The following is a 72,089-nucleotide window of genomic DNA, read 5'->3' as shown; positions in this document are numbered from 1 at the left end:
TATGAAGAGCTTGGTTGCAAAACGCGATAAACGCCATTTTTTGACATTTGGATTTTATTATTGGAAATCACTGTTTAGATGTACCTTAATCTATGTGTGAATTGCTGCCATTAATAAGATTTGAAAATTTACATTTTAAGCCAACTACAAAATGTATTTTTTCACAAAACGCGATATTCGCCAGCCCAGTTTCTTTACAAAGTGCGATATAGAACGTTCAGGATGCCGCGCGAGGAGAGAGTCACCGCCGGTGAAGTGCTCCGAGTTTGCTCAGTGATTTAACGATAATATCAAAACAAAAAACATATTTTTAAAAAGAGGATTCAATAGGCTAACTAAAAAACGTTTACCAGTTTATACTGTAGGCGAGCTGTCAGTCACGTAGGCTACGTCACTGATCAACAGCTGTCTGTCAGTCAGAGAATCAAAGCTTCAGAGTCAAGCTAAAGGCCTGTTCACACCGGGACGATTTTCGCACACGTTTATCGCCGACGTTTAACGCCTCGGGACTAAACAATGGGCGCCAATGTGAGTGTTCACACCGACGCGCAAAACGCCAGGCGTAAAAGCGTCATTTTTAAAAAAACGCCTCGGGTTCGTTTTTTTATTTTGACGCGGCGCGTAAAAAACTGTCCGACCAATGAGATCGGCGCTTTTGTTCACGTGCCTGGAGCTGCTGAAGTGACAGTAAAACACGACTTGGTGGCGCTCGAGCACAAAACGGTCTTGCCGAGCACACATTGATACGACGAAGAAGTAGTAAGTAGACAAAGAAGAAGATGGGCTGCTAATGCTGCTTGCCAGTTAGCAAAAAGTGTGTGAATGCTTTTGTCCATATACATAATATGTCTATGGTTTTGGCAAGCACGTAAATACTGTCTCTCTTCTCCTTCTGTGTGACAAGCGAGTGTCAGAGGCTTAAAGTGCCGCAGCACCACCTTGTGTACCGGGAGCGCATCGACTGAATGTGCACGTTCACTCGGCGCAGCGCCAGTGAAAATCGCTTGGGTGTGAACACTCAAGACGCGCCGAAAAACGGCACGAAAAACGCTGGCGATAAGCGCGCGCGATATTCGTCCCGGTGTGTACAGGCCTTAACGTTATGGATTTCGATGACGGATTGGAGCCGGTCATTCCAGCTGCTGTTGGGAGAAAGAGGAAGGCATCTAAAGAAAATCATCAAAGGGAGAAGACAAACGGGCAAGGCATTCAGGGGAGGGAAAACATCCAAAGATTAATTGTTGTCATCGTGCGACTGCGAGTAATGTTGGTCTGTCATGCCGACACACACACACACACACACACACACACACACACACACACACACACACACACACACACACACACACACACACACACACACACACACACACACACACAAAACATTGATTCACTAGCTTTTCTTAATGGTATTACAGTAGTAGAATATAGCCTAAGGTGGATATATAGCGTTTTGCAAAAAAAAAAAAAAAAATGTTATGTTGTGTATGTTCTGACCAAAACTAACTCGGAATCTTATTATTATTAATCAATCTTTGTATATACTATTCCATATATTTATGATGTATTGTTTTTTTAACCAATTTAAGATGTTTGACAATGTTAAGATAAATATGTTGCATTTTGGCATGGTTCTTGACTTATTTATGGACATAAAATTAAATAAAAAATATCCTGGATTTGAAGAATATTGTGTCCCGGCCTTCACTGAGCTCAAGTAATAGTTTAATGTACAAAAAATTGGGAATGAACTTGACTGTTGATGTCTTAAATAATAATGTCAAATAACCAACATTTCTCAAAATGGATATATCTCGTTTTGCAACGAAACTCTTCATATAAAATAAAGCAAGATTGTGAATATCACAGGGATTTTAATGTGCTTGAATATTTTTGATAGTTTTAAAATTATATACAATTTTAAATAGTAAAGAGACATTTTAATAATGTCTCTTAAATAAAAAAATATTTCCATGATGCAGTAAATAGTTTTTTTTCCTCCAATATTAATTAATCATTAATTACCCATTTTTATTTTACTCATTTTAATTTTTTTCTTCCTTCCATATATACTGTACATACATATATATATATAACAAACAATGATACCATTCAAACATGTGTAATTATATATTATAAATATTTTGTTATATACTGTATATATTTTTATATAAAAATATATATAATTATAATCTTTTATTTTTTTTCAGGACTAGGGCCTCATTTATAAAATGTTGCGTAGAAACCTTCCTACATTTGCTCTTACGATCGTTTCTCAAATATACTTACGTGTGATTCAGAGAACAAATGTTTTATAAATGAGGCCCCTATATGAACAACTTTGTTTTCATAAACTATGTCTGTGAAATAATCTGTGCTTTTTCATTGTGAACAGATGAACAGTTGAAACACTACAGTTGGACTACTGCTTACATTACTACACGGTCTGCTCATTTTAAGTGTTGCCTGTACAACTTTTCATGTAGACTGCTGTCCTGCATTTGAATGAGGTATCGCTTCATGTTGGTATATGTTAGCCTGACAAGATCCACATCAAGATGTTGGGTGTGGGAACACACCATTGGCAGGGCTCAATCCAAGGGTCGGGATAAACGGTTGTCTTTCAAATTCCCTCTGCACTCAATAGGATAGAGCTACAACCAACCAGAGCAACGAAGAAGGTGAAGTGGAGCTAGTTGATAGATTAAACTTTCGCCGCATCCGGTCGACAAAACTCTGAATACATCTTCCTTTCTTAAGAATGACTTCAGTGCCGTTCTTTGTTCTTTTCTCTAAGAAAAGCTTTGTCAAAAAAAAGTAGTGGCCAAAGCCGATTCTGCTGTTCACCAGTTTCTTTGTTTACAAGTAGCACGCGTCATTATGTTAAGCCTGCCCACCGACTCTATACACGATGTGATTGGCCTGACCAGAGTTAGTTTTTTCCAGCTCGCAAGCCAACGGAAAGTTGTTAGACGCCCTGGCTGCAAATTAGATTTGCTGCTGCTAGGGTGCATCTAGATTTCTAGGCTAGGTATATGTATGATTGGTTTCAGATTTACTTACCCAATACATCACTGAAAGAAGTGAACCGTGGCACATGTCGGCCTTTTCTTGTGTTATTGGGCAGTTCTTGGCTAGAATAATCTATAATGTAGGACAGACTTAATGCCAATAGTCAAAAGTCTGGCTCTGGGAAAATCAATGGGCCTATGTAAAATCAATCCGCGCTTTCCTTCAGAGAGGCCAGCTGAACAGCAGAGAAACACCTCTCTAAGATGAGCATTTACAGCGCACCGATGCCTTTAAGTGCTTGTATAAACTTTACAACCTTGTCTTTACTCCTTTAGTTATAACACAACCCCTTTTACAGAGTTGCTATCATTTGAGCTGTCTCTAGTACACATGAGCGCACACACACACACACAGCCCCCGGGCCGATGATAACAGCTGTAATGACTGTGTCCACACCCATATGAAGTTTGGCCAGTCCTTCAAGTCGCTCCAGCTGTTTGTGAAGAACGGCTGCAATCTTTCAGCCGCATGTCATAGTGCAGGACGCCATTCTCACACATACATCAGTGTTACCTGACAACAACAGCACCTCCTCTGAGCAGACATTAATAATGGCACGAGGAAAAAATGCATTCCCTTTCTTTAAATGAATTGCTCTGAATTTATGCTGAAGTAAAGTATGACAGATAGGGCGAGGATCCAATATACAAACATATTTTCATTTTATTTACTACTTCTATAATTATTGATTTAAAAAAACAATATATATATATATATATATATATATATATATATATATATATATATATATATATATATATATATATATATATATATATATATATATATATATATATATATATATATATATATATATATATATATATATTATAGTGTAATTTAATACAATGTTTTATACATTTTGGATTTTAACTTTATACTTGAGAGTTTTTTATATCACAAAATTTGTTAAAAGAATTCATCCATCCATTCATCCATCATCCATTCCTCTATCCTTCCATCCCTCCATTTATCCATCCATTCATCCATCATCCATTCCTCCATCCTTCCATCCCTCCATTTATCCATCCATTCATTCATCTCTCCATCCATCCATTCATCCTCCCACCCATCCTCATCCATCCATCCCTCCATTTTTCCATCCATCCACCCATCCATCCATCTATCCATCCTTTTTATTGATTTCTCCATCCATCCCTCCATTTCTCCATCAATCCCTCCATCCATTAATTCATCCATCCATTCCTCCATCCCTCCATCCCTCCATCCATCCATTCCTCCATCCTTCCATTGCTCCATCCATCCATCCATCATCCATTCCTCATCCTTCCATCCCTCCATTTATCCATCCATCCTTCCATCCCTCCATGTCTCCATTCATTCTTCCCTCCATCCATCCATCCATCCACCCCTCCATTTTTCCATCCATTCCTCCATCCTATCATCCTTTCCTCCATCCTTCGATCCCTCCATTTATCCATCCATCATCCATTCCTCCATCCTTCCATCCCTCCATTTATCCATCCATTCCTCCATCCTTCCATTCCTCCATCCTATCATCCATCCATCCCTCCATTTATTCATCCATTCCTTCATCCATCCCTCCATCCATCATACATCCTTCCATCCCTCCATTTATCCATCCATCCATTTATTCTTCCATCCATCCATCCACCCACCCTCCATTAATTTATCCATCCACCCACCCATCCTCCATCCCTCCCTCCATCTATCTATCTATCTATCTATCTATCTATCTATCTATCTATCTATCTATCTATCTATCTATCTATCTATCTATCTATCTATCTATCTATCTATCTATCTATCTATCTATCTGTCTGTCTGTCTGTCTGTCTGTCTGTCTGTCTGTCTGTCTGTCTGTCTGTCTGTCTGTCTGTCTGTCTGTCTGTCTGTCTGTCTATCTATCTATCTATCTATCTATCTATCATCTCAGTAAAAAAAATCATGCAAATCTGCTCTACGCTTCAGGCATAATCTTGCACGCCAGAATTTGACTGCTGGCATAAAGCCTGGTAGGAATTGTAGCTTATTCTAAAACAAAGTGGAAGCTCATTTAAATTCTCTTCATTCTCTTCTGTAGACAACACCAAAGAAATTGGCGGAAACTGTGTGTTGACTTTGGTCAGAGTTTCCCTCCATCCAGAAGTAATAACCACTAAATATTTCAGACACACAAATCTGAAAACAAAGCAGAATATACAGTCGAGCTTAAGGCATTAGTGGGCTAGCTTTAAGACACGAGTCTGGCCATTCTCAGTTTTTTATTAGGGCATAAAGCCAACAACGTTTATTCTCTCTCGTTCACTCTCTGAAAAGTTTACAATGTGCATTGCATGTTGTCATAGATAAAGTATCCATGTATTTTTGACAAAATAACATAAATCCCAGAAATAAAACACTGCATACTGCATAAAACAGCTGGGACATTTATTAGTTTTAGCTTCAGTAAAATAAAATAAAAAAATAAACATTTGTCAATTTAAGGGTCTTAATGTGCCCATTTCTGTAACTAAAAAAACAGTCATCTTCCAATAATGAAATGCATTTGTTCTTTTGTTGAGTATTCTTAAGCACTTTATAGTTGTAGGGTGCAGAATGCTTCAGTTAGCAAAAAGTCAGTTTAATATGTTTATATATTTATATTATTAGTAGTCTGCTTTCTGTAATAATGGTGCATGCACAAAAAAGTAAAGTCAAAGTTTGCATTGAACCCCATGTTTAATTGTGCTGTTTTTTCATGTGTATAACATTAATTTTGTTGGATATATTGTTTGGAGCCAGATATTATTCTAGAGATATAGACATTTTTGTGTAATAGAAATCATTCCAACCAAAAGCTAATTTGAGTTTTTTCCATCTCATTTCAGTGCATCACTCAATTTGGAGTCTATTGCTTCATGCGCTGCTACTTTCAGGGTGGAGAGAAACAATGCAGCTATTTTCTGTTCTGCCTAACTGTTTTTGTCTCTATATAAGCAACCTTACTTTGATTTTACTGCACAACATTTGTCCTCCATTTTGTTTTAAACTGGAAGAGTCATGCACACCTGCCCAAACGCACACAACAACACACACTTATTTGCAAGCGGATTGTGACACTCAGACAATGAAACAAACACGTAACCTGCTATCTTTTTAAGTACAAGACCTTGTCTGTCTCACAGATAAGGTGTTTAATTTATTTAGCTTTAAGTTATAGACGGACAGACATGTTTCCCTTGAAATTCCTTTCTGTCTGCCTTATCTACACAGGTTTGGTATGTCTCTCTCTCTCTCTCTCTCTCTCTCTCTCTCTCTCTCTCTCTCTTTCTCTCTCTCTCTCTCTCTCTCTCTCTCTCTCTCTCTCTCTCTCTCTCTCTCTTCTCTCTCTCTGACTGCGTGTGGCTCCAAAGGATGATGTAACATAGTTAACCCCAGCTAACCTTGACACTGTTTCTGAGGTGGAAAGTCGCCCTCGAGCATAATGTTTAACATGGACACACTAGAATAAACGAATACCCTGTGTGGCGCCATCACAGATCAGATAACACTCCTCATGACTGTTGTGGTCATTACTATATTAACAGCATGTGCTCACTAGTCATGAAAGAACCACCTGTTGGGTGTTTCGTTTTATTCAAAACCTTTGCATAATCCTGTGAGTGCATGATTTTTGGCATGCTTTCCCAGAAGAGGAAGACTTTTACAATGTTGGAATAAAAAAGAAAATGTATTAACTTGTAGGAGGATGGTCCTCTTTAGACATTCTGTTGACTATATCTTCCTGGGACCCAGGAATAGACTTGTGTCCTCTGTAGTGGACATTATATTTTAGTGAATTTCTTTTTTAATACCAAATGTTTGGAAGTTTCACAATGACAACTGCATTGGACTTTAAATATGACTGACATTAATTTAGTGAATTTAAAACTTGAAATGTGAAAACATTTTGTAATTATCATTTAAATCTGACAAGATTTGTATTTATTCGTAATAAATCATCATCTCAGGAAATTATTATTGGGTTTCAAATCAACGAAACAGGCTGTCGATTTCATACATGTCCACTGTAGAGGACACCAGGACTTAAAGCATGTTTATCAAGCATTTTAGGAGACACGGGTGAACAAAAGAACACATTAATATGCAAATTAGATACAAATATAGATGCATCTCATGGGAAAACCCGCTTATACATTTTACACACATATTGCATAAAGCAAAATGATATATCAAATAATTCTGTTTTATCTTTCATAACATAGTTGAGAATCATCTTTATACAAAGTTTGGTATAATTATTATTTTTTTTATTTTAAATCCTTTTGTTTTGCCTTTTCATATCTTTTTAGTACTGGTGTCCACTACAGGTGACAAAACATATAAAATATATTATTCTCATTCTCTAAACAATGTAATGACACAAAAAATACTAAATTCACAAAACGTTCCTTCTGGTTCACAGAAGGAACTCTCATTAGAGAATATAGAATTAGTTGAGTATTAGTAGACCAGCTAGGTTAGGGTTCAGGTTAGTAGAATAAAGGGTTAGTAGAATAAGTTGACGTAGTTGCAAAGTTACTATAGTCAGTGAATATCTGTTGGGGAGCATCATAATGAAGTGTTTATATTAAGCAGACAGTCTACTAATACTCAAATGAGAGTTAGTTGACAAGTAGGTACAGTTACTTATAGTTAGTAGAATGTCTAAAGGGGACCATCAAAATAAAGTGTTACCAAAAAACTAGTAATATCATGGAAGAACAGATATCTAGAACTAAAATGATTGCACAAAATGAGTCCTTCACCTTGACAGTTGTGAAATGTATTCTTTTTGCAGCTTGTTTGTCGTTTTAGAAAAAAGGTGCATCACAATAGCGTAATGTAGGCAAAATCCTTAGCAAGGTCAATTGTCTGTTGTCAATAGTTTAGAGATTTATGAAGCACAACTCACACAGAAGTCACTTTCAATTCCGTTGCAAAATCTACGCGGGGAAATCTTTTATCTTCACACAAAATTCCTGATTCCTATTGAAATGACTGGATTTTGGCAGTAAATGTGACCACGTGTTTTATTATATTCAATTCTGTCCTTAATTCTGTCCTTTAAATCTTGAATTAAAATGCTTACAATTAAAATGTAGTAAGTTGAGGAAAGGGTTTAGGAGAGTAAAATAATTGATAACACTTTATTTTAAAGTGACGTAGTTACATGTTACTTTACATGTGCTTACAATATAATAACAGTAAATTATGCATAATTACAAGTAACTAACCCTAAACCTAACCATAACTGTATAGTAAGTACATGTAGTTAATTAATATGGTTACACTTTATTTTAAGGTGTCATTGTTACAGTGTAATTATATATTTAAGTACTGAGTAATAATAATTAACTACATGTTGTAATCAACTGCTAAAATGTACTGTTATTACTACAGTAACTACATGTAACATGTAAAAATGACACTGTAAAATAAAGTGCTACCATTAATATTATTATTTGATATATTAATATCAAATAATAAGTAAGTACAATGTAACTACGTCACCTTAAAATAAAGTAACCAAATAATTTTGATCGTAAGTTTTATTCATACAAAATTTGGTGTTACAACCATCCGCAATCTCCCCTACACTCTAGCTTATTGATACCCTAAAGGAAATTGACTAAAAGAAGTGTCACATTAATTCGTGAAATCTTCTTAGAGAACGTTTTGCTTTTTTTATGACGCACAGAATTTGATCAAAATCCGAGGGACTCCAGAGATGTTTGGAGACGCTTCACTTAACACTCTAAATGGATGTTCCGAATGATAAAACGGCAAGTGATCCACCTTTTTGTTGCACAAAATTGTGCGTGTGACGTAGACGCGTGTTGCAATCTTGATGTGTGGCAGTACGCCTCTGTGGGTCTGTCCTCTCAGGTATGACTTGGCAGGCTCCAGCCGGGCAGGTGTGCAGGTGATGTACGTGTTTTAGGGGAACACAGACACCAGAGATCTCTACAGCACATCTGATTTCCATCTTCAGCCCTCACTTCCGCCCTCAGAGGCATCGGGCTATTTTGGAACTCTTTGGGGTTGTTTTTTCGCTTGTTGCAGTGCTGTTGACCCTAGTGCAGTCCCTACGGTCAGCTCCGAAGATATTTAGTCATCAGAGTTCTCAGACGGCCTAGTTAATGTCTTTCACAGGCTGGAGTCAGAACACATTGTTCTGGTTGGGGAGCGGTAATGACCACTGCCATTGCATTCTCCGCTTTCATTACTGGGATAAATGGAGCAATGCACTCTATATCAGGGAAAGGAACAAGACTGGAACTCCTGAATATAAACAGCCAATTAATCCAAGCTAATTCTATTAGGAACTGAGCTGGCATCACGCAGAGTTGAAGCCGTGAGCCGCAGAGCGTGGCGAGAACAGTGCTGATACCGAACAGCACTTTCATCCAGCTCATTTTGCCAGTGCTGAGGTTTATCCTTTTCCCAGAGCAGATTAACGCCACCGTCATAAGCTGCGGTGAGAGCGTAAATAAAAAATGACGATCATTATATAGCAAAGCGTTTGTGGCTTTGGATTTATGAGGTAGTTTTAGTGCCACTGCGGGGGGAATCGCAGCGATGCTGGCGCTGTGTTGCCGACCTTTTGTTTGCAAGTGTTCTTGATAATGAGGTGATAGCATCGTAATCAGATCCAGGAAGGTATGTCCTACTTCCGATGACTGTCTAAGGTATGAAGGGCTCATGTCTGGCCGGACTGGAGTGGAGTGAAGGGAACCTACGTGGGAGAACACATGTGAGAGATATCCTTCGTCACACTTGATTCTTATCTCTAGACGTCCTTTTTATTTATAAGGGTAGCTATATTTGAATGTTTGTTCCCTTAATTTCTTATCAGTCTAATTCCCCTGAGGTATGAACCATGTGTTGGTCAAAGAAGAAAATTGGGTAATCTTTATTTTCTTTGGTAATGGGGGGATGAAATGTCTAAAGTATTTCACAGGCTGCTATTAGGACGCAATCAGGCAGATCGAAAAGTCCCGTGGTGAGCCAGATGCTACTGTTGGGAAAAAAAGAAAATGCAGAAAATGACATGACTTATGTGCCGAGAAAGAATGCATTCAGCTCGAAATCAGAATTTATTATAAAGTGATACATTTACTTTAACCCATTCAAACAGATATACAGATATATAAAGTGCACGACTTTAGTTTGTAACAAAAAACAGTTATTGATTTATTGCTGATTTACAACACAAATTCCTGAATGCACTACTTAAGGCAAGTCGGTTGCCACCAACTTTACTACCATTTTGTGAAGTGGTATTTCTGAGTGACGGTTTCTCAAACAAGAAAATGGAAAAATATACACAGGAACAAAATTATAAATGCAACACTTTTGTTTTTGCCCCCATTTTTCATGATCTAATACTTTTTCTATGTACACAAAAGGCCTATTTCTCTCAAATATTGTTCACAAATCTGTCTAAATCTGTGTTAGTGAGCACTTCTCCTTTGCCGAGATAATCCATCCACCTCACAGGTGTGGCATATCAAGATGCTGATTAGACAGCATGATTATTGCACAGGTGTGCCTTAGGCTGGCCACAATAAAAGAACACTCTAAAATGTGCAGTTTTATGACACAGCACAGTGCCACAGATGTTGCAAGTTTTGAGGGAGCGTGCAATTGACATGCTGACTGCACACCTCTGAAAATCGCCTTAGACTGACCTTCATTTGTCCCAGTGTTCTTGAGTTTCATAGCGACACCTGTTGGCATGGATGTGTGAAGTATTTGTTTTTTTTAATTAATGCCACTTCACATCAGAGCGTTGAATCCTTTTTATTGATTAATTTATATGAATCATGCTACACAGTTCAAAAATTTACATTCCTGAACTTAATAAAAAAAGAGGCTTTGCGTGTTACTGGTGCGGGGAGGCTGTGGTGTGCATTCCACTGGTCTGCTGCACAGCTGTTTCCTGGATGGAGGGATTTTGTGCTCTGGTGGCTGTGGCCGTCATGTTCGTTTAGTCATTCTATAGGCACTGCATGCTGGGACATTTTAGTTTTCCATTCAAAATCATTCTGTTTGGACTTGATGGATCGCACACATGCTTATATATACCATTACTCTGGACTGCTGCTTTAAAGACAACATGATATCAAAGTTTTACAATATTTACTACCTTTCCAAATAAATGTCTCTGGTCTCATTCTGCATCAAATTATTTTTCACCTTTCTTCACCTCAGAAATAACTTGTTTTCTATTGACAGAACCAAACCTACATGTGCAAGGAAAATGGTATTATAATATTACACTATTACTTTTCACTATTAAACCACATACTGTCCTAAAAAAATATCCTGTTAAATATCCTGCTTGTTCTATCATATTACAGAGGTTAAGGTTATGAAATACAGTTCCTAACCCATTTTACTTCCGTAATGTGATGTATTTCTGGGGAAAATACTGTATTTTATGAGAAACATGTTGACTTGATTTTATCCATAGGGGATTTTGTGCATTAAATATTTTTTATTTTAAATGTTTTATTTTAAAAGTCTCTTCTGCTCACAAAAGGCTGCATTTGTTTGATTAAAAATACAGTAAAAACTGAAATATATATTTAAAAAAAACGAATTACCATTCAAAACATCCATGTTCTTTTTAATATATTTTTACATATAATTTATTCATGAGATTCAAGGCTGATTTTTCAGCATCATTACTCCAGTTTTCAGTGTCACATGATCCTTCAGAAATCATTCTAATGGTGATTTGCTGCTCAATACACAATTTTATTATTATCAAAGTTATTCAGAACATGATATTCAGTGAAAAATATGTAGGATGGGACTTGATTTTATCCACTGGGAATCGATTGAAAAGTGAAAGATGGCCTAAATATGGCTAAAATGAGAGGGCTTGGTGACATCAGCAGAAAAGGAAAGTTGTTTCAGTTATTACATTTTGATTAAAGACACATTACATTTTTTTAAAAATAAATATTCAATGAAATAACGTATATTAAAAAAAATTGTATTTTGAATAATGTGGATATTTTAAATTTAATGCATATTTTAAATGCTGTGTGAATGCCATGTCATGTTGTCTTTAAAGTAGCAGGGAGTTTTATTTACAGGAAGAATCTGTTTCTGCTTATCACTGTTGATTCTGGGCTGCAGGATTCTGGGGCAGAGTGAAGGCCGTTGGAGAATCATAGTGGTAAGACAAGTTGAGCGAAGTGCATTATGTAAAAGCAGGGCCATTCATTATGGAACATGTACACTACACGTCAGGTATGAAATATGTTCTCTGGTAACAACATTGTGAAACAAAACAGCCCCAAAACCACAGTCACATTCCTTCCCACCCGAGCGCCCCACGCCCAGAGCCCCCAACACCTCCCTGCGCCACACCAGCAGCCAACCACAGAGCCCCGCCCCCCTCTCTTTCCCCTCATACCGCACCTCCACTCATGCCTTTACTGCTATTCGCTCTCCCTCAATTGCTTTATCTCTCCCTCACTCGCTCTGATCTTGGCTGCCTTTTATTCTGCTCACTACGCCTGGAAGTAGGTACACTGGAGAAGAAAAAAAGAGAAGGAAAAGTAAAGCCTCCTCCTCTGCTTCAAGCACTTTGCCAGGTTCTATCTGGCCAGGAATCGCAATGGTAGCATGACCCCAGAAACAGCCAATGCGCTCCACTACACTCGAAGAGAGAGAGAGAGGGAGGGATGGAAATGAGGGGCAGGGAGAGAGAGAAGTGGAGAGATTGGTCTAATGTTAAACTAGTTTCCTCGAAGAGCTGCCCTTGTGTTTGTCATGACAGACATGTTTCAATATTTTAGCACTCTAACATCTTGAGTTGAAGTTTAAGGCTTAAACTTTTGCCTGATGAAGCAATAAGGCATGAGAGGTCATGCATTAGTTATTTTTGCCTTGGGGGAATGTTCAAAGGCCCGTATTTCTAATTCTGTTTTTGCATCACCCTTGCATTGCTAATACGGTATGTATTGTCTTTGAGTTATTTTGCAGTACTCAAGTGGTCAAAGTTTGAGCCCTCAAGGTCCACTTTCCTGCAGAGTTCAACTCCAACCATGATGAAACTCTGAAACTTTCTAGTAATACTGGAGACATTGATTACCTGGTTCAGATGTGTTTAATTTTAATTGGAGCTAAACTAAGCAGGAAAATAAACCCGATTTACACCAAGCATTTTGTCAAAAAATCTGTTGGATTTAAAATAACTGTTTTCTACTGATATACACTATATTGCCAACAGTTTTGGGACGCCTGCCTTTACATTCACATTAACTTTAATGAAATCCCATTCTTAATCAGTAGGCTTTAAAGGTCCTGTTCTTCATGATCCCATTTTTCAAACTTTAGTTAGTGTGTAATGTTGCTGTTAGAGCATAAATAATACCTGTAAAATGATAAAGCTCAAAGTTCAATGGCAAGCGAGATATTTTATTTAACAGAAGTTCCCTTTCAAAGCCTACAGCGAACGGCCGGTTTGGACTACATCTCTGTACATCCTGCTTTAATTACGTCAGTAGAGCAGTTTGTCGACTAACCTCCGCCCACAAGAATACGCGAAAAAGGGGGCGTGGTCTTGTTGCTCCCGCGTGGAGAAGAGGAAGTGTTGCGTTTTTATAGTGTGTTTGTCGCCATGTCGTCGAGACGCTGTCATTTTCATCCAGGAGTCAAATTACCTTTGTTTGGCTTTCCCAGGGACGCTGTACTTAGAGATCATTGAGCGCATGCATCCCTGTTATGGTAAGAGGCGTGACCTTTCCGGGCAACGTGCGCTAAGCTGCTGTCGAATCACAACAGGGGAACCGCTGGCACAATCAGAACTCATTACGTGTTTCTGAAGGAGGGACTTCATAGAACAGGGAAATCTTTCAAGCCGTTTTGAGGACAGTGAAAACAGCTGTATACAGATAAGTAAATTGTGTGAAAAATACTGTGTTTTTTTACACGTGAAACATGAACACATGTTATATTGCACACTGTAAACACAATCAAAGCTTAAAAAAACCCACGAAAAACGGGACCTTTAATATTAATTTACAGCTATAACAGCTTCTGGGAAGGCTTTCCACAAGGTTTATGAGTGTGTTTATGGGAATTTTTGACCATTCTTCTAGAAGCGCATTTGTAAGGCCAGCTCTAGAATCCAAGGCTTTGCCTTCCACTTGGTGATGTAAGGCTTGGATGCAGCTGCTCGGCCATGGAAATCCATTCCATGAAGCTCTCTCCATGAAGTCGCAGAAAGATGGCGACTTCTGCGCACTGTGTACCTCAGCATGCGCTGACCCCACTCTGTGATTTTTACGTGGCCAACTACTTTGTGGCTGAGTTGCTGATGTTCCCAATTGTTTCCACTTTGTTATAATACCACTAACAGTTGACCTTGGAATATTTAGTAGTGAGGAAATTTCACGAATTAACTTTGTGCATAGGTGGCAACCTATCACGGTACCACACCTGAATTCAATGATTTGGAGGGGTGTCCCAATATAGTGTATATGAAAATGTAAATGTGTGTGTTTGTAAATTGGAAATTAAAAAATTGTAAATTGTGTTTCCATTTTCAACAGTCTTTAGCGATGCATACAGTAAGAGATGTTTTTTATTTGCATCAATAATAGAGTTATATGACTGATGGACCAACGACAAGGTTCAGGCTTTATTAAGCTTATATGCAGATTACGAAATCCAGCTGGAACTGGAAATTTGCGCGCAGACTAATTTGCCTAATCTTCACAGTGCTTTAGACTGCGAGAGAAACGCAGACAGCAACAAGTCTGGGGGAAAAAGTTCCTGGGACAAATTGTTATATGCAAAAAAAGCATGGAATGGATTATTTCCTTTGTTTGCTGCCTTTGACATCACACTAAAAATGGCAGAGGTAAGTGCTATAGGAACCAAGAAAATTATCTGTGGCTAAATTGCACTTGTTTAACAATTGTTAAATTTATGCATTACATTTATGCATTAAAAGTTTGTTATTAGCATGTCACAGGTCCAAGAACATTTGAGTCAAAATGCTGGGAAACGTTGGGGAATGTATTTATGCTACACCCACAGAACGAATTCCAATGGTCAAGAAGTGTTTTAATTGAATTCTGGTGCGATTAATGCAGTACAATGGCGGACACAGTAATATGATTATAGACACCAATAAATAAATAAGGCATGTATTCAAAATTAGAATTAGTGTGTCTGAAATGAAGGCCTTCTGAAGCGAATCGATGGGTTTGTGAAAGAAAAATATCCATATTTGAAACTTTTACTTTCAAAATTAAAATATCTAGCTTCCGGCAGATCACCTTTTGTAATCAAAAAGCATGACTGGCACCATGATGACATCGGATATAGTGTAAGAATTTTGAAGTGTGAGAGGCGTTACACTTTCTGCGTAAGTTGAATAAGGAAGGCGGTCCGCTGGAAGATAGATATTTGACTTTTTTGGACGAGCTATAGGACTGTGAAGCTTTGACCTACTCCATCTATGTTTGTAGGTTGTTTAAAAGCAGATGCTCTGTTCTTTATTTTGATATATTGCATATTCAGATATTCATACAGCAAAATATTCAGGGGGCCATGAAACTTTTGTAATAATGATCAAAAACGCTGGCTGGCCATTTTTTTTCCAAAAAGCTGGCACAAAAGCTGGTCTCGAACCTGATAATAATATATGTATTCAATATTATCCACATTATATTTCATCTGCAACAACATTGTGAACTTTTATAACTTTTAAAAATGCATATGCAAACATGAGGAGAGTTCTCTTCAGGAAAGAAGACCCACGACTGGTAGATCAACATGCTGCTAGAATTCTATCCAATATGGTAGGAGATTAAATTCAATTGAAGGGTCAGAAGTCGCTCTTCTGCCAGAACTAGAACTCGCATACTGGAAGCTAATGATTATAGTTTATAAAGTGATAAATATTGATATTTTCTTAAACGCATCACTTCACTTCAGAAGGGCTTTATTAACCCCCTGGAGCTGTATGGATTACTTTTAGGAAGGATGGATGCACTTTTTTGGCCTTCAAAATCTAATATACCATTCACTCCCATTATAATGCTTGGAAGAGCCAGGATATTTTTAATATAACTCTGACTGTGTTTGGCTGAAAGAAGAATGTCATTTACACCTAGGATGACTTGAGGGTAAATAATGGGATAATTTGCATTTTTTTGTGAACTAACCCTTTAAAGACACGACTACGGACCTTATTCAGAGAAGCCCCATGACAGGTATGAAAGTGACGCTGTGAGGGATAAACTGAATTAACCATGATTAACCATGTTTTCAATGGTATCTGCTGTGAAAAGATGTATACGGATCCTAGATCACTTCTAATAATCCACAGTTCAATGTTGCCTGGAGTTTTTTTGTGTACTAAAATTTATATTGTTGCAGTGTTTCATCAGCAGAACAATCCAAACATGCATTAAATATCAGTACAACCCACTGAACAGATGTATGTCTTTCCATCACAGCCTCCATTTCATCATTCCTGTTAAAAATTAAAGATACGCTGTTGTGAATAAGTCTATGACTAAGTAGTTTGTCCCAAAGCTTGCCTACTATTCTGTACTTTTTCTTCATAAAAACAGTAGGTGAATTGGGACGCAGCACAAAATTCAATAAATTAACATTTACTGGCTTGTTTACGCTTGCCAAGCAACATAGATATAGTGATGTGCAGTCACAGGTGTGTTTATCAGCAGCTTTACTCACATGTCGTGTGTGTGGGTGGATGTGCAGTTAGTTCTACCATTATAGAGGAGGGCAAAATGAGATACAAGGATTTAACATTCATTTTATTGGTTTGGTTTATTAATACAGTGGTTATTTCAGCCTTACAGGCTTTTCACAGAGGAAACCAACAAATGAAATTAAACTAGATAAGTAGAATATAGCTTTCTGACAATCTGTGGCTCAGTCACTAGTCTCTTTAACAATTAGAAACAATAACTCTGCGTACCTGATCAACACGAACTATAAAAACATATATATATATTTATATATAAACACGTAAAACAATTACTTACAAAAGTGATGCTATATAATACTTCTGAAAATCTGGATCGTTTATAAAATGATTTATTTACATTCATTCTGAATAATTATAAATTGGGGGGGCACACAAAGACGCAAACAAATGGCACTGAACGCAGGAAGAAAGTAGAACACTGATTTAAGAAGACAAAATATAAAATATTATCTGTGGTAATTAGATGATTCCATAGTGTAATTCAAGTGCTATGAGTAGTAGAGGGTACACAGGTATAGACCCCCCGGTCCGCTGAGCGGTTGGGGCGCGATTCAAGCCCTCATTATGCGGAGGGGGGTGAGGAGGTTGTCGGCTCAAACCTCCTTTCAGTCTCACTCATGCAGTGAAAGTGGTTAGTACATACATGGAGTTTAGCCCACCTTAATACAACACAAGCTTAATAGCATTAGCATCAAATCTGTGCTTTTATAAACAGAGGGTGTCTACAATCGACACCGCTATGATTGTGCAACAGCGCACCAGAACAGTGGTCTAGCCAGGTCCAATAGCAAACATAAGGGGTGTGGTCTGAGGCCCAAGGGTTGCTGTGATTGGTCCATTTTTGTCCAACGTTCAACATGTGCTTTACATGTTGAGAGTTACATATGGATTATTATCTATAATCACGGTGTGAATCTCTGAGCCTGGACTACAGGTGACAAATTATAATACAACAATTAGTAGCAGCTTCAACTAGAACATATTTCAAAAATATAAAGGATAAACTTTTTTTTTATATAAAAATATCATATATCTATGGAGGGTTGATACCATGCGGACGGGTTAGACATGTAAATGTAACTCTTCTTCTCTCAGGGAGGGGAGGGAAATGGTTCTCTGTGGGGATTTGAACATGTTCCAAAGTTCTTTGTCCCATTCCCGTTATGCGCTCGATCACTCCCACTTTCACTATCGATCTCTCTCAGGTGTCTCTATGTGCAGGTCTGTTAGCAGACGGTTTGCTGGCTGGACAGGGGACTTTCCAGAGACAAGCTTGTGGGAGACATGTCTGGACGAGACGTCTTAAACATGGATGAGATATAAAAGGCCTGCAACCACACAAAGAAAATATCAAACTGCCAGCTTCATACTAACGGTTGTCTAGCTATGTGTTGCGACGGGATTCTTACCACCCAGTAAGCGGTCAGGCCTCCCTGCAGGAAGCCGGTCAGGACGTCAGTGGGGTGATGGCGGTAGTCGGAAATGCGACTAAGTCCTGTGTACACTGCTAACATCACCAGCATGAACTGCAGCAACGGTCGCAGGAGTCGTGCCCCTCGCCATGACAGCCGCGCCTGCAGGTAGAACTGTGCAAAGACAGGAAGTTTCAAGAATGATTAACCAATGAGCTGATAAAAGAGTGTATGGACTAATAAATAAAGCTTACAGAGTATGTTTGTGTGCGTGTGCGTGTGTGTGTGTGTGTGTGTGTTTGACCTACTAAATCTTTTGTTGGCACATTTTCTGAAAAATCTCACGGAAGTTAGCTAAATCTGATAAACCACCCTCAAAAGCCTAAATAATATGCTTATTTAGTTTGAAAATGCAAATTTTCTGTAGTTATTATAAATAGCTTCAGGTCAGCATGAAATGAAAACCCAATCTATTTTCAAAATGCATGTTCTTGATCTTATATTGTGAAACATAGGGCAACTTATAGGGCAACTTTGGTAACACTTTATTATGGGGAACACATATTCACTATTTAGTACGACTTTTGCCTAAATAAACTCCTAATCTACTGCTTATTAATAGTTAGTAAGGTAGTTTTTGTAGTATTTAAATTCAGGTATTGGGTAGGATTAAGGGATGTAGAATATGAGCATGCAGAATAAGGCATTAATATGTTCTTGATAAGTACTAATAAACAGCCAATATCCTAGTAATACATATGCTAATAAGCAATTAGTTAATTGCGAGAATTGCACCTGTTTTACCTAAACTTTATTTTTATTCTTGTAATTTTTAATCGAAATGTCATAACTTGATCTTTTGTTGAAGTGACAGACTTCTCTCTGGTGATGTGTGTTGGGCATAAACTCCGTCCTTCTTATAATCAAACGCATCCCCATGATGGACTGAACCAAGACCCTCCCTACCTTTTTTTTTTCACTCACTACATCACAATACAGAAGAAAATATTTGTTCCGGCTTCCATTGCATCGCAACTTTACATTAGCTTTCAATAGAAACACTATGTCAATGAGAAACACAAATTTTTAGGCCTTCTATTTAGTAGTTAACTAGTAGTGGATGACTTACAACTAGTAGTTCTCTTACAAAATCTAGTGAACTACTCATTAGTGAGCGAATCAGACAGTCTCCATGTGAAATATTGTCTGTTGTTCTCTATTTCAACAATGAAAATAATTCTAAACAAATCTGTAGAGCCATTGCGCATATCCGAGCAACACAGTAATGCTTCCTTACTTAATGTGTCCGTGTTTTTGAACGAAACGTTCTAATGAATGACTCAACAACTCACTCTTATAGACAGTGGCTAAATCGAAATCGCATACTTCCCTACTATATAGCAGGCTGTGACAAAAGAAGTATTTCAGAATGGGCAAAGTGCCCGGATGACCAACTACTTCCGGTGAGATTCAGACTTTACTATCCCATGAGGCCATGGGAGAGGATTTATGAATAACAGTGAAGCGACTCAACTGACGCTGATAGGTCATGTGATAAGGGCAACATGGCGAATGTAGTACGTCCAGATTACGTTCATACTATATAGAACATTCTTTTTTAGCAGTTGTGACGTAGACTTATTCAAAATAAATTCCTACTCAAGAGAGTATGCTATTGTGAACGCAGCCACTCACTTGCTTTGTCCCTGAATGAATCAGCCGCTTTGAACAAATCATTTGACTAAATGATGCAATGACTCACTCGTTGAGACAAAGATTTGCCTCCACGTACTGCCGGTTTAGTTTCATATTTAAAAGTATAATTTGATTATGGTTAAAGAGATACAATTATATAATGTGTTTATAAATAGACTACTACGAGTGAAATATGAGATAACATTGTTAAATGTAACAGAGATAATAAAGTAATTGCAATTGCATTGCATGAAATGCTTTTGTTTGGCTCCAACCGTTTCTTTTAAAATGGGCCTCCAAATTGCAAATGTCACCTCTGCTTAAAGGTGTGCTAAATGATTATTTCTTATAAAACAACTTTAGAAAAGTAGTCTCATTTGAAAAGTAGGAGTAGAAGACAGCGATCTGTCACGGCACATTAAACAGCGACAAAACATATATTTCTGTCAGGACCACTATTGTCAAAGATGATTGACAATTAGCATACAGTTTAGATTGGCGGTATGGTTCTGTTCTGGGCAAGAACTCCCTGCGCATTCATGCAGCCTAGCATGGATAAGAGCAGGGAGAGCAGCGATAAACCCCCTTAGAGTCAACAGAACAGAACCAACATAATGTATTGTAGATATCATTTATGTCAATATTTAATGTACAAAATAATTCTTGAATTTAGTCCGATTTGAAGGGAATAAGAATACCAAATCCTGAATGTACGAGAGGAGGAGCTGGGGATGGAGGAGGGTAAATGAGCTCTGGAGAAATGCAATTTCTGTTGATAGTACTGAAGGAGCTTATATATGTATGCTGTGATAGACATCGTATTCCAATAGGTAGACCTGATCAGCTGATCAGCTGCGCTTGATTTATTTTTTTAATTTTGAAATCGGAGGCTTTGTTTCATATCAAAAGTAACAAAAGCAGAAAGCTTATTGCGATTTATTGGATAGGAGTCGCGCTACAACGTTCCATTTATTCATCAACTAAAAACAGAATTGACTAATCGATTATTGGGATTTAAGAATCGAATATTGGTTTGTAAAAATGAGAATCGAGTAGTCAAATTTTTTTTTATCCAGCCCTATTACGTACTACTACGGTTAGTCTTCACACCTGGGCTATATTTGACAGAGTGTTCCAATCTGGTCACTTATGAGGCTACAATTCAATTAAGATGCTGCCTTAGAAGTACACACAAAAACGTTAACATGTGTTCGTCATACCACCCTGACAAGAGAGCTTAGCTACATAACCCAAGTCAGGGAGAAATATTGGGGTCAGCGGGCACAGCAGAAGCATTGGCTGTAGATGAACTTTATGGATATTGATGTCACACAGGGGACCGTGAAACATTCCAGACTTTAAGGGCCCTTGTACGCCTCCCATCACAGGTGTTTGGCTTCCTGCAGTAAAGCCTGGAGCAGCTGGCGCTCGACGCTCAGAGCCAGAGCATGTGGCCGCAGGTCAGGCATTCAAGGCAGGGCTAAGCCTGAACAGTGCAGCCATTGGATGGGACCGAGAGAAAAAAACAGGCAGAGAGGACAAAGAGCCTGGCACAGATTTTCTATAGCTTTTCCCTCGCTCTGTGCTCTTCCTCTGTTCGTGTTCTCTCTCTCTCTCGCACTCTCTAATGAGAGTTGAAGAGCTCCCCCACTTTTACAGCAGCCAGAGGCCCGTGAATTGAATCAGATGAATGGTTGAAAATAGCTTGTTTTTAAACAGTGGGGCAAATTTTCTTTCCTCCGTTCTAAACGTGATTGGCAGAGTAAAATCTGATAAGATTTGTGGGGTAGTTGAGTGAAAAAGAAATGTGAATGCTATTGAATGTCATGCTTTATGATCGCTTGCAAGTTTTTTGTCATTTTTCCCCTTATTGTGCCCCTTCCCCAGGCCATAACAGCGAGTGAGAGAGAAGGGTTTAACTGAAAGAAGCCTGTCTATCTCTCAGCAGGCCAAAGCTCCCCCCCTCCCGGACCCAACCCACAACTAAACAAGGCCTCCTCTGTCTTCGGCTAGCTTTCACTCGCTCTCCCTCTCTCTACTCATCTATTCATCAGGCCTCTGGAGAACATTCCCCCTTTCACTCAAGCCTTTCTTTTCTGCTTGAAGCAAGATGCCTTTTGGGAGTTTTTTCGCGTTCTCAGAGCCTTCTTCTTTCAGTTTGAGTGTATTTGTGTGCATTTGTGTGAGTTGAAGTTTGTGAGAGTTTCTTGTCAGTAGGAATTTTTTGGCATTTTTCCCACATGGCAGGGATGGGAAGTGAAAGCTGACAACAGTAAAGCTGCTCGCAGGCATCCGACAGCAAGCACAGGCGTTTGCTGCTACCCTGACGTGTTTGAGTTTGCGTGTTTGAGTGTGCATGTGGTAAATATGGCCACACACTGTGATACTCACTGCCAGGTAAAGCATGGTGTACATGGCGAAGGATGCATGGCCCGAGAAGAAGGACTTTCTGTTTAAGAAGAGCAGAGGGAAATATTACCAACCAAATGTCACAATCTTGCAAATCATTAAACCACTGCACTGCTTTATGGGCCATAACATTGTCGGCATGATGTTATATTAAGTAATCCCAAGCATACATGTTATTCTAAGTAAAGCCCTCCATAGTTCCATAAAACATACCATGTGATTAAAAAGCAACCGTAAAGGGTTAGTTCCACCAAAAATGAAAATTAGCCCATTTACTCACCCTCAAGTCCTCCTAGGTGTATATGACATTCTTCTTTCAGACGAATAAAATCGGAGTTATATTTAAGAAGTCCTGGCTAATCCAAGCATTATAAAGGCAGTGAATAGTTGCCTCATTTATGAAGTCCATAAAAGTGCATCCATCCATCATAGAACTGCTCCACACGGCTCCGGGAGGTTAATAAAGGCCTTCTGAAGCGAAGTGGCACGTTTGTGTAAGAAAAATATCCATATTTAAAACTTTATAGACTAAAATAACTAACTTGCGGCAGATTGCCGTATGCATCGATTTACGGCGAAAGAGTAACCTTTGACCCTTGAACCCTTGACGCATGCATATTGACAAACGCAGAAGCGCAGAGGATAGAGCAAAACAAAACGTAGCGTCAGGGGTAACTCTTTTGGCACAAGTCGACTCGTGTACCGCTGACCTCCGGAAGCTAGTTATTTTAGTCTATAAAGTTTTAAATATGGATATTTTTCTTACACAAACGCATCAATTCACTTCAGAAGGCCTTTATAAACCCCTGGAGCCATGTGGAGCAATTATATGATGGAAAGATGCACTTTTATGGACTTCATAAACAAGGCAACAATTCACTGCCATTATAAAGCTTGGATTAGCCAAGACTTCTTTAATAATTCTCCGATTTTATTCGTCTGACAGAAGAATGTCATATACACATAGGATGACTTGAGGGTGAGTAAATCATGGGCTAATTTTCATTTTTGGGTGAACTAAACCTATAACTAATTACCCCGGTTTCACAGACAAGGCTTAAGTCTAGTCCCAGACTAAAATGTATGTTTGAGCTGTTTTAACTGAAAGCGACTTGCACTGATATATCTTAAATATGCTTCAAAAGATATAAGATGCACACTAGTGATGTTTTTTTTTTCTAAGGCACGTTTATAAAAGCTACTTGAACTAAGGTCTAAATCAAAGCCCTGTCAGTGAAACAGGGAATATAGCTCAGTTTCAAAATCTAGTGCGCATTATACCTAGGCAGCACAAAGCTAGGGCTGTTCCAAACATCTAAGATGTCTTCTTTTGGCCAAATTCTAAAGAACCATCACTTTAATCCTTCACTAGCTGTGTCCCAACTCAGAGGCTGTATTCTTCGAAGGCCATGAAGGTCGGACTGAACGTTGTGAAATGGGACTAGTCTAGCCTATGGAGGATTACAACTGCAATTGATGAGTGACAGTAATGTTTGTACTAGACTTTTTTGAAAGTTATATTAGGGTAGTTATATAGACCTTCGTTCATCTTTGGAACACAAATAAAGATATTTTTGATGAATCCGAGAGCTCTCTGACCCTCCATAGACAACTATTTAATTACAACTTTCAAGGCCCAGAAAGGTATTAAAAACATTGTTAGAATAGTCCATGTGACTACAGTGGTTCAACCTTAATGTTATGAAGCAAACAAAACAAACAAAAAGAACAAACAAAGAACTTTATTCAACAATATCTTCTCTTCCGTGACATTCTCTCAACGCATGCATGTGGTGCTCAGCCAATAGTGAGTCAGTGTAGAACTAGGAAGCGCTGCACTGTGTGAATAGCCCAACAACGTGAATCGAGTAACGGTGACAGGGAAAAGAAGACATTGTTGAATAATCGTTATTTTTGTTTGTTATTTGCGCACAAAAAGTATTCTCATCGCTTCATAAAATGAAGAGTTTTAATGATGTCTTTTCTACCTTTCTGGGCCTTGAAAGAGGCAATAACGGTGCAGTCTATGGTGGGTCAGAAAGCTCTCGGATTTCAAAAACATCTTAATTTTGCGTTTGGAACGACATGAGGGTGAGTAATCAATAACAGAAATGTCATTTTAGGGTGAACTGACCCGTCAAACTGTCTGAAAAAAAAAACAAGTTTCACAAACTGTCTAAATATGTTATATATGATATATATATAAATTGCACATTTTAAACTGCTTTAACGTTTACGTTAACGGGGGGGGGGGGGGGGGGGGGTTTACTTGCAATACTTGGGTTCAAAAGTGTAATTCAGCAATTTATCTTAAAAAATCCTGAAAGATCCATCTGTTGTATCCTTCATTTCACAGGCCACATTTGAAGGAGCCTTCGCATGGGACAGCCTTCGTCGCACATCGGTGATGCGTTGCCCTTCAAAGGATGCAGCCTCTGAATTAGGACGCTGCTACAGAGCAGACAATCCCACAGTGCATTGCAACAAGCCCTAACCAAGATAGCGGACAAAATAAGAGACTTGTCGATCAATCTGTTTGAATGTAAAAAAATATTGAAAATCAATATGTGTGTGCTGTCCTTTTAAGTGCACTTAATTTTATTAAATGTGCACTTAAAGTGTACTTAAAAAAGTACTTCCAGGTACTATAATATTTATAAAAATAAAAGGCCACTTACAGTAAGTGTACTTAAAGAGAGTACTTTCATGACTACTGTACGTTTCTTAACTACATTAGGTACACATTTACAAAGTGCACTTTCTAATAATGTCAAACTAAAAGTATGACAAACAGTTGTTGACAATTTCAACATCACAGATGTAGAACATCTGGATTATATTCATACTACACACATAATACAATATATATTACACCTTTTGAGTATGAAAAAAGTACACATTCAAAAGAAGTACATATTCAGAGAGTATGCGATTTTGTATGCAACCTAGGTTTTGGAACAGAGCTCATCTCATCTCTGATACTCCCATAAAAAACCTTGTTGTCCACATACCTGGCCTCATCCACTATCTTGGGCAGCTTATTCCTGCAGACGACATCTGAAATGTAGGTTCCAGGTAGGCAGTTGAGTGAAGCATAGGTCACATTGCACGCCGTCAGGAAGTGGGGACGGAGTCGGCCCACACTCAGCTTCGCCATGTTGGTCAAGGATTGCCCCACGCAGCAGCCAAACAGAAAGCTGCCCAGCTCCTTGTACAGAGAGGACACGTAGCGGTTGCGCACAAATGCTCGTGAGTGCACACCTCTGAATCGTACCCGGTAACACTCTCCGACAGCAATCTGAGACAGACAGGGGATACCGTTGAGGTTAAAGCCATGCAACACTGAGTTAAATACTACAAGTAGGGGTGTGCGGTACATATCGTCTATGATAATATCGTAATTGTTGTTTTAACAATGTGACATTATCGAGTATGTCCCTCACTTTGCAAACAAAAACATGCCTAGTGCATACACTGCATGATGTAGTCTTTTCGGTTTAGGTTAGACTACTGCCCATACACATTTAGAGTGAATGCTCTCACTGCGTGATTTACTCTATTAAAATGCAGTAAAACTGTCCCTGTATTGAGTATTGTCTTTTAGGCTATATTCATATCATATTACATAGTTAAGCAATCACACAAACAGTGTCGTACATATCAGCAGATTGCAAATGCGATATTGATTTTATACAACAGTTTAATAAACAAGAAGTTAATATTTAGTGACTTACATTTTAGACAAAATATTGCCTGTTTTGCTCTATTTCGCAAAATAGTTCCAAACAAAGATCACAGCAGAACTGTTTTGTGTCTCTGAGCGTTACTGAATGAATCAGTCCATTTGAATTGGTTGATTCAGTCAAATGCTTTGTTCGTGAGATTGTCAGCCGTTTAAACAAATCTGTTGAAATAATGATTCAATTAGTCGCTCATTAACAGAACTTTGATATTTGATACAAAAAATTGGACATAATAAACTATACATAGGCTACATTTAATTAGATAAGCAAAAAATGCCCTTATAAGGCTAAAAATACGGATAAAAAGTTAAAAATCAATTTGAACTTGTGAAATGTGAAAATTAACTAACCACCGCAGAGAATAGGAAGAATAAGTAAAACTTTAGAAATCAGCTGACCAAAGCAGTTCTAAACCTGCCAAAGTACCAGCACAATAAACACACTCAGCAAAAATATCATCTATTTATCATAGTATATCATCGTTATCGATAAAATCCCAGAAAATATTGAGATATAATTTTTTATCAATATCGCACACCCCTAACTACAAGGCCCATGAAGCCTAAGATAAGTTCACTGACAGCCTTAAATCATTCACAGTACCTCACACACATGCTCTCTTACACAAAGAGAAACTCTTGTTCAATAGCAAAGTAGATGAAAAGAGTAAATCAATAGCCTTGAGTAACAGGAGAACCGTGGGCTAATACTACTGTGGACAGGCAGTCTCTTAAAAGGATAGTTCACCCAAAAATGAAAATTCTATCATCAGTTACTCACCCTCATGTTGTTTTAAATCCATAAAACTTACTTTCTTCAAGGGAGCACAAAAGGAACATTTTAATGTACATGCAATTACAATAAAAGGATACTGAATATTTAATGCTTTTAAAATGACCCAGAACTAAATGATTTGTTCACAAATTGGACTGGTCAGGCTCTTGAGTTCAGCTCACTGACCGAATTTTTTATTTTATTTTTTGCCCACAAAAAGTATTCTCGTCTAACCTAATAACCTGCCCATAGGGGTGGGATCTCACTCACAGAATGTAAGACACAGACGGCCGCACGGACATTCATAACAGAGCAGCACGGAGCAAAACGAGTGTTCTCAATGAATTCCTATGAAAGTTAAGCTTCCATAGGCATGAACTGAAAACGCGCCAGACTGCTCACGCTCCGTGGATGACTGAGGCCGTGAATGAACGATAAAGCGGACGTCAATGAATGCCGGTCGGCCGTACTCACTTTAGTTTCGGTTTAAAATTAGCGCCAATTCGGGGGCGGGTTCATGAAAACACAACAACAAAACGGTACAATGACAAACTCACTTAAATAGGCGCATTTCACTTTGAAACCAAATCTTCCGCGATCATCTGGTCTGTCAGCTCCTCACTCTCTGACGAATGAAATCTGACTCCTGCTGTGTTTGTACTGCGACTCTCATTCAGCTCGTGCTGTATTGAGCAGACACGTTCAGTTTTTAAGTGTAGTGTCTGTTCTCTAACTGAACTAAATTATTTTATTACTATAAAAATCAAAACAACGGTGGGGGCGGTGCCGCGGTGGGCAAGAGATGTAACCGGTAGGCGTGGCTTAGGAGTGGCCTCGTAGGACAGCGAAGCAAGTGCATTCTGGGAGTTGATGTCTTTCATCCATATGAGCCAAAAGTACATTTTCTGGCTTTTCTCAGTCTAGAAGGCACCAACTTCTAAAATTATCTCACATTTCTACTACATAAATGACCCAATTTAAAATACACATTCATCTTCCCAGCGCTGAAGTACCCCTTTAAGGTTGAACCACTGGAGTCACATGGACTATTTTAACGATGTCTTTACCACTTTCAAGGCCCAGAAAGGTAGCAATGGCATTGCAGTCTATGGGGGTCGGATTTCATCAAAAATATCTTAATTTGTGTTCCGAAGATGAACGAAGGTCTTAAGGGTTTGGAATGACATGAGGGTGAGTAATTAATAACAGAATTTTCATTTCTGGGTGAACTAACCCTTTAAGGCTGTGGCACTCTAATGTCAGGCCTTTGTTGAGCACATGTCAGACCAGTTTTCAAAGTGTGGTCTGCACCATCGGCACTAGTCGGTCCCTCGTCTGTGGCTTTTTGGCCGATTGAGCATGTTAAATTGGCAACATAGCCCATTGGTGTGAAGGATCATTCTGTTCAGCTTAGTGAACCAGTGCATGAGAAGAAAAAAACGAAAGTTAAAAAAGCAAGCAACACACACAGAAGGCTCTTTACATTTTTCATTGTAATCTCCTTTATGATGATATTTGCAGTTTTAGCTCTTCTGGTATCCCTTTTGGAATGACGGACAAACAACTGCCATTTGCTTGTATGGAGAGTTATTTCCTTTTACACAGACACAAAACGTAAATGTGATAGTTGGCTGTAGTCTTGTTGAAGCGTAGCTTTTTGGCCACGAAGCAGCCGATGTGAGGTTATTTTTCACACAAAGTTTTCTGAAGTCTTCTGAAGGCACGAGTCATATTGACCTTGTTTATCATACTTTCACTGGCATCCATTTTGATGCTTAAAAGCCTCAGTTGTCATTCAATGCAAATCCATGGAAACGAAAGACTGGTACAATTATTGAAAATCTTTTGTGTTTCTGTGAAGAAAACACAGCCGACATGAGGGCCAGATCAAGTCACCTTAATTGATATGGTGCTTTATACAATACATATTGTACAAAGCAGTAATAAAGAGGAAAATAGGATCAATGATGCAAACTTGATCAAATTTGAGACCGATTAAAATTCTGTTGTAAAAGTCAGTTCAGTGTTGATTCAGGGTGAGTAAATGAAGACAGAATGTACACTGTTGGGAGAACTATGTGTGTATGTGTGTGTTCTCACCGTAAGTCCTGTGATTATGATGCCCCCGGCTATAAGCATGCTATCAGGAATGGCCTCATCTTCTATGTAAGGGTAGGTGATGCTGGAGTCCCCGCAGAAGAAGCCCCTCTTGTACGGAGTCACCGCTTTGAGCTCACAGGCGAAGAACGGAATGGAGGCTGTCAGGAGAGAGACAGACGGGTTAATGTTTCTGTCGAAACTACCTGGAGGAACGTTCTTGTGTGTGTCAGTGTTTCTCTGGCACCACGAGATCAGACACAGATACATCTTTAATGCTCTATTATGTGCAATTAAATCACAAGGGTGGCTGAGACATTGAGACTGTCACTGTCTTCCTGATGGGAATGGAGATCCAGCCCAAGGAGCTGACATTCCATGCATAGCTCTGGCGGAAAGAGCGCGGGAGGGGGTGGGAGCTGAAAGAGAATGACAGCGCGGATAGATGAGGCATGTGGAGAAGAAAAGACCCTGAAGAATATGGGATTGAGGTCAGAGACTATGAGGAGGAAGATGGAAAGTTTCTTGTGAGCCTTGTTGGGAATGCGGGAATATGGTTCACTCGGGGTGCGTAGGGGATTTTCTCTTTCAGGAAAACAAAGATTCATTGCACACCTGGATGGTTGCAGGCAGGTGTGTTTGACAGACAACAGTGTGGAAAAGAAATAGCTACTGTAGCTTGCAGAATTCCTTACGGGTGTTTGTGGACTTATTCTATCCCCTTGTTAAACGATTACTAATTTAAAGATTAAACAGTAGGTGGCAACACAGAAAAGTTTCCCAGACAAGTGAACCAGGATGTTGTTCCAAATGGATCTGTGACCTCTCAAGGTATGAATCAGTAAGCAAATAAGTCATTTCAAAATCACAATCAGTTGTGGCTTGGCAAGAAGTGCATGTGCTCCAACACATTGCATAGTTTAATATTTACTTTAAAATGATGTCCCATTCGGATAAGCTGACAAATTGTTTTCATGCTATGGCCAATAAGCAATAAATAGATTTTTTTGTTCCCATAGAGACCTGTAGATCGTTTTCTTTTTTCCAAAATAGGGACTTTTTGTTTCCACAAGGCAACGTTTCAAAATATACCAAAACGTATTTATGCGAGTCACATGTGAGTAAAACTGTCCTCTCATTGGTCAGAGTGCATCTCCTTATGGATCGACAAGTTAGCTTGAGTTAGCTTATACAAAATACATATAAGCCTTGATTCTCACTCATACCAATACATTTCATCAGTTAGAGCAGGAATCAAGGCTTCATTGGCAATGCACCTCCTGTTTTGAAGTAGAGCAATGTAAGATGAAGAGGTGCTCTTTGGCTGTCAACTACGATAAAAAGATAAAAAGTAATGTGCTCACCCACAGGATCAGACACTGCTGCTTTTTACGTAATGCATTTCCCATTATGAATTATATGATACAGCTTGGTTCGTTGGTCCATTGGGTCAGATTGCTTTCTCACCACGAGTGTTCCACTTCAGAGTTGTTTCAATCGGGCCGAGACCAAAATCGTTCAGCCAATCTTGAACCGATTATTTTGTGCGGATCTGAGCACAATAGCGTGTTCATATATGAGTCATTCTATAACTAGAAATACATTTTGCATTTCAAAAAGTTAAGGGGGAAAAACTTTAATTCTTTGCAGTATCTTACTGAAAAACATTCAAAATTCCTTTTTTTACTTTTAATGAAAAAACATTTATTTATAGTATTGTTTGTCAACTCTGTTACTGTCAATTATGTTACACACTGTCAACATTGTTACTCTACCTTGGTAACAGAGTTTGACAGTAACAGAATCAACAATTTTAAACTTTTTAGCCAAAAACTCCACTTGCTAGCATAAATGCTAAGAGCACATGGCACTAATGAAATCATGATTAAAAGACTTTTAAACAACCCACTATGTGATCAGTGATAAATCCTGTTTTCTTTTCGATATTGTGGTAACAATTTTGGCATTTTATAAAATAACTGTTGATGTAAGAACTTTTTAGATTAAAATATTTTCTCAGGAGAGCACTCATACCTTTCAGTGATTCAGGTCTTAACAGTGAGGGAAAGTTTTCCTGTAGTTGTGGGATATAATTCCACCAATTTAAAGGCAAAGTATGGCACGGTAACATAATTGACGCAAGATTTATGGACATACATTTTTAAAAGATAAAAGTTGTTTTTAAACAATTTAATGTTGTAGAATTAGGAACGTGACTATTTAGGGCTTTTATACAAAACATAAATTAAATATTACTGAAAGCAAAGTAAAATAAAATATTTTGATTATACCTTCATATTGGAAAAAAATCCACTGACTAATTCGGATAACAATAAATCATGATTTTCAGCTATAAGACACTTTTCACAGAACACATATATTGTTATGGCCTGTAACATCTTGTGATCCATGATAATGAGTAACAAATAATTAAAATAATTAAAAATAAAACCATTTGGAAAAAAGTGTACCAAATGTACCTGCAATTATAGAATCACCGATATGCCTAAACAAACGGAGAAAACGTGCCAAACAAGCTAGGAAATTTTAAATACAAAAAAATAATTTAGACCACTATATTACTCTACATTATGTACAGTATGAAAAATGGATTTCCATTTAGAGATTTGCTAAATATAAAATGTTTAGTGCTTTTAAAGGATAAGCGTTAAGGATAAGTGTTAGATTATGGCAATTGTCTACATTCAATAGTTCAATATAAATGAAAAAAATCTAATATCAGCTGTTGAAAAGGAATATACAGGTATAAGCATTTTCATCCATTTTACTAACTTCCGCTTTAACCATCTCTTCAAAACCGTCCAAAGATATGAGAGCAAACCAAAACGTGTGAAATGATTTGCATTCATGGAGTGTTTCTGAAAAAAAAATTTTTGTTGCTGTTTACAGAATCAGTTGTTGTCACACAGGCAGGTGTGATTTCTCAGGATGTCTATTTTTGTTACTTACAACACTTTTAATGGATAGAGAAGTAGGTGGTTAATTATTTTTATATAATCATTACTGGAAATAAATGTGGTGTACACAGCACTGATGTGTATAGGTCTGTACCAGGAGCGGTGGATGAATATAGAAGTGATGAGTGATTCAGCTGTTGTGTTCTTGGTTTTGAGCTCTCTCTCTCTTTCTCTTGTTTCCCCCAGGCCCGTACGGTCCCATGCCCTTGATCCACACAGAGCATGAGACTAATCATTAACCCTCACTCTCTACCCCAACTGGAATGAATCCAGCCAGAATCACAGACCCTGCCAGGGAATCTCTCAGTGTACGTGACCGCTCGGCTTCCCGGGCACATGCTCGCACACTGTAGGGGGACCAAAACAGATCCAGAGATGGAAAGAAAGTGCAAAGTAGGTCACCGATGGCTGAAACGTACCAGCAAGTTCACTGATCACGATTGTTCTTCAAGAATATTGGGTTAACTAAGGGCTCCTCCAACACACTACAGTTTACGGTGCATCAGCAAAACCCATTGATTTCAACAAATGCAAGGGTTTGCAAAATTGACACTCCTTCATATTGTGTAATTTTTTTGTTGACTGATGAGAACTCCAGACAGGCAGATCTAGTTATGTTCATAAATCCAATTTGCTGTATTCCAGCTTGATTTCAAACTGCTATTTTAATATATCAAAACTGCTTCAACTGCTTATCCATATATTTTTTTAAATAAAATAAATAAATAAAACTTTTGTCTGCCAAATCAGTCACGTAGTTCAACCAACACACATAATTTTATATAATTTATATCATAATAATATCATAGAGAGACCCTCATGACCTCATGGTCTACCCTTGTGACTTTTACTAAGATAATTAATCATTTGACATTTTCATGACAAGGTGAGGTTAGTTCAGGTCATGAAATGTCATGTGGTGTGACAGCTCCAAAACCTAATGACATTTATGAATTAATAATTTGTTATATTTGTAAGCAATACTTTTTTAGCTATATTTAGATATCATTTTTAAGATGTGTACATTCACATGATTTGAGGTGTAAGCTAAACATGTTATTCATTTCCACAATTTTGGACCACATGACAGTTAAACCATATAACATGATGAGTCATTCATTTCAAACGTTTCTTAAATAATATAAACGTTTTTCAAAACCGCAAATTCATTTCACATTTCGAAACTAACATGAATGGCAGATCGCTTTTTTAAAGATTTGTAAAACCGAAGCCATCAATCTAATTTCCGTAACTTATGGATCATTACCACAACAGGTGCTCATTTAATGTTAATTTAATAAATGGAAAAATAGTATATGTTGTTTTTTTTCAGGTTTGCTACATCATTCAGAAAATATATCCGATTTCAATTAAATATATTGAAGTATTTAAGTGGTAAATTGCAGAAGGCATAGCGGTAATAAAATAAAATAAAAATGTTCATTTAAAGCTACACTATGTAACTTTTCCGTCCACTAGAGGTCGCCAGTTCAAAACAAAGGCGTAGTTTGATGACGCCACGTTTGAGTGCAGAATCTTGGGACATGTGGTCTTCACCTCACAGCCGGTAGAAAAGAGTCAGGATAGGACTCGGGCAGAAATCATGTTCATGGATGTGATTATTAACATTACTGTAGTCTGAAGCAGAGCAGGACCGAGTGTTGTGGAGCTGAGCAAGGCCGCAGGAGCGATTGAAGAGCGGGACTGTTATTATGGCATAGTCGCCGGCGGGACTTTTATTATGACACGGTTGCCGGCGCCACTTCCTCTTTTCCAGTCATGAGTATGAGGTAACGCAACTCTGTTTATCATATTAGATATATCTGAGTGTGTTGAAAAGGAAGTTATGACGTTCGCTCTGCGGCTGCTATGACACTTGTGAGAGTAAAGTGTTTCACTGAATAAAACCGGAAAACGAGGGTGACGCAGATATGACGCAATCGACAGGCGACTCCCTCACACGCATAGCTCATACATCCCGGTTCCTTGGTTAAAATAGCAATTTCTCACGATTTACAAATAGTTGGAAACATTTGGGATATTCTAAGTACTCAACTGAACAAAATATATAACACTGGCCTAGTGGTTTCTGGATATTTTACTGCAAAAATCCTACATAGTTCACCTTCAAAAATATGTTTTATTTAATAGTTTCAAGTAACTGTGCATGACTGTTAATGGTCAAAAATGGTTACGCTTTATTTTAAGGTGTCCTTGTTACAGTGTAATTATACATTCAAGTACTGAGTAATATCCATTAACTATACAGTATGTACTTACTATAGGGTTAGGGTAAGTTGCATTTTTATGCCTAATTTATAGTTATTAATAAAGTAACTACATGTAACAAGAACACTAAAATAAAGTGTTACCATGAAAATGTTTTAGCTTTTGTAATGGCATTGATGTTTTCAGGGTGTTTCGGTAATGAGGGTTTTTTAAAGAACTTATTTTGGAAAATGTGTTCAAAAAGGTGTTAAAATGTCAGTAAATGCTTTTCAATTAATGTTCACAAACTCTTAAGATCTGGCTATTAATGCCTAAAAAAAGAAATTTGTTGATGCAAGCTTTTTTTTTAAATGTCATGTTTGAAATTTTTGAAACCAAGATTGGGTGAGAGTTACCTATTCGCTTCATAAATTTGCTTTATTCCCGCTTGATTCAAACAGTTCTTTCACTCCATCAGAGCCCTAACAATCACACATTCAGTCCTGTATATAAGGAAGAAAGCTAATGAACACTCCCCTTGAAGACAATGATAAGCATAATCAGAATTTCGGACAACAGCTGCTTTTCTCACTATAAGTAGAGGCCAAACAAAGATAAGGTAAGACGCAACATCCTGCACTGCTGAATATATAGAGGTGAAGAAGAGATAGATAGCAACAAGTTCCACGTCAGCACACTGATCTGACCCTGATCTTGCTTTCGCTCGTTCTCATCGTTGCGCATGCTTGAAATTTCATCCATGCTTTGGACAGGCCTGTACTCTGTTACCCTGCAGGGTCCTCTTTGGGCCCGCCGCATGTGTTTGTGAGTAACTGAGATGCCTATCATTAGCCCTGGTCTCCATGCAGGATACAGATATGAAGGGCTGGAGATCAAGCTCCTGTCCAACTGGCTTTTAAATAGAGGTCTACAGTCCTTACATATTCTATAAGGCAGAATGTTTTACAAGACGAGATTAATTCATTGAATGGTTATTGGTTACAGGCCACTCTTGAGGTACATCGTTTCAATAATCTGTTTATTTGGTGACTACTTGTTTAACTTGAAACATACTGTACGGTAGAGCTGCAACTAACGATTATTTTTTCTGTCGACTAATCTAACGATTATTTTTTCGATTAGTCGACTAATCTAACGATTATTTTTCCAGATTATTCTTATTATTCTTTTTTACTGATTATTGTATTTCAAAGAGGGTAGTGAATTTATATATTATTTTAACATGAAATCAATGAATGATGACAATATTAAGGGTAGTGTACATTGTATGCCATTTTATAATGAAATATATGAACACAAGAAGCTTTTTAAACATAATATATAATGATACTATTCATCATAAAATGTATACAGAGTAGGCCTAATTAGGAAAAGTTGTTTACTATAGTAGTTGAGTATGATTTACTTATTGATTTGTGTCAACAGTAAACGAAAATGCACTTGTATTTATCTGCAAAAGGTTCACATACAGGAGCTTTCAGCATAGTGTTAATGTATAACTAGTCGTCTATTTTGAAGATACATGTGCATAAACAACGACTAAAGCTGCCAGAAGTTTTTGCCCAAACTTCAAAGACACATTTAAATTATTAAAGCTAGAGGCATATCTTAACTTTAATGTTACTTTAATCATGTAAACTACCTATATACAACAAGTTATTATGCATATGTGTTTGGGACAGAGCGGAACCAGGTCGCATTAACAGCAGATATATGCAGCCCATAATAAATAAAAGCACGAGACGTACTGGGGTCGGAGAAGAACCCAGGAAAATGTGACCGTCTGTTGCAATGCACGCGCCACGGTTCAGCTGCGCGAGAGAACACTGGAAGGGTTGCCAGGTTTACACAACAAAACCCACCCATTCATTACTCAAAACTAGCTCAAAACAAGCCCAATCGCGTTTCGGGGAGGTTCTCTGGTAAACATCGCGTTCGGGGGGTTAAATATGTGTGTTTTTTTGCTTCAACCCGCGGACATGAGACACAGCCCGCGGCAACAGTGTAGAAGTAGCCCAATTCCGCGGAAAAAAGCGGACTTGGCAACACTGACTGCAGTGTGAAAGCTCCCGCTCTCCACGCGCACAGCTTCTGCTCTGCCACCGCGTGCAGTGTGAAACCGGCGTTACAGAGCGAACAAAGCAGTTTTATTGGGCTTCTGTTTAAAGTACTCCCACACTTTTGAATGTCGCGGTCTGGCTTTATATGATAAATGATCATTTTCACTATGCCCGGGAGCAGAAGCTGCCATTATTCTAGATCTTCTGTTCCATTCTAGAACGTAAATAATGTGCCGCCGACGCGTCGACGCATTTCACGCACGTCGACGTATTTTCGTAGTCGACGTCATCGACGACGTCGACGCGTCGTTGCAGCCCTACTGTACGGCACTGCACTGAACATCCATCCCCCATACATGTTTGCCTTCTAGCAGGCGAGAAGGCGATGAAAGTGTCGAGCTGAGCTTCGAGCTGGTGCAATCCTGTGAAACTGCTGTGAATGCGCGATAGAGTAGTGGACTGCTCGTCTGGGGGTGACCGAGCCACACTAGTAAGCATTATATTGCCTACGCCAGAATCTGCCACTACACTTTCAGTGGATTGGGCTGACAATATTGAAACTTTTTCTTTTTTTGATTTTGCGAGACACTCCTTATGACCAGTTCATCCATAGGGAAAGTTGGCCAACAACTGTCTGCGCTTGGAAAAAATCTCTCAAGACTCTTTGAGGGCTGAGGGATGCCAACTGTAACTCTGAACCTCTTCTCGCTTTCCTGACTTGCCTGTGCTGAGGTTAGCAATAATCTTCCAGGTGAGCTAATCCTTTTATCGGTGTGCGCTCACACTTGGAAATCGGTGGAGAAATGGCACCTTAAACTCAGCCTCCAACACTTCAGTCGAGCACACTTAACACACAGCGACCTCACGGTGGTCCATTAGCTCACAACCCCAAAGGAAGCTCCTTATCACCCAGACAGCATATTCGCCAGGGGCTAGCTGCTGTCAGCTGAGCTAATGATTAGCTGGATCAGTCATGCTAAACTGGGTAACACGTATGCACCTCATGCACACAGGTCAAGGATTGAGAATCAGTCCAACAACGCCTGTCCTTGAAAGACCCTTTACAACACACTGACACACTTTTGGTTTTGGTAAACGCTTTTCAGTTCTTTAATTTTATTTAAGACCAGTCAGAAAGATGGAAGTGAAGCTGTAGATGAGGAAAAATCTTAAAGGGCTCCTATTATGCTATTTTAAAGGTTCCTAACTTAGTTTTGGAGGTCTCCTACAATAGTTGTTTTGTTTTTTTTTGCATCCAAGTTAAAAAAACAAAACTTTATTTTCTCATAATACACACTACAGCATCACCTCTTTTCTCACAGTGTGGCCCAGTCTGTTGTGATTGGTCAACTCTGTTCTGATTGGTCAGATGGCCCAGTCTGTTGTGATTGGTCTACTCTGCACTGATTGGTCAGATGACCCAGTCTGTTGTGATTGGTCTATTCTGCTCTGATTGGTCAGATGGCCCAGTCTGTTGTGATTGGTCTACTCTGCACTGATTGGTCAGATGACCCAGTCTGTTGTGATTGGTCTATTCTGCTCTGATTGGTCAGATGGCTCAGTCTGTTGTGATTGGTCTATTCTGCTCTGATTGGTCAGATGGCCTAGTCTGTTGTGAATGGTCCACTCTGCTCTGATTGGTCAGATGGCCCAGTCTGTTGTGATTGGTCTACTCTGCACTGATTGGTCAGATGGCCCAAACTGTTGTGATTGGTCTACTCTCTCTGATTGGTCAGATGGGCCAGTCTGTTGTGGTTGGTCTACTTTGCTCTGATTGGTCAGATGGGCCAGTCTGTTGTGATTGGTCTACTCTGCTCTGATTGGTTGAATTGGTTGAATCAGATTTGCATCATGCCTTAAATACCTTCAATACATATACACATCTTAATAATTATATTCTAAATTATTTAAATATACTTTTCATTAAAACATTTTTTTCCAAATGTCATGAACTAATAATTCATAAATATAATTTGTTTTTTTCAGTCGCACCACATGACATTTTACAAGCTGAACTAACCTTGCCTTGTCATAAAAAGGTCCAATTATCTGATATTTGAAGAGACAGAATAACCTTGACACAGTCAGAGTCTGCTCTAACATCATTATTTTGCTTGCACCAGATGACTTTTTTCGAATATTAAAAAGAAGCCAGTTTTTTTTAGAAATAAAGATTGTACTAAGGATTTGCAGAATTCCTGAGTTGAATTTAGCTTTTAGCAATTTAAGGTCTGGAATACCAAGACCAACAGCTGGTTTTGTTGAACAGTGCTTGAAATTAAATAGAAACATGTATGCAGTTTGCATGCATGAGAAACAAATATATATATATAAATAAAAATAAAAAGCACAAACCGCACTAAAGTGGAAGGGGTCGTTTGACTGATATGAAAAATATCCAGCCACAGCTTGCACTTTTCAAGGTGCGCTCACATCAACGAAAAATGTAAATTGACTTTGTCAATAGTTTAGTGATATATGAAGCAGAAATCACAGAGAAGTCAGTTTTAAACCAAGTAGCCGTCACAGGAAATTTCAGATTTAGTGTATTTCTGTTGAAATAACTGGATTTCGCAGAACAATAATAAATGTAAAAAAATACAGTAATATGGCCTGAATGGTTCAAATCCAATTGCACAGCGTTAATTCGCATTTTAGGCTAATTTACTGTATAGTTATGTAAACACATTCATGAGCAGTTCGTTTATGAAACAAGACAAAATGCGGAAATTAATAACTGAGTCTCTTTGCACTGTTTTTAATTATCCAACAACTAAGATGCAATAGCAATGCGCTATATGTAATGCAACCGGTGGGAAATTAATAAGTCTCTAAACGAAGAAGAACTCACCACACAGTACTTTCCGTGTGGTAGGCAATTCAGCATAGAAGGCTATTATGTCAGGAGCCGGCTTTTTTTAAGAGTAGGGTTAATCTCATGAGGCTGTATTTATTGAATTTGTATAATAGGAATTCATATACAAGTAACATGTATTCTGGCCTTAGTCTGTATTCTTTTGCATATTATATTATGTTTATATTTTATGATGGATGAAGAGAATGTGAGAAAAAAAGTAAATTAAGAAAAACATGTATTTAAGTCCTGGAACAAATATGGTGTTGGATTATCCATGGTATATAAATGGTGAGTCTTTTTTTTTTTTTTTTTCATTATGATATCAGGACAGTTATCAACTCGACATTTTGTGACTTTGTTGCATTTTTTAATAAAGCATCACATCATTGACCAAGATATAATCTCAAAATGTGTAGTTTTGCAGAATTATTTGTTGGGTCACACTTTATATTAGGTGTCTTTAACTCTTTCCCCGTCAGCGTTTTTTTTATAATTTTCACAAAAGTTTCATGGCCCCCAGTATATTTTGTTGTGTGAATATCTGAATGAATGAATATCATGCAACATACAAAAAAAAAACGCTGTTTTATTCTGGCTTTGTGCATTCTTTTTTTATCAACACTTGCATGTGGGTAACTTAAATAAAAAGAAACATTTTGAGCAAAAGCTGAGAAAATCATGTTTTTGTCAAAGACTACATCTGGATCATATTCAGAACGATGATCAAAACACAGATGGAGTAGATCGAGTCCATCAACACCCCCAAAGCTTCACAGTCCTGTAGCTCATCCTGGGATCACATTTAATTCAGTCTATTGTGTTCTTTTGCATATGATTACATATGGTATCACTTGTTTCTGCTTCTTCTTCGCATGTGTTTTGATCAGGAGATTCTGTACTCTTTCAGAAGATGTGTCATAGCGCCCCCTACCGCATAACAGTGAAAACACGGAAAGCCGGAAAATTCCATGTTTGGCGGGGAAAGAGTACTTATGCCAAAATGCATTTAATTGATTGTTAGGTACAATGTACTTATTGTGTTGATGTTGTATTGCGAAACACTTGTGCTGCTATTGAGTTAGGATACGGGTGAGGTTAGGCTCAGGTTTGGTGTAATGGGAAGGTTTAAGGGTGGGTTAAGGTGTAATTATAGATGTGATCACAGAAATTAATTACTTTAGATGTTATAAGTACAGAGTAAATACATGTATGCACACAATAAGTGCATTGTATCAAATAATTAATCTTAGTAGTTAAAGGAACCTCATGTTGTCATGTCACTGAACACGTATCAGGTGTCTGCTGTCATTAAAGCTTCCAGTATCAGTGACACATCTATCGAATTCATTTATGGAACAAGACCAGAGGGGCTGGTGTGTAGAAAAATCTATGCCTTCCTGGGGTAGTGTATAAAATGCAGCAAAACACTTCCATTAATGCTGAGGGACGATGCCAGGATCAGTGACCCACCCTAGCAGGCTCGCTTATCTAGAGGACATCGCTAATGGATCCGCATGGTAATGCAATATCCTGTATCCACCAGTCTCTTTACTCTGGGTTTATAACCTGGAGCAAGTCGATGCTATTGATTGAGGTACATTTTACATGCTGTTCCATTAACGCTCCATCGTGCCAGTGGAGTTAGCAGATCAACACAAGTCCATTAGCAGATCACATCCAAAAAGCCATGGCCCAGGATCCCTGGCATCCCGGAGACAAACACAGCCATGATTCAGTCCTTACCGAGAAACATGCCGCAACCCAGCTTCACCCAAGCCCAGAGCAAACACACTACACACTAGACAAGCAGTGTACATGAGTCCAAATGAGTACTATGAGGTCAGTTCAACCACAGCTACACTCTCTCACAGAGCTTCACAACAAACCTCCAAACCACCAGCTGGCCGCACGCAATCTGTCAAGCAGCTGCAAGAAAACTCCAACACCTGGCTGGAGGAGACAATACAGAGAAGATGGATGGAGAGTGAGAGAAAGTAGGCCAGAAAAGATAGGCGATAAACAGCACACACGAGTGCTTGGAGTTACACAATGCGCTCCCGGCCTGGGCTGTTTTTTCAGTCTCAAGAGCGAGGGAACAGAACATTAGATGAGAAGCAATCCGTGCCTCGCTCGGAAAGGAAAAGGTCTGGTTCTAATTTACACTTCTGAGAGCCACAGCCCAGAATGAGCTCACCGTGAAAGAATAATAATGAAATAAGAGGGAACAAGAGACGGAACAGCACAAGAAGTGGACAGAAGAAGTAGATTTAGTTTTTCTGTGTAGAGTATTTGTGTTGGTAATTGATAATAAACAAGAAAATGCTATGCAGCACAATGCTGGTTGCTCTGGTGATCTGAGTTTTTAATGCACTGCTATATGTTTGCTAGTATTCTAGGTGGTTATTAGTGTGTTGCTATATGAGCACTAGGAAGTTCTGGATTCCCAGTGTGTTTACCTAACTTGCTAACATAATTGCTTACTGGCTGTCAAGAGTCAAAAATGACTCAATTCAGCCATAGTCTGGTCACTAGATATGACTCAGATCCCTCCTCATTTACACCCATTTTATCATCTACCAGACAAAATGTCAAACTACTTAGAAAAGTATTGGTACTCGGCGTGTTTCGACATAGGAACCAGGGTATAAATGAAGTTCCGGGTAAATAATTTCCCCTCTAAATGGCCCTGCTCGCAAGGTAGGGCTGGACGATATGACCTAAAATCAAAACCTTGATTAATTGAACACTTTACCTCGATTACGGTGAATGTTTTCTTGCAGTGCACATGCAAGGTATGTACTAGGGCTGCAACGGCGCATCGACGTCGACTACGAAACTACGTTGACATGCGTGAAATGCTTCGACGCGTCGGTGTCACATTATTTACGTTCTAGAATAGAACAGATCTAGCTTCTGCTCCCGGGCATAGTGAAAATTATAATTTATCATATAAAACCAGACCGCGACATTCAAAAGTGTGGGAGTACTTTAAACAGAAGCCGAATAAAACTGTGCTTTGTCCGCTCTGTAACGCAGATTTCACACTGCACGCGGTGGCAGAGCAGAAGCTGTGCGTGTAGAGCGGGAGCCGCGCGCGCCCGTTGAGCTTTCACACTGCCAGTGTTCGTCTCGCGCAGCTTAACCGTGGCATGTGTATTGCAAATACAGATGAATATTGTCCATTCGGTCACATTTTCCGGTGTTCTTCTCCGACCCTTTTATTTATTATGGGCAGCATATATCTGCTTCAAATTCGACCGGGTTTGCCTCTGTCCCAAACACATATGCATAATAACATGCTGTATATAGGTAGTTTACATGATTAAAGTAACATTAAAGTTAAGATATGCCTCTAGTTTTAATAATTTAAATGTGACTTTGAAGTTTGGGCAAAAATATCTGGCAGCTTTAGTCGTTGTTTATGCACATGTATCTTCAAAATAGACTAGTTATACATTAACACTATGCTGAAAGCTCCTGTATGTGAACCTTTTGCAGACAAATACAAGTGCATTTTCGTTTACTATTGACACAAATCAATAAGTAAATCATACTCAACTATTATAGTAAACAACTTTTCCTAATTAGGCCTACTCTGTATACATTTTATGATGAATAGTCTCATTAGTTATACATCATTTTTAAAATGTTTCTTGTGTTCATATATTTCATTATAAAATGGCTTAAGTACACTACCCTTCCTGAAATACAATTAATATTGTCATCATTCATTGATTTCGTGTTAAAATAATATACAAATTCACTACCCTCTTTGAAATAAAATAATCGGAAAAAAAGAATCATCAGATGAATCTGGAAAAATAATCGTTAGATTAGTCGACTAATCGAAAAAAAAAACGTTAGTTGCAGCTCTAGTATGTACTGTACATATGCTTGACTATTAAAGGTGGGATATTTCTTTTTTTAAATAAATTAGCACTGTGAGAAAGTAGTTATTTGAACGCATTAATGAAAGAGAAATTGCGTGTGAGAGATTTAGCCATACCGTCTCTTTATTAATTGTGAAGCTGTGCGTTGTATGTAGTTACTTCAAAAAGATATGCTATAACTTTTGAGTTTCTAAGCAACTTTAGTGATAAATCACAGGACAGAGTTGACAATGAGTTTCTGTGCTCTTCTCTGCGCGTGCAATCTTCACGTGATGTGCGATCTACTGTCTGTATGAGTGTTTGTGTGTCACAATGCTTCAGCGCAAGAGCTCAATATAATGATACACATCCAATGGTCTAACATCGCTTTAATGTCCAAACTGGCAAGCCTTAAAACACATACAATTGACAAAGTTTACTGAAGACGCAAATGTAAGTGATCTGGCTTCAGGGCTTGCGCGTTGTCAGAGACACAACATGGATCGGCTCTCCGTGCGACAGAAAACAGCTCGCGAGCACTAAAGTCCCATGTTTTCCATATTGATGTTATTGAATGGTGTAAAATCATTGATAAACTTTTGTGAGGACGCTGTCTGTGTGTTTTAACCATGGTGTTGTTGACTCAGTGTTTGAGTTCACCTCCGTGTTTCTTCCATGCCGATGACTGGATGGGGCGAAGTTACGTGACTACATGCGCTGTAGTATGTTTTTAAGGGGAAAAGTATTAACAGGATTAAAAACCGAAATAACTGACATGGGGAAATTATGTTAGTTAGAGGTTCTGAATTTTGGTTACGATTACTTTTCGATTAATCGAATCCAGCCTTATAGTGAAGTAGTACTTTTTCAAAGTTTAGGAACTTTTGGGGGTGGGACTTGGGTGCTGAACATGCTGATTGGTCAAGTTCACGGAGCATTTTATTTCAACCTAAAAGTCTGTTGCGGTGCGTGCAGTAAAAGTTGTTTGCTATTCGAATCAACAAAGGAGTTTAAAAAATACGACTGATGGACCAACGACGAGGTTCAGGCTTTATTAAGCTTGTATACGGAGGGCAAAATCCAGCGGGAACTCGAAAGTCGCATGCAGTCTAATCTTCACGGTACTTTAGAGAAATACATACAGCAACAGGTCTGGGGGAAAAAGTTCCTGGGACAAATTGTTCCAGGTAACTTCCCGGGGGGAAACGGGGTTATAATTTCCATTCCAGCTTTGATTTTGAAAAAGTGAGAAAATGTTGTTTTATTCTGATCAATAAAAAATGAAGAGATAGACTTCTCCTGTGATGTATGCACATTACCGTTCAAAACTTTATGGTCAGAAAGATTTTTTTATTTTCGAAATAAATTAATACTTTTATTCAGCATGGATGCATTAAGTTGATCAAAAGTTACAGTAAAGACATTTATAACGTTTCAAAAGATTGCTATTTCAAATAAATGCTTTCTATTCATAGAATTCTGAAAAAAGGACCATGTTTTCCTCAAAAATATTAAGCTGTTTTCAACATTGATAATAATGATAAATGTTTCTTGAGCATCAAATCATCATAGAATGATTTCTGAAGGATCATCTGACACTGAAGACTGGAGTAATGATGCTGAAAATTAAGCTTTAACATTAAATTTTAAAACATATTAAAATAGATAATAGTTATTTAAAATTGCAATAATATTTCACAATATTACTGTTTTACTGTATTTTTGATCAAATAAATGCAGCCTTGGTGAGCATAAGATTCTTTCAAAAACAAAACAAAAATTATCGACCATAAAGTTTTAGTAGTGTTTATGTTCTGTTGAACTTTGTTAGTATACAGATGAAAGAAACTAGTGAGAGAGAAAAAAGTATGTCTTAAGTTTACTTTATAAAAGTCCACAAGGCTGAAAGTGTCCATAGATGAAGAAAAACCTAAATATGAGCAAGAGTAAGTGATGCTTGCCCTAGCAAACAACACTAACAGTCACCTAAACAGTCTAAAAAGCCCTCAGCGATTGAGAAGAAGGAGAAGAATAGTGAGTGTGAGAGATGAGAGAGAGAGAGAGAGAGAGAGAGAGAGAGAGAGAGAGAGAGAGAGAGAGAGAGAGAGAGAGAGAGAGAGAGAGTTTGCCAGACGGAGGCGATTAGCGGCGGTTCTGGAATTTGAGGTCAGTGAACGAGACTCAGCTGAGACCTACTCTGTAAACAGGGTCCCTCCTCTTTATAACAATACACACACATACACACAAACACCTTATTAATACAACAAACACCAATTCTCACAAAACTCCACACAAACACCTCATCATCTACCCAAACATCCATAGACCGATATGGATCCACTCAACAAACGATATAAAAAACATACCCAAATGACAAACATCACCATCAACATCACTACAACACTGGGGGTCGGGTTAGGAAACACGGCTGCAGAAACCACTGGTTCCACACGGACGCACAGATACACAAACACCTCTTAAAACCACAGCAACCACAGTGTCAATATACAACCAGATGGACGTAAACTCCACAGAAACACTGACTAAATCGACCACAGTGCACATGTTCACATACATGGTGCACATGACCCCAGTCAGCCTTGATCTACAAACAATGAGCAGTGGAAAACCCAAGCAGGTAGACAGTCTTTTCTCTGCGTGAAACGACAAATCTACAAGCACAAATACGGCTGACGTAAACGCTGGGGGAGACGGCACTGAAAAAAGACTGAAAATTTTGTGGGAACGAGAAGTAAAACATGTTCTCTTTATCGCAGGAAGTGAGAGAGAGGTGGGATGTAATTACCTGTCTAATCTTGTTTAATCTCTGTCTTTGTCTACCCTTCGTCTTTCCGTCAGACAAAAAAAGCCTTTGTGGAAAAATATGGTCAGGTGTGCATGAGTTCGAGTCTGACAAACACACACACACATAGATGAAACAGAAATGATATGCCCTCCGGCACTGCGGCTGTGTTTTGGATCACAGGACCATCATCCACTAAACTTCTAATTGAAGCTATTGTCTGGGTGAGCGTCTGTTTGGGTAAACAGGCAGAGCTGATCTCTGTGAAGAGAGAGATAGCTCAGGGGGTGATATTACTCTTCTTGTTGTTGGTTGGTGTTCTGTTGTGTCTACCCCGATCAGCTCTCACTAAAGACAAATCACACCAAGAACAAAGACGCACGCTTGGAGAAGAAGACAGGAGCAACACACAGATACGAGCACAAACAAATACCAAAGCTACAACACCATACAATAAAGCTTACCAACAGGGTCTGAGACACATTTAAGTTCCTATGATGCCAAAGAACCTTTTAAAGTTCTTATGATATCACAGGACCTTTTTAAGTTATTATGATGTCACAGAACCTTTTTAAGTTCCTATGATGTCACAGAACCTTTTTTTATGCTATGAACAACAAAACAATACAACATACACTTTGGAGCCAGGGGAGCAAATAACACCCATGCATAAAAGACAAAGAACACATTAGAAATAAACAAATTATAATTCATTAAATAAAAACAAATAATTAAAAGATAGGAAGAAAAAAAAAACAATTCACAGAAGATACAAGACAAGACAAGATCCAAGAACTATTCAAAGATTTTAAAGACAGAAAACAGATGAACAGTATTAATAGCTTTCCTGTTAGAACTAGTTTGAATAGTAGAGAAGTAATTTAGTAAAGGGCTACTGAGAAAAGGGGCTTTTTATTAGAAAACTTACACTTATGAATGTGAATTTTGACTAATAAAATTAACAGATTAATTACAAAAGCCTTATTCACTCTGTTATCATATTTTAGGTATCCAAAAAACGTTTTTTTGTTTTGTTTTCAAAATGCAAGAGATCAAAATGCAAGAGAACCTTTTCCTTAATAAACATGGACACGTCACAGTATAACCTTTTGACATGACTACAGAACACGTGAGGCACTGTTTGCAAGTTCAAAGAGCAAAAAGAGCAACTAACATCAATGTCTTTCTTAAACTTACTACAGAAATGTTTGACAGGGTAGAATTTGTGTATTATCTTGAAAGAAATTTCTTTCACCTTGTTTGTGACAAAAAAAAAACATATGAGGTAATAACCAAACACTTTCTCAATCAAGGTTATTAGCAAATTTAGTCCAATAAGCAGTAGAGCAAGATTTTGTGGCAACCTCTTTTAGAAATAGAGCGCAAATAGATTTGTTGTTGTTTTTGGACTGTAAAAAACACATTTTACCACAAGCAGTATCAGTTGGGTTAATTATGGGCATAGCAGCCGAAGACAGCACATCTCTACATAAGGAAATTATACCAGAATTGATTGCAGCTTCTTGAAAAATATACTTTTGTGTTAATACAAAATACAATTGTTATTCCAAAAAGGCAGACAGTTTCACTGGCAATTTGTCAATCTTATAATCACACATAAGTAAAAAAGAAAGGCCTCCAAGTTGGTCAAGGATGAAATTAGGAATACAATTCCACAAAGTTGAAATAAAAGTTTTCACAAAGTTTTTTTCAAAAAACAATTTAACCAATTCATTTTGAGGGTATTATTTATAAGTACAGAATTCAAGAAAATCAAGTCCACCACTTTTAAGCGAATTTATAAAAACAGATTTACGCGATTCTTCCATAGAAAATTAAATCAAATCTGATCAATAGTTGTCACAGTATTATTGTCTACATGTATAGATGAAGCAGCATCTAGAAATTCCTTCTGCTTTGGACAGAAGAACCCTACCTCTAAGGGACAAGTCCCTTAATAACCAAAGATTAAATTTGCTTTTAATCTTTTCAAAGGCAAGATTAAAATTCAGAGAAACTCTATCTTGTTCACTTTTCGAGGCAACAACACCTAAATAATTAACAGCTTCTTTAACAGGGATACCATCCACAGATACAAGGGAGGAGTTTTTCAAATCTAATATTTCACTTTTTTTTATATTAAGGTACAGACCTGAAGCATTTCTGAATAATTTAATTGCCTGTAAACCCGGCTAGAGTTTTTTAAAAACAACGCTGTCATCCGCTAGTTGACTAATTAAAATACTTCTACCAGCAATATGAATTCCTTCTAGCTTACTATCCTTAATAAAATGACAGAAGACCTGTGCTACAATAAGAAAGAGATATACAGAGACTGGAAAGCCTTGTCAGATTCCTTTTTCTAGAAGACATCTCTGTGTTGTCTGAGTTATTTCCCCCTGCATACAAAGTTTTCAGAGCATTACAAAAATAGGGCCCGAAACCAAAACAATCTAAACAAAACAAAAAAATGAAAGGATGCCCAATAGAGTCAAAGGCCTTGAAACAAGTTTAAAAAAATTTTTTTAAACTGTCATCCTCTATAAGGTTAGAATAATCAATGAGGTCAAAGACAAGTCTAATATTATTAAATATAACTTTTCATCAATAATGGAGTTCAAAATCAACTTAAGCTTCATACTAGCTGTGAGCTCAGAGCAATTTAATCTCTCTATATAGACTTCGAGGAGGAAAGGGGACAGAAGCTCAGAATAAAACGTATAAAATTCAGCCGTTATCCCGTCATTATCAGACGACTTATTTTTTAATTGAGAAATTGCTTCCTTAACCTCATCAACAGGAATTGGCGAGTTTTTTTTTTTTCATCCTGATTAATAGAATTAACTGGAAATTTCTTTAAGATTTTCTGAGTCATGCCCCCCAATATTTAATTGACTAATAGATTCATATTTAGCCCTATATTCTTCTCAAGTTTAAAAAAAAATAAAACGACATCTGTTCCCCATATTCAAGACAACCTTTGTTTTGACCTCCCTCAAAACCTCCTTCTCCTGCTCTTAATTTATACAAATCATCTAACTTAATTTGCAAGTCAACTAAATATGCTTTCTGACTATCTGACAAATTTTCAGGTAAGAACGTGGTAAGAGAGAAGATTTCACTGACCACTTTCAATTCTTCAAGACGTTTTGATTTAGCCAAAATAGAACAAAATTTTCTTAAATATTTCCCATTTTCAAATTTTAACAATTCCCAATTGGTGCCAAATTAATTTTATTTAGCTTTACTCCAATAAAAAAGCTCTTTCCAGCTCTGACTTAACATCATTATGGTTAAGTAATGAACTGTTCTTATTTGTAAGTTATTATGATGTAATGGAATGTCAATGCATGATGTCAATTAATCTTTATGACGTTTTCAACTATGATGTCAATCAAACTTTTGGACCTATTTAAGTTCCTATGATGTCACAGAAATATTTGAATTTCCCAATGATAGTAAAATACCACCTTTAGAAGTACTAATACCAAAGGAGAACAATTGTTGGCAAAAATGATGTCATAGGAGAATCTTTATAAAGCCATGTTCCGACAGAACTAGTTTCCCCAGAGCAGGTTAGGCATGTGTTTCACAGATGTACTTTGAAATTTTAATCCCGTCTGAATCAAATACATTTGTTTTTTTCTTGCACACCCTCTTTAAGAAGCAATTTACTGTCTCGTCTAACTCAGGTGTCCCCCGATGGGAATTGTCTGTGATTGCAGCATTGTATGCTTCTCGTTTATTTTGAATCCATAAAAAAAAAATCCATAACAAAAGCTAAATGTCTCCTTGCACTGCCAGGACAACAACTCCCTTTTCCTGATACCAAAAACGAACATGTTGATCTGAAGATTCTGTACTGTAACGTTATGAACAAAGAACCATATGGCCAACTCAAGAACTGCCGTAAGAAACAGTGCACACACCTACCGAGTTTAACATTTCTGCATTTCTATGTAGCACAGCCAACTTATATCCCCTTCAAGCATTTCTAAAAATGCTTGCTTCACACCTAAAAATAAGCAAATCTGTCAGGCAATGAGGTGATTGAGGGCAGAACCACAGGGAAAGATGAGTTGGAGCTTGCCTGAGATTCCCTCTCATCCCTCTCTGACCCCCACCGCTAGCAAAGCTGCGTCTCTGGTGTTACTGTAGCCCAGTCCAGACATGCGTCCTCAGGCTGGGGGGTTATACTTTACCCCGTCTTACAACACGCTGTTCACAGGAGACAGCCAACAGCTGAGGGGGTCAGACTCTTAAAGAGCATGTGTGTTTTTGGGAAGGAGGCTATGTTGAGGCAGGTCAGTGAGTGAGATGGCTTGATAAAAGCTGATGCTACATCTTAGGGAGCCCGTCTGTACACTCTAAAAAAAAAAAGGTTTTATATTGCACCAAAAATGGTTCTTGGCTCGTAATCATAGGGGAACCTTTTTTAGTGCTATATAGCACCAATTTTGGTGCTTCAGTGGTTCTTCAGTGGTTCTTCAGAGGTTCTTCAGCGGTTCTTCAGAGGTTCTTCACCGGTTCTTTGACTAAGGTGCTATATAGCACCTCTGAAGAACCGCTGAAGAACCACTGAAGCACCAAAATTGGTGCTATATAGCACTAAAAAAGGTTCCCCTATGATTACGAGCCTTTTTTTTTAGAGTGTATGATGCAGCAAGGTGTAGAAGGGTCACGGCCCAGACCACAGCAAAGGAACAGACAGGAACAGACAGGGCCGCATATTTTCGGTGCATCATTTTCAGTAATAGAGCTGTGGTAATTGTACTGATAACTGCCACTCATTTGCTCCTCTCTTGCAAAGAAACTGTGTAATCCTCTAATTTGTTATGTCTCTCAGCAGGATTCACTCCGGTTTCCTTTCACTCATGAGGGAGACGAGCTGCTATCGTATATCTCAGCCAGCACTGTCCTTTAACCTCCGACCTTTCACCAAATCCATAACAACAGTATTAATCCACCAGCAAACACACACAAACTCTCTCTCTCTCTCTGACGGCCCCGGGTGGTTTCCTCATTTAGAGCTGTAACCCTGTACAGCAGAGAGTTGGCAGGCTCCAGCAGGCTGCACTGGATCAGTGTTGAGTAGCTTAGAGCGAGTCTGATGCTAGACTAATGCACTTTAGCCAGAGGGGAGAACACAGACAGAGATAATGGCAGGGTGGTCTCTACGGTCATTTACTGAGCAAATGAGAATGGATTGAACAGCTACACTCCAGGATGACAGGATGATTAGTTGCTAATAAAACAGGTGTGCATGCTATATAAATTAAAGAATCACTGCTAAATTGAAAAGGAAATAATTCAATAAAACCTAAAAATATGATTCATTGTAAGATCATTTATTATAAATGCACAAAACTCTTTTAAAGAATGAGTTTTGTAAAGATTTATTTAAAAAAATTTATTATAGAAAAATATATAATATTTATATGATATATTTGTAAACATTTAACTATTTAACCAAGGATATATTAAATCTCTTATAAACTAGAGATATAAGATTATTTATTAGATAATCTATAGTTATTACAATTAAAACTTTAGATTTACATGAATATATTAAGATTTACATTTATAAATTAATATCTATATATTCAGGATTTGATTTTATATACACTTATTTTAATTTACGTTTTTGTTCATAAAAATATATTTTATTATATGTATTATTATGTAAAAAAATATATCTTATATTTAGATTTTATGTACTTATACTTAGACTTATATACAACTATATATTCAGGATTTATATATTTACATCTATTGAAAATAGAGGTATTAAATTATGTAATTTATTAACATTTATTAACATTTGTCTTATACTTTTATATTTATTTAGTTTTTATGTACTTTACTTATATTTAGACTTTTATACAACTACAGTATATATTCAGGATTTATATATTTACATCTTTAAAAAATATAGAGGTATTAAATTATGTATTACAGTTTTTTACAATCGCTATGACAATTTTTTCAATACTTTTAACAAATTTCCTAAACTCTTAACGCAGTTAGCACAACATCTGTCTGTGTAGGCTATACAATTAACACTTTTTTTGTTGCTTTTACACAAAACACATACGGTTAACACAAATTTAAAATGCTTGAACTTCTTTTACAGACAAGCTCAACTAAGACCAAAACAATGGATTTTTACTGCCAAATTTACCAATGCTTTAACACTGTATGTCAGAACAGATAACACCATGTTCTAAACCTAACCTTATAGGCTAAAGTAAAAGTAAACTGCTGTTTATATTGTGATTGAAACACAAATATATCTACTGTATTTTATTCCATTGATACTGATAAACAGCTGATTGAAGTTATGCAAATATATAAATCACAGCTGATTCCCATCTAGGAATTGTTCAGGTGTTGATGTTCTTTCAGTCACATGACCATATGGTGTACAGTAAAATATTAGGGATGCACCGAAATGAAAATTCCTGGCCGAAACCGAAAACCGAAAAAGAGGAAACCAAGGCCGAAAGCCGAAAACCGAAACACCGAAAGAAATTATGCCAATTATAAGTACTATTGCATTTATGGCTATGACTGTGTACTAACTTTACTAAAATCAAGGCATTGCAATTGCATAAATTAATATTAAAGTTTCAAAGAATAAATAAATTACAAATTATGCCAATATTTATTTAGCACATTGCAACAATGCACAGTATAAAATAAAATTCAAACTAAAATGTTTAACTTGACCCCACTCATTTGTACATTAAATAATAATGTACAGGCCTACAGAAAGGTTATAAAATTAAATGTTCTCTCATAAAAACAAAGTGCATTTAGGTCTAGTGCATTTAAAAATGTTCTCTGTAGGACTACAAGAAAGTGCATTCAGAACAAGTGCAACTGCTTAAAGATACAACTATTTTCTCTGTAGGCCTTCAACATAATAGTGTATCAAAACAAAGACTGCCATAGCCCATATGTTAACTGTAGAATAGGGGTGTAGCGGTGCACAACAGTTTTACAAAATGGCTTTTTATTTATTTTTATTGGTTTACTGAAAAAAAAAGTATCTGTCCTTAAATGAATTAAATTATAACTAAAAGTTTATTGAATATATTGCTCTAAACTATATAGGGAGCCCTTACTTGCACATTAATATTAAAGGTTAACAACAGAGCCAAAACTATTAGCATAAATTCAGTTGCTATGTATTTTTAGGTCTAATAATCAACACTCAAGTAACATAGTACACAAACATGTAAACTTCACATAAGGCAGTTTTTGCAATAACTTCTAAATCTAATTATAAAATAGTTTTTTATCCAATTCGTTGTTGAAATATAATCATTTATACACAGTGTCTGTCATTTTATTTAAACATACATGAAATAATCAAGATATCATTAACAGGTTAAGTAGAATATAACGAATATAACGGCTAATATAGGTCATATATTTAGTGAAAGAGTTGATTTCTCTAGTGAACTAACAGATGTGGACACGTGACTGCCTGAGGTAAATGTGATGCTACATGACTGTTTAGTTTACAGCAGTTATATTGAGGTCTTTCCGCCGTTGAGACACTGATTGAGCGATTACACCACATACGATACGTGACAGTAAGTTGTAATGTATCCTCAACACACGTTCATTCATTCATGTTTATTCTTAAGGAAGAGATGATCGATCGCGCTCACAGATGATCGCGTTCACGCGCGCGCGCCGCCGCCAGATTGAAGTGTGTTCCGCGCTTAAAACATGCCCACTGTTAAAGATTGCGTTCGGTTTCACAGTGAAGTCTGGTCCTCTTCTCATCGAGAACACGAGCTCTCGCTGTCAGTGCTTGTGCATAGAGCAGATGTAGGTCTTTCTCAGATATACTGAAATACGTCCACACCGCGGATATGTTGCTTCAGACAAGCACGTGCAGGTCGCGGTTTCTGTTTGCGTCATCACAACATTTCGGCCGTGTTGTTTCGGTGATAAAAGTCTTTCGGCCGAAAACCGAAAATGTACTTTTGGGCCATTTTCGGCCGAAAATTTTCGGTGGCCGAATATTCGGTGCATCCCTATAAAATATGACATCTTTGGGTGAAAAATGAACAATATAGAACTACACAAAGAAAGTAAGAAAAATGGCTGCATGAGGGAGAGGAAGATGAGTACCAGGACAAGGGAGAGGATTTGAACAAGGGCAAGGGAGAGGAATGCCTGGACAAGGGCAAGGTTGAGATTGAGGAATTAGAATGCACAGTGGCGCTCAAAGAAGGGCCAGAATTAGGGTAATTGATGAAATAATACCTACTATCATAGACCATGTCATAAACCACAGTCTATCAGAGAGGCTGGTGAATGAGTACAGCCAAATCTCAGCCGGGACACAGTGGCATCCATTATCCAGATTTTTCAAGAAACCAACAGGTATGATATTGTATAAGGGCTTCTCCTACTGCAAAGTGTAAATACTGTACTTTTTACCATGTATTACAGTGACTGTATGCCTCTGGTCCCTAATATGTAACTGTATTTTGTCTATATGCACTCAAAAAAATTATTCAAGCCCTTCATAGATGTGACACATTTAAATTCTGTTCACTTTACTTAAACATATCTAATTTTGTCACAACTTAATTTAATTGTGTTCAATCAACCTAATATATTTAGAACTGAAGTTTACTTAATTCAGTTGTGTTAAATATTTGTGTTGACATAACTAACTGGGCAGTTCCCAGCATGCTTTGCAAGGGACTCCATTAGGAGAGTAAATTTAGGGATTAAAGTGTTATTTTATATGTTTTTCTGTAAAGGGAATGATGTTGTTAGTAATGTTAGTGTTTAATGTTCAGTTATGTTGGACATTTAGAGAGGTTTCTGTAATGTTTTTTTAATTTTGTGGTTACCGTTATGCTGAAGAGTGGCGCCAGTGATCTATGCTAATGTAAAACCTCTTTTCTTATATATTCATTATATACATTGTGTATGATGATGAATGAAATTGGTTATAATTGATTTTCCAATAATTTTTTTTAATTTAAGTTTGACAAGAAAAAAAAGTAATGTTATACGTATATAAATATAAATTAAAATATTAGATAAAATTGAGTTGGACCAACTCAATTACATTTCATTGTATGAATTAGTTTTTTATGAGTTGGGGTTACACATATTTATTGGATGGAAAACCTGCCCTCAGGTAAATTGAGTTTGTCCAATGAGTTATTTTTTTGAGTGTGCATGTTCATTTAACTTAACCGATTTAAGTTACAGGGAAGCAATTCCACTGATTTAGTTCAACATTACTATTTCACATAGATTCTTCCCCATTCAGTTGTGTTGTCCCAACACAAGGAGTTTACATAGATTAGAAAAATTCCATTAATGTTAATAAAAATCTATTTGCTTGTGTGGAACCACTGTCCATAATTAAATTAAGTAAGTTTAAAGAATCATTTTTTTGAGTGTGGATTCAATGTCTACCTCCCTCAGGGTGCAGAAGAAAGCTCCTAAATGAAGAACGGGAACTTGCTATTGTCAACATGGTGATTGCTGATAATGAAATAAAACTGAAGGGCATTCTATAAAGATACTCTGAGATGGGTCATTTATTTTTTGTATTGAATTTCTGCAGCAAAAGAAACAAAATGCATGCATTTACTAAACCTAACAAAACAAAAATGTGGAGAGGCTTCAAAAGACACAATCGATGATCAATCAAATATACTGTCTATTGTATAAGGGCAGACCTGACACAAAAAATAATGCAGTTTCTGTAATTCCATCTGATGTTAGTGTTTTTATGACATTGTGCTATGATTGACCAAATGTTCCTGTTGGAAGAGAACATGTGTTAGGGTTTTGGTAGACGTGTATTGTGTTAGTGAATCATTGTATTTTGAAAATTAGTTTTGGAGTTTAGTTTACAATGTGTGATTTTGAGCATGAAATGAACCGTTTTGGCAATTGCGTGATGTAGGTGTGTTAAGAGTTTAGGAAATTTGTTAAAAGTATTGAAAAAATTGTCATAGCGATTGTAAAAAACTGTAGATAATTAAGTTATTTACATTCATATTTTAGATTTACATTCATAAAGTCAGATCGATATATTCAGGATGAATTTTATACATATTTGTAAAAGTATATTGTATTAAAAGGGGTAAAAAACGTATTGTATATTTAGATTTACTTACTTATGTAGATTTGTGACTAGAGTTTTAGCAACAACATTTTTTTTTATATTATCCAATACAATATTTGATACTTCTTATACAGCCACATTGATTGAGCTATTAATATGCAGAGAACAGGGATGCATTTATCAACAGGAATGAGCATGTGGAAACAGCAGACATGCACCATGTGCTCATGAGCGTCTGAATGTGCTGCCGCCCACATAACTGACATGCTGCAGCGTGCTGCAATCTCACTGTCTCACTTGACAGCTTTCTCTGCCAACTGAATGGAAACACAAGACGTTTCATACAAACAAACACTTTATACACACACACACACCTGCCTCACACTGACATACACTCCACTGGGTCCTTTGTAAGAGCACCTTTGATTAAATGCTGCATTTTGTGGCAGAGAAGAAAGGTGAAGGACAGAGAAGTGATAAACAGGAAGAGGCCTTCAGGTACAGCCCCACTCTATCTGATAGGCCGTCTGTCCTCCTTGAATAGATGCTTTACTCACTCAATGAGATGTTAACTAACACACACACACACACACACACACACACACTGCCATATCTATGTCTTTTGCTTTGATGTCTCAGTCATTTCCTTCAGATCAGACCTGCGGGCGTCTTACCAATACAAATCTGGTGAGGCACTCGGGGTTCAAATGAACACTCAAATGAATCACTGAAGCAGAGCTAACACCAAATCATTCACAAAACCACTTCTGACAGTACCATTGCTCAGTGATGATATCAGTGCCACACTTTTGATATATTTATATACCATTATACTGAAAAGGGTACACTTTGTGATATGTACAGTATATAAGACTATATGTGTTGTAAGATATGTCAAAGAAGCCCATAGTATTGCCATCAAGGCAGTTTTGATATATTGTATATTTTCTAGGGGAGAGTCTTAAACATTATCACTGATTTGGAAAACACCTTAGAAATCACCTTTCAGCAATGCACAAGCCACAGAATCACCTATACATCCATCCATACACCCACGTATAGGCAGTGTTGGGCAAGCTACTCTGAAACTGTAGATTTACAAGCTACTTGTAAGTAATTAAGTTACATTCAAGCTACCCTTTTGAAAAAAGTAGTTAGCTACACAAAAAGTAGCTAGCTACATTGAAACTACTTTTCTTTTCACGAGTTCACACTTACATATAATTTATAATTTTTAGTAAATTTAAACGCGTATTTGGCGTGCTGTCCGGGGGGAGGGCTTCGAGCTCAGAATTTGGCCCGAACTCTGAGTACCCAACCCCAAGCCCCAACCCGCGCTCCAGTTCATGTTCAATGCAAGTGATCGCTTCATCGCTTCCATGTCACGATTATTGTCTGCGATAGCCTATCTGCTTCTTATTTATTAAATCCAAAAAGGCAATTGGCTGATGAAACATTGATTAAAATTAAGATACAATTTATTCAGGGAAGCTCCATCTACTCGACGGCCAAATTCTGTTCACATTTTTGCATTTTTGCATTCCACTGCACTATGTTTCCATTGTTTTTTTCAATGTAAACATGCACTAGATGGATGCCTTTGACCGGTGTGCTCGCGTCTAAAAATGTGCAGTTCTAAAAACATGGCACGAGTTCACACTTACATATACTCAGATATAGTATAGAATATGCATATTTGGCATGGTGTCCAAAGACAGGGCTCCGAGCTCGGAATTTAGCTCAAATCCCAGAGTATTATTTGTAGATGCAAAAATGTGTTCAATGTAAATGGCCCCTAACACATGATCGTTCTGGGACATCGACCCAAAACAAGCATTTAAAACTTAATTTGCTTCTTTTCCCACTGCACAAGGGGTTCATTCATTCAATAGTGTTTGTTGTGGCGCACTCAACGGTGAAAAAAAAAACGTTATCTCGATGTGAAACTTTAACACCAGATGGAGGCAAAGACTGTAAAAAAATATGGACGTAGTGTCCGTGATGTCACCCGTAGGTTTCTGAAGAGAGTTTTTGAAGCCTCAAAGTCGGCCGTTGCCATCTTGGCAGCGCGTCATCGTGCGTCACTCCCGGATAACAGAAAATGGGCAAAGAGGTGGGACGTGGCTGGAGCTGAGGTGACGTAACAAACAGCAGACAAAGGGCAATCCACCTGTCACTCAAAGTGGCCACGCCCTTAATTATGCTGAACTTTAAGGCTTAATATAATGTAAACAAATTACTTATAAAAAAATTCACCCCTCTCACAGTTGTCATGAAGGGCAAAATTAGCCATATAGATAGACCAAACCCACAATTTGTACCAAGCTGTTAACATGTTTTTTTTTTTCTGCTGTAAAGTTGGGCATTTTAACATGGGGCTCAATGAGATTCTGCTCTCTTTTGGAGTCTGTCTCTAGTGGCCAGTCGATGAATTGCAGTTTAAGTCACTTCCGTATTGGCTTCAAGAGAAACTAGGGGAGGTTGCCGCTTGGATGGAAGTGATAATGCATCTCTACCTAGCACTTGCAATCGGATCACTGAAAACGCATCTTATTACCAGCTGCAAACCTGATCCTTACATGAGGATTGTGAAATTGTCGAAAAGAGTGATAAGAAATCAGTATTGCTTGTTTCAGCAAGTATTCTCAACACACACACACACACACACACACAGGTATGCCTGTGACCTTTCTTTCACACTTTAACCTTTGACCCAGCTCAAGCTAAAGCTACTGAAGCATATCTCCAGGGCAAGCATTTCTCCAAACCTCCTTATGTATCGCAGTCTGGCTGAGTGGAATGTACTAACAAAAGAGTTGCAGAGAAGGGGAGCCAAGTGAGTGATCGATCGCCTCAGCGTGTCCGAGCGCCTCTGTAAACAATCTGCAGTGTTGTTTTCCGCTGCTGATGCAGTCAGCGCTCACATTCACATGCACAGCAAGAGTTTCTCAGACAGAGTTTCTCCGCCATCAAAGCTGCTCTTATTCCAGCTTTTGTTGGACTTATTAAAAGTGGATCAGAATGCCGTGGCATGAATACCCTATTCACTGCTGGGAAAAAACACACACTGAAATCAGTTACAATCCTTCAGCCTGCGATAGTATCAAGCTTCAAAAGCAATAAGCCAGGAACAGTACGATGAAAGACACCAATGTTTAGTAAATATTCAAATAAGTAATAAAATTGAGAATCAACTTCTGCCAACAGTTATTATTCAGTAAATATGGGCTGTTTACTGTTTCCAAGCAACTTGTTGCAACAGTAGAAGTCAACTGTTGTGCTGTAACAGGTGTGTTTATATCAGCTATGTTACAGCGCCTTTGAGTCATTACAGTATGTTTATAATGGTCGATACACACAACTACGACTGTACATTCTATATTAATGAGCCAGTTGCTAAACAAATAATAATCATTAGCCAAACTGAAAGACGTTTAGGGCTGCCAAGCATCAACAAACTTGGTGAATTATACAGAATTCAGTTGGTCACAGGCCGTAGTCGCAGTCAGATTTTCAAGCCTTATTTTCATCCAAATGGAGAATCCAACTATTTGATCAAACATACTCTTGTGAGAAAGAAGTGTGATTAATTGTATTGTATTGTTATGCAGCACGTTTGAGCTTCCACTAAAAAATAATGAGGTTAATTTTCCTGTTACGCAGCACGTTTGAGCTTCTGCACGAACCAATGAGGTTCATTCTTGTGTTACGCAGCACGTTTGAGCTTCTGCAAGAACCAATGAGGTTCGTTATTGAGTTACGCAGCACGTTTGAGCTTCTGCAAGAACCAATGAGGTTCATTCTTGTGTTACGCAGCACGTTTGAGCTTCTGCAAGAACCAATGAGGTTCATTCTTGTGTTACACAGCACGTTTGAGCTTCAGCAAGAACCAATGAGGTTCATTCTTGTGTTAAGCAGCACGTTTGAGCTTCTGCAAGAACCAATGAGGTTCATTCTTGTGTTACGCAGCACGTTTGAGCTTCTGCAAGAACCAATGAGGTTCATTCTTGTGTTACACAGCACGTTTGAGCTTCAGCAAGAACCAATGAGGTTCATTCTTGTGTTAAGCAGCACGTTTGAGCTTCTGCAAGAACCAATGAGGTTCATTCTTGTGTTACACAGCACGTTTGAGCTTCTGCAAGAACCAATGAGGTTCGTTATTGAGTTACGTAGCACGTTTAAGCTTCCACAAGCTTTGATCTTGTGCGTCAAGCATACATACATTTGAGCTTCTGTTTATCTTCGCTGATCAATGTTTATATGTGAAAAAAAGCCTAAATTCAATCTGTTCATATAAAAGGAACACTCCACTATTTTTGAAAATAGGCTCATTTTCCAACTCCCCTGGAGTTAAACAGTTGAGTTGTACCATTTTCAAATCCATTCACCCGATCTCCGGGTCTGGCGGTAGCACTTTTTGCATAGCTTAGCATAGATAATTGAATCTGATTAGACCGTTAGCATCTCGCTCAAAAATGACCAAAGAGTTTAGATATTTTTCCTATTTAAAACTTGGCTCTTTTGAAGTTACATTGTGTACTAAGACCGAAGGAAAATGAAAAGTTGCGATTTTTTAGGCAGATATGGCTAGGAACTATACTCTAATTCCTGTGTAATAATCAAGGAACTTTACTTCCGTACCATCGGTGCAGCGGCGTAATGATATTACGCAGGGCCTGAAAATAGCCAGCACGCTCCCTGTGCAAGCAGGTTGTCACGTTGGTTATGTTGACGGAAGTTTGCCTATTTCCAGGTGCTGTGTAATAACATTGTGCCGCTGCACTCATGGTACAGCAGTGAAGTTCCTTGATTATTACGCAGGAATGAGAGTATAGTTCCTAGCCATATTGGCCTAGGAAATCACAACTTTTCATTTTCCGTCTTTGTACACAATGTAACTACAGAAGAGTCAAGTTTTAAATAGGTTTTAAAAATATCGAAAATTTTTGGTCATTTTTGAGCGAGATGCTAACGGTCTAATTAGATTCAATGATCTATGCTAAGCTATGCTAAAAGTGCTACCGCCAGACCCGGAGATCAGCTGAATGGATTCAAAAACGGTAAAACTCAACTGTTTAACTCCAGGGGAGTTGGAAAATGAGCATATTTTCAAAAATAGTGGAGTGTTCCTTTAAGCGATCGTGTCTCTTCAGAAAATTTGGACTAAACCTTAAAATTCATATGGATTATAGTTTTACGATCTTTTGAAGCATAAAAAGTGGTAGTTGCATGAACTGTCAGTGGAGGGACAGCAATCTCAGATTTGATTTAAAACATCTTCATTTGTGTTTCGAAGATGAACGAAGGAGAATTTTGTAATAATTTCAAATTAAAATATTTACTGTAATCTTTTTTCATACTTTAAAGAAGTTTGAATGTATTAAATTACAACTTCACCATTACAAATGTGTAATTAATAATGTATTTAAATACATGACGAATAATTCTCGATATAAATTAAATGGATAAATCCTTGTCAGTACATTCTGCAGTACACTTTTACCATAAATAATAGAAGTAATTATGAAATACATATCAGGACAGGATGTACTCAAGACCTAATTAAGTGGGTCAAAAACATGAATTGGCTTTTTTTATTATTATTAGGTTGTAGTTGTTGAAATTGTCTTGATAACTTCGGAAACTTCGGATTTCTAGTTGCCAGTATGCTTTGCATACAACTGGATAAGGAGAATAAATGTTGAAATTAAGTGCTATTTTATTTGTTTTAAGTGAAGGGAAAGACCTATTAGTGTTTAAGGCTGTTATGTCTGACATTTAAAAGAGTTTGTGTAATGTTAATGTTAATGTTTTCAATTGGTTCCAGGGCTGCAACTCTGGTAGTTGGAAAGACTTAATTGTTTTGGGTAATCAACTTAAAAAAAATGTGTCTATGCTACAAATTATTAAGTTTCTCTAACTCAAAGTAGCTTGTTGGTTGAACATGAACTCACTCAAAGTTGTCATAACAAAATAATTGATGCAAACTATTCTTTTTTTTTCTTTTTTTTTGTTAAGCTAACACATTATTTTTCAGAGTGTATACTTAAGGTGAATACGGCACAAATGAGCTGCATCACACGGCTCTGAATATTTGACAGTCGTAACAAATGTCAGGAGGAAGTCACACAAGCTCCATGTCCATCAAAACAGGGAAATGTGTTTACGATGGTAACCAGAGAGAGCGGTCGCAAATGACCTCGTCCTTTATCACATCATCATGCCTCATCCCACAGCACAGTTCCTCTCTGCTCACTCCCGGCTTTCTCCAGTCTGTCCTCACTGTCGTCACATGGTTATATGAACTACACTTTCTTAATCATGGATTAATCATGGATTAATCCGGTTATGCACTGCTGAGTGCATGACTGGTAACGTCATAAGGCAGAAAGTGACAGTCATTCTAAATCAAAGGAGGCACACTGCGTGACATTTCCTCCATAAACCTCAAGCGGCACTAAACACTTCACTTTCTAAAAACAGATTCTGTGGGACAAGGACTTTTACCTGGAGGCCAAGAGCAGTTCCTACAACAGGTCTCATGTGAGCAGTACAGTCAGGCTGATGAAGGACTTACTGTAACCTGTCTGTCTGCCTGGACAGGTTCTCTTTGGCACACCAAAAGCAACGACAAAAAAAAAAAAAAAAACATAATTAAGGTGTTGATCTCCGTATCCCAGTTGTGAATGTTGTTGTGACACAATAAATCGTCTGAAACTGATGGGGTGTGCACTGATTTTACCAGCAGCTTTGCAGAAAGCAGTAAATGTGTCAACAAACTAACAGGACAACATTTTGCAAGGATTAGTGCAGATAAAAAAGTATTTTTGAAAATGGTATGGAGAATTTACACTTCATAATAACTTTTGTTAAGTCATGAACAAAATGTATATAATGTGAAATCAGGTTTATGTACCTTTATGACATTCAATCTAACTGCATTTGGTTGAAATTAAAAATGAAGGGTCTGATCAGGTAGAAGCACCACCTTTCAGTAACAATTGTGCATAACTATAAAGATACACTATATTTACACAATATTATATACCAACAGACTACTGTTCTGTTTATTATAAGCACATGCTACCGCTTGAGCTCTCAAAAGCAGGAAGGATTCTGATTGGCTGGGGAAAAAAAATATTCTGTAAGTGATTATATTTAAGGTCTGATCTCTGCTATCCTTTTATATTTAGAACGATTTTGAAAATCTTTATTAGTTGGTGTGAACAGACCTTTACACTTTTTTACATTGAAGCTAGTGTGTTGTAATGAAAGTTACAATAAAGTATATTAGCCAAAACAAAGTAAACAACACGCAGTTCAAGCCATCTGAAAAGGCAGTTTCACTTTTCTCTGGAGAACTGCTTGTTTCCATGGATACGGCTGAATTTCCCAGGACAAACTTTCCTGCCAACTCTAAACTGAAGACACACACACACACCACGTGCGTAGAGGTTATGAACTTATTATTTTCCCTTTCTGGGCTCTGATTTGGCTTTTGAGAGGATTGTTTGGCTGGAGCAACTTTGGATTCCTCCACTTTTGAAATGTTGTTCCCATGTCAACTTTTGACATCTTTTGTGAAGATCTGTCAAAAACTTTTCTTTTTTTCCCCCCTTTAATATTATGAGGAAAACAGATGAAGTGGATGTTCCACAACCTGCAAAGCCCTGCAATGAATCTGTTGTGTTGTTTTAAACTTGTTTCTTTGCATATGAGGGGAGGGGTGGAAAAAATACATCAGCTTGGCAACAATAGTCTTCATTTATAACATTAGGCTACTACATTATAAAGCTTAACAGATTCAGTTCATGTGCGTTCTCATATAAATGTATTTGATTTGACCAGCAAAACATTATAGCTTAATGTTTCTCTAATACTTAAGTAATTATAGTGTAACCCAGTTCTATCAGTTCAAGTTGCTTACACGTTATGTAAATAATCTAATAACATGTCATTATGTCATTAACATCCCAATGAAAGTTATTACAAAGTGTCACCCAACATTCGTTCACTTACCCACGAGCAGACAGAGGATGTCCAGCCCGACTAGCATCTTTCTGCTGGAGCAGTGAACCGTATCCACAGGTTCCGCGGGACTTGGCATGTGTTTCGTGCCGTTTTCCCTCGCTGTGTCTCCGGATCCGCCGTGATCCGCCAGCCGCTGCTGGAGCTCCGCGTGACTGTTTACCGAATTCAACTTCTGCATGATGTCCGTTTAATTCAATACTTATGCCAGATTTCTGTCCTTCACAACGTCAGTAAAACTCCTCTGACAGGTTAGAAATAAGGTTTAGTTGAAGTTTTGAATGTTTTAGGTTTAAAATCCAGTAAGATTTAGCATACACGCGCACGTGTAGATGCTGAATATGCACTCAAGTCTTAACTAATGAATCGATCAGACTTGTACAGAGATCCTGGTCTGCTCTCTCTTACATTAGAAATCCTTTCTCCAGCACTTTTGAAAAGTTTCGGCTGCAGTTTGGCCATCATTATCTGGACATGATGGAGAAAAACACATTCCTGAAAACATATGTCAGTCAAAAGTTTGTCATCCTCTATGACTTGTACTCTCCATGTCAAACTCTTCTTTCTTTCTCCAACCGAGAGAAAACTTGAAGCGGATCGTGTTTTGATTTGTGGGTATTAGTGTTATTCCTCCGCCCTCTTTAGGGCTGTCTCAAAACCTAGTGAGCTGACTACCCAGACAGCATTTTGGCGTTATACGTGTTGGGAACGCGGGAAAACTTGCAAACTGACAAACTTTTTTTCAGGGAAACAAAATTGTTGAGGTTCATCTTGCAACCCAAATAGTGGCAAGAACAATTAAGTCCCAAGTGTTAAATATCTTACATCTTTTTTAAACAAAGCAGTTTTTTTTTTTATTAAATTTTTTTTATGCACGTGTAAATGAAAAACCTACCATTAGTCATCGAGGATGTCTGTCACAATGAAATCAAAATATAGAATTTAATTTTAATTTAAATTTTTTTACGTAATATTGTAGTACCTATCTGTGCACATTTTTATTATTAATTCATGTGCCCTCGTAATCTTTCATCAAAATAACTCTTGCAGCAACATCTTCTATGACTGCGTTCCACTCCACTCTTCAACACACACTTGTGAACTTCCCTAAGCACTTCCCCATTTTGAAGTGCGTTCCACTTCGTGAAGTGGACGAGGGAAGTTTATATGGACAGACCCTCACTCCCTCGATTTTGACCAAGGGAGTGAGTCTACTCCATATGTACACTTCAGGTAGCTCCATATACCACAATGCAACATGATTGTGACATCACATATCGGGTTTAATTTACCCCACCACAAACATGATATATATATATATATTAAAAATATTTAAAACAACCCAAACACACCTATATACATATAGAATGCTGCATTAAACCATTTTTTAAGGGGGAAAAAAATAATAAAATCCATAGTGGATTCCAAGTAATCAAGGGCTTAGGACAAGGTTCTGCCAGTAGTGGGCTTGGGCACTCATGCAACGTAAGCAATGATGCACATCCGAGTGAACAAGACAGAGGGAAGTTAGCGAGTGAAGGGCATAATAAAAACGAACTGGAATGCAGCCCATGATGATGTGTTTACCTGGGTGAGGGCGGGGCAACCTGTCACTCACATGAGATTGACCAATAGCAAACTACAACCATCCAATCAATTCCCCATGGACAAAATCAATCCCTGCCATATTTTTTTTTTTCTTTTTTGAGAGCTGTTTCTCTCAATAAGCTGATATATTTCACAATAAGGATGAAAATACTATTGTTACTTCTGTTTATTTTAAGAAAAGAAGCTAAACATTATAAAATTGACTTTTATTCCTCCTGAGGCTATAAGTTCTTACTTTACAATATAATGTTTACTTTTCTTAAATGAGACAAATGTGTAAGGAGGGTGCAGCCTTCAAAATGAGACACAGCATCTGTTTAGGCCAAGCGAAGCCATTTAGGTGAAGCCATTTTTGACTAAAGTCACATTTGAAAGTTTCGCAGGCAAAAAAGGCCCATTGTCTTTTGTTAAGAGAGTGGTGAAATATGAAGCACTGCTCAGAGGTCACTTTTGAAACCAAGCAACGTTCTGTTGGTCAACACAACGCATTTGCATTTGCATGATTAACATGAACCTGTTGCGAAATCTGCATGAGGCATTGATTGAAATGACTGGATTTTGCACGTGAAAATTCACTGAAGGATGGTAAATGTGATTGCACCGTTCATTGTTATTTAACCGGTTGAAACTCCATATGTGCATATATGTAAATATAGTAATAAGTATTATTTTATTAAGATGGGTTGGACATCGATGAGCCATTGAATTGCATACAACTATTTTCTAGCTGCATCCTTTGTAAACACCTTCTTATAGCATTTTCTAACCAAATGCTGTCTATTTAGGCATCCCGTTGGGAAATGAGGCACAACCTTTCTCCTTCTCTCTTTCTGCTTGCCTTCTTTTTCATGACACCAGCAAATCTTACATCTCCTTGTCTTTCAACTCCAGCTCTGAAGCGCTGATCAGCTGATCTTTTTTTCTTTTTCATTAAATAGCGACCATAGAGAAAACCTATCAGACATTTGCCTTGATGCCATAGAAGAACCATTTTGGGTTCCCTAAAGAACCTTTCAGTGAACAGTTTTTCTTAGTGTAGAACATTTTAATAATCTTAAAAAATCTATTTGCACTGTAAGAACCTTTTATACAGTTGTAAGATTCCATGGATGGTAAAGGTTCTTCATGAAACCATAGTTGTCAATAAATAACATTTATTTTTAAGAGTGTACAGCATAAATTACAATAATATAGGCTGATATTTAATGTAATTTAAAAAAACGTGACATCACATAAAGTATTGGGCCTCTCTGTAAGGGTTTCTTGAAGACAATTGTGTGAGGTTTTCAATTTGCAGGTCTGGTGAACTTTAGAGAGTTGGGAAATATTGCCATCTGGTGAGTGTTTTAACAATGACATTTTCCATCCAATCCAATCTGGCTGTGCCATCTCCACTCCCGTTCACATCTTTAAATTGCTGAAGATCGGCAAGTGTCACACTGCTGTCCACACCCTTCTTTTATCATGGATCACAATCACCAACTGTGCTTTATGCAGACAAAGTGTCTGTGCTTAATCTGCAGAAATGCTGTTTTTTTCCACAGAATAAGCAACATTTCTTGATGTGGATCAACTGATGTTTTTTTTATACAGTCACTTCCGTTACAATGATGTCTCTTCTACTGAACCCTCATACATGCAGAGCATCGCATTATGTGTAGAAACGTTTCAAGACCTATAGGTGGAGACAAACAGACATTTGTTTCAAAATCAAAATGACATTAAAAAGTGTGCTTACTCTATAAATTTGTCTTGATGACGCAAGTTTCCAGTACACAGAATTATTAAATAAAATAAGTAAATAAACTAATATATATATATATATATATATATATATATATATATATATATATATATACCAATCAGGCATAACATGACAGGTGAAGTGGTGGGACATATTAGGCAGCAAGTGAACATTTTGTCCTCAAAGTTGACGTGTTAGAAGCAGGAAAAATGGGCAAGCGTAAGGATTTGAGCGACAAGGGCCAAATTGTGATGCATAGATGACTGGGTCAGAGCATCTCCAAAACTGCCGCTCTTGTGGGGTGTTCCTGGTCTGCAGTGGTCAGAATTTATCAAAAGTGGTCCAAGGAAGGAACAGTGGTGGACCGGTGACATGGTCATGGGCGGTCAATGAGGACCAAGTCTCATTGATGCATGTGGGGAGCAAAAGCTGGCCTGTGTGGTCTGATCAAACAGATGAGCTATTGTAGCTCAAATTGCTCAAGAAGTTAATGCTGGTTCTGATAGAAAGGTGTCAGAATACACAGTGCATTGCAGTTTGTTGTGTATGGGGCTGCATAGCCGCAGACCAGTCAGGGTGCCTATACTGACCCCTGTTCACTGCCGAAAGAGCCAACAGTGGGCATGTGAACATTAGGACTGGACCAAAGAGTAATGGAAGAAGGTGGCCTGGCCTGATGAATCGCGTTTTCTTTTTTTTCACGTGGATGGCCAGGTGTGTGTGCGTCGCTTACCTTTGGAACACATGGCACCAGGATGCACTATGGGAATAAGGCAAACCGGCAGTGTGATACTTGACAATGTTCTGCTGGGAAACCTTGGGTCCTTCCAGCCCAGGACTTAAGATCTGCTGCTCACATCACACCTTCAAGGGTCTAGAGGAGTCCATGCCTCGACGGGTCAGGACTGTTTTGGCAGCAAAAGTGGGACTAACACAATATTCGTGCCTGATCAGTGTATATATATTTGTGATATTTACCCCAGGTTGTTTTACCTCAATAAAGACCATTTTTTGAAACCTTAATGTATGCATTATCTTTTCATGCATTTTATCAATACATTTATTTAATAATAATAAGACATAGCCTAGAAATCTAGCAGTAGAAAATCGAATTTGCAGCCAGGGTCGTCTAGCAACTCTCCGTTGGCTTGCGAGCCGGAAAAACCAAACTCTAGTCAGGCCAATCACATTGTGCATAGAGTCAGTGGGCGGGCTTAACATAATGACGACAGAGTTGCCGTGGTTCCGCATGCTACTTGTAAACAAAGAAGCTGGTGAACAGCGGAATCGGCTTTGGCCACGACTCTGGAAGACTTGTTGTTAAGCTTTTCTTTGAGAAAAGAACAAAGAATGGCACTGAAGTCATTCTTAAGAAAGGAAGATGTGTTCGGAGTTTTGCCGACCGGATACTGCGAAAGTTTAATCTATCAACTAGCTCTGCTTCACCTTCTTCGTTGCTCTGGTTGGTTGTAGTGCTATCCTATTGAGTGCAGAGGGAATTTGAAAGACAACCGTTTATCCCGACCCTTGGATTGAGCCCTGCCAATGGTGTGTTCCCACACCCAACATCTTGATGTGGGTCTGGCTTGTCAGGACATAGGGCTGGTACCAATCAAATTAAACAATTTACACTGCTAAATTACAACTGCAATGAATAATGTTATGAGATTAATGTTTTAAATTAATATTTGAATATATAAATAAGAAAAAATGCAATGATACTTTTAAACATAAACCTAATCCACCAATAGGTGGCGACAAATGACCGTCTTAATGAGTGAGTCATTGAGTTGCTGAATCATTCAGTAATGAAACACTGCACTGAGTGTTGCTTTCCTTTGGATCTATTTTCGTCTGTGAAAGAAAAAAACAAAAAAGTCAACATTGTGTCTAAAATGTAAGTAACTTAATATTAACTACTTGTTTATTGAACTATAAAATCAACTAAATTTGCAATCGTGATAGTATACAGCAAAACAGCTCCCTTGGTCATGTTATGTTGCTTAAAGGGTTAGTTCACCCAAAAATGAAAATAATGTAATTTATTACTTATTAATGTAATTTATTGCAATTCCACACCCGTAAGACCTCAGTTCATTTTCGGAACACAAATTAAGATATTTTTGTTGAAATCCGATGGCTCAGTGAGGCCTGCGTAGCCAGCAATGACATTTCCTCTCTCAAGATCCATTAATGTACTAAAAACATATTTAAATAAGCTCATGTGAGTACAGTGGTTCAGTGAATATGTGAACCGCTGATTCGATTCGCTGATTCATAACGTACACCAAAAATATTTTTACCTCAGTATGTTTCTTCTGTAAGATTCTTGTGTGTGCTGCTATGCTCATTTGTTTTGATTTCTCCATGAAAGTCTCTCACAAAGAGACAGGCAGCGCAAGCCTCAACAGAGTGACTTGTTACCACTAAAACACTATACATTATCAGTCACTGTTTGTAATAAAACAGAATAATTTTCAAGTTTTGATGCTTTCCTAGTTATTTTTGTCACTAATGTTTTAATCTACTTGTCCAGTCGGGCAAGTAAAATCCACTTATCCCAGAAAAGCGCTAATGTCGAGCGCTGACTGAGGGCTTGTATACAGTGAGATTGTTGACTAAACACAAGACACCTGCTTAACTTAATGATTATGGAGACAAATTAACTGAAGAACTGGGGACGACTGCATGGAAATGGGGCCAATGGAAATGGAGACCCAGGTAGAGCTGACTCCACTGAAGGCAGTGGAGATGGAGGTGGAGCCGCGGCCATGAGCGTCCAGTCATGGAGCCTGAAGACTGGTGTGAAGCCGGTGGGACTGAGGATGAAGGTGGAGCTGGGGGGAAGGAGGAGCCAGACAGTTCCGAAGGTGCAGACAGGACCAAGCGAAGCCGGTGGGATGAAGGAGCCTGTCAGGATGATGGTTTCTGGTGGAGCCCAGGGAGGGAGGAGCCAAGGCGAAGTCAATAGGTTGACAAGCTGCGGTGGAGTGATTGGTTTATAGACTGGACGCGGAGCCAGGGGAACCTCCTTACTGGGCGGAGCTAGAGAATTAAAGCTCCAAGACAGTCACAGAAAGGTGTTGGAGATGCAGAGGGGCTGCAGTTAAACAGCGGAGGCAATAGTTGATACAGTACTGAGGTAGTTGGTACAGTACAGCATTCTTTTGTGTAAGCACTAAGCAGTAAACAGAATGCACTCTTGCATAGCTTTCTGTAACAATGTCCTCTGAGGCGAGTTGTAGTTCAGAACCCACGGGTAGTTTTTTTTTATCCAAAAGTGAACAGATACAAAATAAAGATTTGAATTCGTAACATAAACATGAACATAACACTCACCAACATTGGTTACAGGGAACAAGGCTAGACAATGGGAAGATGAGGGCTATACACAAAGACTAATGACTAACAAGAAACACCAGTAAACAATCAAGACAAACTCAACTGAGGCCCCGTCCACACGAAGATGCGTTTAGCTGTATATGTAAAAATGTTGTATCGTATCAGCGTTCTGTCCACAAGGATCCGGCATTTTGGTAGCATGAAACCGGGTCCCAGAGTGGATAAATCTGAAAACGACACCCTTGCGTTTTCGTGTTTACAGCCAATCCGTATATTTTGTGAAACGTTGATGTCATCACACCACGTCCCGTACGGGTAAAGACTAGAAGGGATACAACTACGGGCACTGGGCATGCGCACATCAATATTGCATCATTTAATTACTGTATTTGCATTATTGTAAGGGTATGTTTAGGGTTGGGGTAGGTGTAGGATTTAATAAAACACAATCTGGTAAGTAGCATATTTATTTAATGTTATTTTATTGTGAGATTTTGCCTCACTTCCTACCAACTCTTCTTCTCCGTTTTTAGAGTATTTCTGTGGCAGACTTACAGTGCCACATACTGGCCTGGCATGTGTACTACATCGTTTTAAGTCGGTTTCAGTGCTCTTGAGTTTACGCAGATATTTCTTGAAACAAGGGGAAAAAAAGATTGGATAGGGAAAGCTCTGGCTTCGTGTGGACAGGGCCTGAGAAAACAGGACACATGAGACTATAGCTGAATCCGAAATCGCCCCCTAAACCCTCAATCACTATTCCCTACTTTAGTCCATTACAGTTTTTCTCCATTGGTTTGGCTCATTTCTTGAAATAGAAATTCCACTCTCAAAACAACATGGACAAACCTCCAAACCACTCTGCAATTGTTCACAACAGAATGGCATTTCTCATTCATTTCATCAAATAGCAAATGTCTAAGGACATGTCTCAATGTTTTAGTACATCTTTGCAAATGATTAAGTACAGGTAGCCTACATTTAGCACACGTGAATAGATAGTTGTTGATCTAAACTGATTGTTGATTCTTAGTCTAATGGTTGTTCGCTCTAAAACGTGTCAGCGTCATTTCATTGTATAAGTCATCACATGCACAATAGTCTGTTCAATTGTCAAAATTAGTCAAGAACATAATACCATGAATATCATATATGAATCCCTTGGAACATTTGATAAATGTATTACTGCAATTGACAGTCAGGTGAAACTAGAACTTGACTAATGAAGGAGGACTTTCATACATCTCAGATCACCAATCAAAGAGTATGTTTAGTTAGGGGTAGAGAGGGGAAGGGGGGATGAGAGGGAAAGTGGGTAGAGAGGGGTAGAGAGGGGAATAGAGGAGAAGAGAGGGGAAGGGGGGATGAGAGGGAAAGTGGGTAGAGAGGGGTAGAGAGGGGAATAGAGGAGAAGAGAGGGGAAGAGAGGGGAAGGGGGTAGAGAGGATGTATGGAAGTTACTTTATGTGTGTGAATGA

General features: G+C 38.0%; 1 protein-coding gene across 1 annotated transcript; it reads right to left on the bottom strand.

The window, feature by feature from the left end:
- Window positions 1–16,866: 16,866 nt before the first annotated feature.
- Window positions 16,867–64,582, bottom strand: ppap2d (phosphatidic acid phosphatase type 2D). The gene is made up of 6 exons (XM_079831467.1): window positions 63,909–64,582; window positions 28,980–29,137; window positions 25,374–25,660; window positions 22,345–22,402; window positions 18,256–18,432; window positions 16,867–18,174 (listed from the first exon to the last, which is right to left on the bottom strand). Exons 1-6 carry the CDS (start codon window positions 64,096–64,098, stop codon window positions 18,073–18,075), a joined length of 972 nt encoding a protein of 323 aa, XP_079687593.1. The 5' UTR covers window positions 64,099–64,582; the 3' UTR covers window positions 16,867–18,072.
- Between the last annotated feature and the right edge of the window lie 7,507 nt (window positions 64,583–72,089).

Source organism: Gobio gobio, assembly GCF_949357685.1.
Source record: "Gobio gobio genome assembly, chromosome: 1".
Taxonomy (NCBI): Eukaryota; Metazoa; Chordata; class Actinopteri; order Cypriniformes; family Gobionidae; genus Gobio; species Gobio gobio.
This window is presented reverse-complemented; position numbering and strand designations above follow the sequence as displayed.

What these genes read in the sequence shown, in the direction of transcription:
- ppap2d (XM_079831467.1), bottom strand. Translation starts at nt 64,098, where the DNA reads ATGCAGAAGTTGAATTCGGTAAACAGTCACGCGGAGCTCCAGCAGCGG. An exon ending in CATCCTCTGTCTGCTCGTGG is followed by an intron (nt 29,138 to 63,908) that starts GTAAGTGAACGA and finishes CTCTCCTGACAG; the next exon opens with CCTCCATTCCGTTCTTCGCC. An exon ending in ACACCATGCTTTACCTGGCA is followed by an intron (nt 18,433 to 22,344) that starts GTGAGTATCACA and finishes GTCTTTGCACAG; the next exon opens with TTCTACCTGCAGGCGCGGCT.